Below are 72,089 nucleotides of genomic sequence, written 5' to 3'. Positions count from 1 at the left end.
AGATTGTTCCTCTTTTTCTCTCGTCAATGGAATGCAATGATAAATAGATAAATGCGAGTCTTTGGTCCATTTTATCAAGCATTTCTGGTCTTATGGCGTGCGCGAAGGACTGGCCGTCACGTGAAAAGAGAAAAAAAATCAATAAACGTAAAGATTTGATTGTTCCTCTTTTTTTTTTTTTACCGTCCAATGGAATGCAATGATAACTAGATGAATAGATGAATGCGTGAGTCTTGGTCCATTTTCTCACACATTTCAGAGCTTATACACCCACATTTGATAAGGCTTTTGTAGAGGCTCTTGTGGGTGTTTCCATGGGTAGTTTTAGTGAATCTTCGGCCAGTCTTTTCAAGCATTTATTCGGGGCTTACACACCCACGTTATATAAGGCTGTTGTTAAGGTTGTGGGTGTTTCCTTGTGTAGTTTCAAGAGGCTTGTGATAGTTTGGCAAGGTTTCTCCACCATGATAATCTCAAAAGGGGCTCACACACCCACATTAATTTTTTGATAAGGCTTACGTTGAGGTTATGGGTATTTTGGGGGATAGTTTTAAGAGTCTCGTGATAGTTTGTCAAGGTTTTTGCCTCATAAACGTGAGAAACACTCCTGAGAACCTGACTAATCCCGTTTGTAGCCTTTGAAAATAGGTGTTGTCATAGCCTAAATCGTCTGGGAATACGGTCCACACACGAACATTTGATAAGGCTTTCGTAGGGGCTGTGTTAGTATTCCCATGGGTAGTTTTAAGAGCCTCGTGATAGTGACGAGGTTTTTGCACCATAAACATAAACACTCGTGAGAAACTAACTACTCTCCTTTGTGCCCTTTGGAAATAGCTGTTGTGATAGCCTAGAGCGTCTGAGATCAAGGCCCTTATACAAATCGACATGGCTGTAGAGGTGGAGTTAAAGGGCTTGAGGGTAGTTTTAAGGCAAGGTTTTTGCACCATAAACATAAGCACTCGTGAGAAACTAACTACTCTCCTTTGTGCCCTTTGGAAATAGGTGTTGTGATAGCCTAGGACGTCTGAGATCAAGGCCCTTATACAAATCGACATGGCTGTAGAGGTGGAGTTAGAGCTTGAGGGATATCCTGTCAGAGAAAAAATATGTCAGTGAACATGAGGGCTTAACAGTTTTTTCATCTCTTTCACAGCAATGACATGCAATTAGAATATGAATAAGAGCGTCTTAAGATGTAATAAGTGTGGCTATGTCGGTTAAGGCCTTGAGCGAGTTCCTGTCACGCCTGAAGAGAGAAAAAAACACGAATTCTTTAATGTTTTTTTTTCTTTAGACCGTCTTCATGTTATTTCGTTGTGCAGAATAATTTTAATGATGCCTTTTTTTTAATTATATAGAAAAGGGAAATCACTCAACATCAAGATTTAACGAGCCTTCATTTTAGAGCCTCGGTATGCAATCTCGTGGTTCAGAGGATTTTTAGGATCCATAGAAAGTGTATGAGCGAGGTATTAAGTAAGGTAATTTTCTATTCTCTCCACTTATAGGAAATTCATATCTAGAAAGAATTTGGGCTGTGATTTTTTTTTCTTCCGGTTCTTTTAAAATATGTGAAGCACGAAGTAGAAGTGAAGGAATACATCCCTCTTTTTCATCTTTTATATTGTTATCTTGTTCATTGTTATTCTCCTGTTTACTCTTCTATTTCCTCTCTTTTCTTCTCTTCCTCTTACTCATCTTCATTCCTCTAAAGTCTAAAGCAAGGCGTCACAAGTATATCTTTTTTCTTTCTTCTGATGATCTTGTCCATCTTTATTCTCGTGAACCCTCCTTACCTCCTCCTACTCCTCCTCCTCCTCCTCCCCTTCCTCCACCTCATCCTCTCCTCCTCCTCCCCCTACCCAAGAACAAGGCGTCAGAAGATCCAAACACGACTTTATGACCTCAATGTAAATTATTCTACGACATCCATCGGGCGCTCATAAAACTTTACAAGCGGCGGGAAAGAAAAGATTACCTCACGCCATCTCGAGGCCAGCGTGTATCTCATTACTATTTGGTCCACCTGGCGAGCCCTCTGGCGGCGAAGAAGTGGGCGACAGATTGGGTAGATAGACTGAAAGAATTGATAGACAGATTGGAGAACGGGTGAATGCATGGAAGGATTGGTAGGTAGATAGACTGAAAGAATTGATAGACAGATTGGAGAACGGGTGAATGCATGGAAGGATTGGTAGGTAGATAGACTGAAAGAATTGATAGACAGATTGGAGAACGGGTGAATGCATGGAAGGATTGGTAGGTAGATAGACTGAAAGAATTGATAGACAGATTGGAGAACGGGTGAATGCATGGAAGGATTGGTAGGTAGATAGACTGAAAGAATTGATAGACAGATTGGAGAACGGGAGAATGCGTAGAAGGATTGGTAGGTAGATAGACTCAAAGGATGGGTAAGCAGGTTGAAGAATGAGTGAATGAGGGATTGGTGGTAAATAGGTAGATAGGTAGATAGACTCGAGGGATAGATAAAAAGACTGTTGAATGGATGAATGAATATAGGGATAGACTGATTGATAGATAGATAGACTGTTTGTTTGTGTGTGTGTGTGTGTGTGTGTGTGTGTGTGTGTGTGTGTGTGTGTGTGTGTGTGTGTGTGTGTGTGTGTGTGTGTGTGTGTTTGCTGGAGAATGGATGAATGAATTAATAGAGGAATTGATAGATAATTCGATAGACTGTTTATGTGAGTGTGTTTGCTGAAGAATAGACGAACTGATAGATGAATGGAATGATTGATAGGTAGCTGAATAGATCGTTTATTTATGTGTGTTTGTTTGTGTTTGTGTATGAATGTGTGCGAGGTTGTAGAATCAATAGGTTAACTAATTCATCATCAGTAAATAATATTTCTTTCGTTAGAGGTGCATTTTATTGGCATTATCCTGAGTCCCATCGAATTGTCAAGGCCGTAAGTCATCCTGAAATGAAAATACGTCGATTGCCAGTGCCCGTTAATATTCTTTTTTTTAATTATTTTTTCTGTTGGCTCAAATTTATGGGCTTTCCTTTTTTTGTTGTTATTCATTTGATTTCGTTTCGTCTGCGTGTTGTTGTTGTTGTTGTTCCTCTTCTTTTTCTTTTCTTCTTCTTCTTCTTCTTCCTCTTCTATCTTACTGTTACTTATGGGCGTGTAAAATATTGTAAGAGTGACGATATGAGTGTTACCAGCTTATAAGAATTTGAAAGCTCATGATAATTTTCTTTATTTAAAAATTTGTTATGTATAAAAAAAGGGGGGGGGTATATTCTCTGCATGTGTCTCTGTTTGTCTGTGTATGTATGTGCTTGTCTGTGTCTGTCTGTCTGTCTATCTGTTTGTCATTCTTTGTGTCTGTTTTATTCTCTCTCTCTCTCTCTCTCTCTCTCTCTCTCTCTCTCTCTCTCTCTCTCTCTCTCTCTCTCTCTCTCTCTCTCACATACATCAGGCCAGGCTACACATACGTTCCCACCGCCCACATAACTCCTTCGCAGGCCCCAGCAGCAGCAACCTCGGGGCCATATTCTTAAACATTTCGGAGCTCAGGCACACACACATCCGACACGGTTTTTGTTGGAGTTTCGGGCATTTCCAGGGGCGCTTTAATGACCCTGGTGGTAGTTTGACGCTTCTTCTGTATCATGAGCCTAAGAAAACAGTCATGAGAACCCGATTGATCCCTTTTTTGGCCTTTGGAAGTAGTTAATGTTTGGGCCAGAAGTGTCTAGGAATATTGACCTCGGCCCCCTCACTCTCTCGGCTCCTCGTGGCCACCTGGTAGATTCGGCGTCTTTACTCACGATGTTTTTCCCTCTTACCTGAGACTCACCTGGCGTCCCTCTCACCTTGACCTCACCTCACCTTGATCTGCCTTTAACCTTACCTCCTCCTTTCGTGGAATAGTTTTTTGTTTTATTTATTATTTTATTTATTGTTTGCGAGTTCATATATTTGTTAGTTTATTTTTTATTTGGTTTTGTTTTGTATGTTTTGTTTTCTTTGATATTTAAATTTTCTCTTTTTTTTTATTTAACGTATCAATAAGCAGTATTTCTCTCTTTATCATTCCAGTGAATCTTCCTTTTTTTTCTCTGTATTTTACTTTGCATATGTTCTTTTACCTTATTTATTTTTACTATATATTCAATGATTTATGTATTTTTTTATTAGTTTACGTTGCAGTATATATATTTTAATCTCCTGCGCATTTCATATCTTTAGTTCGTCTTTTAAATGTCATCCTTTAGTCAGTGAATAGCGCATGAGTATACCTGTACATGTTTTTTTATTTCTTTTATTCTAAGTGTCTATATATATTTTCCTCACCCACGCACATCATCTCTTTAGTCCGCCCTCTGAATGTCACCTTTAGCCAGTGAATAGCCCGTGAGTCTAAACACACATCAAGGGCGTAAATGACTCAAAGCACCTGTAATTAAGCGCCCAGGTGAGACGGACAATTACCTGAGACGCATTGCTCCATTAATCGCCAGGTGAGGGGGGCGGGGGGGATGAGGGAGGTGGGGAGGGAAGGTGACGGCGTAGGGTGACGGAAAGTGAGGTAAAGAGGAATGGGTCGGTGAGATAAGATGGAGAGGTTTTGGAGAGATGGAGGAGAGGATGGGGTCGGGAGGCGAGGTGAGGAGGGGAAGGGAGGAAGAAGGGCAGGTAAGGTTTGAAGAAGATTGGAAAGGAAGATGAGGAAATAAGAGAAAGGGAGAGAAAGGGAAGGTGTTGCACAGTGACGGAGAGGTAAGGGAGAGATGGAGGAGAGGAAAGGGTTGGGAGGTGTGGTGAGGAAGGGGAGAAGGAGGAAAGGGAGGTGTGAAAATGGGAGGAAGGGAGAGAAAGGGGAGGTGGGAAGTGTGAGGGAGAGACGAAGGAGGAATAATGGAGGAGAGGAAGGAGTCGGGAGGTAGTGTGGTGAGGAAGGGGAAGAAGGGGAGGGTTAAGGAAGAAAGGGAGGTAAAGAAATGGGAGGAAGGGAGAGAAAGGGGAGGTGGGAAGTGTGAGGGAGAGACGAAGGAGGAATAATGGAGGAGAGGAAGGAGTCGGGAGGTAGTGTGGTGAGGAAGGGGAAGAAGGGGAGGGTTAAGGAAGAAAGGGAGGTAAAGAAATGGGAGGAAGGGAGAGAAAGGGGAGGTGGGAAGTGTGAGGGAGAGACGAAGGAGGAATAATGGAGGAGAGGAAGGAGTCGGGAGGTAGTGTGGTGAGGAAGGGGAAGAAGGGGAGGGTTAAGGAAGAAAGGGAGGTAAAGAAATGGGAGGAAGGGAGAGAAAGGGACCGAGAGAGGGCGAATAGGCAGAATCGAGCTCCTGGGTTTCCTAATGTATGGTTTTAGGTTTCAAGTGGTCTGACCTCTGCGTAACCTTACCTGACCTTTCCTCGTTTAAGTTTTCCCGGCGGAGTGAAGGCGGTATCCCATTCTTTAGGGTCTAGTGGTGTGACCTAATGTATGGTTTTAGGTTTCAATTGGCGTGACCTGTACGATTTTACCCATTAGAACCGTGACCTCACTTAACCTTATCTGACCTCCCATTCTTTAAGTCAATAATCTTAGGCGCTACCGAGTCTCACATCAATTATTTCTAAGGGCCAAAAAGAGGTAAAATGCGTTCTCATCAGTGTTTTTTAGAGTTCACGGTCGTAAAACTAGCCCTGGAAAGTCCCGCAACTCCTAGGAAAGCCATGTCAAATGTTGCTGTTATTTCTAAGGGCCAGAAAAGAGGTAAAATGCGTTCTTATGAGTCGTAAAACTAGCCATGGAAAGGTCCGCAACTCCTAGGAAAGCCATGTCAAATGTTATTGTTATTTCTAAGGGCCAGAAAAGAGGTAAAATGCGTTCTTATGAGTCGTAAAACTAGCCATGGAAAGGCCCGCAACTCCTAGGAAAGCCATGTCAAATGTTATTGTTATTTCTAAGGGCCAGAAAAGAGGTAAAATGCGTTCTTATGAGTCGTAAAACTAGCCATGGAAAGTCCCGCAACTCCTAGGAAAGCCATGTCAAATGTTGCTGTTATTTCTAAGGGCCAGAAAATAGGTAAAATGCGTTCTTATGAGTCGTAAAACTAGCCATGGAAAGTCCCGCAACTCCTAGGAAAGCCATGTCAAATGTTATTGTTATTTCTAAGGGCCAGAAAAGAGGTAAAATGCGTTCTTATGAGTCGTAAAACTAGCCATGGAAAGGCCCGCAACTCCTAGGAAAGCCATGTCAAATGTTGCTGTTATTTCTAAGGGCCAGAAAAGAGGTAAAATGCGTTCTTATGAGTCGTAAAACTAGCCATGGAAAGTCCCGCAACTCTTAGGAAAGCCATGTCAAATGTTGCTGTTATTTCTAAGGGCCAGAAAAGAGGTAAAATGCGTTCTTATGAGTCGTAAAACTAGCCATGGAAAGTCCCGCAACTCTTAGGAAAGCCATGTCAAATGTTGCTGTTATTTCTAAGGGCCAGAAAAGAGGTAAAATGCGTTCTTATGAGTCGTAAAACTAGCCATGGAAAGTCCCGCAACTCCTAGGAAAGCCATGTCAAATGTTGCTGTTATTTCTATACCCCAAAAAAGAGTTGAAATACGTTCTCCTTAGTTTTTTTTTTAGAGGTCACGGTACAGAAGCCTCGTCAAACTCCCACCAGGGTCATAATACTAACCACGGAAAGGCCCGCAACTCCTAGGAAAGCCATATCCAATGTGTAGTAATGTGACCCTTAGCTTCTAGTGGTGTGACCTTTGTGAACTTATCTCTAAAGGGCGTGATACTACATGACCTTTGACCTCCCTTTTTTTTTTTTTTGTTCTGGGTACTCGGGGGAAGGGGAGGAATGGTAGTGGTCTTTTGGGGTCGCCTTTATCGGTAAATTACGTAAATTGGCGGGTTTTGTGACTTTCCTTATCATTATGGCGGTGGTTAAAAGGTCTTCGCGGGAGATATTGACTCTAGGGGGAAGGATGATACGAGGCGGCCTGTCTATCTGTCGGTCGGTCTGTCTGTGTCGGTCGGTCTGTCTCTGTCTGTCTGTCTGTCTGTCTGTCTGTCTGTCGGTCTGTCTGTCTGTTTGTATCTGTTTCTCTTTGGGAGGGAGTGATACTTGTCTGTCTGTCTGTCTGTGTCGGTCCTCCTTTTCTTTTCTGTATTTATCTGTTTGTATAGATTTATGTCTTCCATTTTCCCCTTTATTTATTTATTTTTGCTAACGTGCAATTTTAGTTAGTTTTATGATTAGTTCAATTATTTTTTTCCATCGACTTTTTCAATCTTCAACCCGCCTTCGGGTGATTTATTTATTCCATTTTCGCAGTTATTATTTTTTTCTTTCTTTATGCTTACAACTTATTTCATCGTTAATATTCTAGTTAGTTTAGTCATAGTTATTTTTTTTTTCATTTTCCGTCGTGTTTTTCAATCTGCAAGTCATTCATTCCCTCCTTCGTCTTTACCAGCCTCGCAGCATTCAGCATTCCATTTGTTCCTCTATACATGAATTTTCCCTATTGTCTCACCCGTCTGTCACACACTCTCCTCACACCAACCAGCTCTCCACCGTTCATTTACTCTCCACAGGCCACAAAACCTTACGTAACTGCTGTCTTTTAAAGCGAATGAAAGCTCAACTCACCCTCTTTCTCTCCTAAACGTTAAGAGGCTGCGGCGTTAGCTCAAGCGTACAGAAAACAAAAGGAAAAATGCTTCATCTGTCCCCCACAACCTCGGAACTGACGGCTCTTTTCCAGGCCGGGTGTAAATAGCATTGTCTTGTTCATTGTGTGGATACGCGGAACTTCTCTTAACCTGTCCATCAGAGCCGCGGTGCCTAAGGGTTATAAAGTGTTACCTGGAGACTAAGCTTTGTGCGTACCTGTGTCGTTAGGAATGGGGGGTGGGGGGTGGGGGGGGTTGTCGCTTTTTCTCCTCCTTCAATATCTTCGTATCTACCTGTCTTTCTATTCGTCTGTCTTATGCATCCACGTTTACCTTTAACTTGTCTTTCTATATCTGTGTCTATCTGTGTCCCTCTGTCTTTATTTATCTATCAGGAAAGGGGGTAGTTTGTCTATTTTCCTCTCACTATCTATAAATGTACCTGTTTTTCTATTCATCTTTCTTATGCACCGACTTTTACCTTTACCTTGCATTTCTATATCTATCTATTTATGTGTCCCTGTCTTTATTTATCTATCAGGAAAGGGGGTAGTTTATCTATTTTCCTCTCTCTCGCTATGTATTAATCTGCCTGTTTTTCTATCCATCTATCTTATGCACCCACCTTTACCTTTACCTTGTCTTTATATATCTGTCTATCTATCAGTCTATCTGCGTCGCTCTGGCTCTATGTTTCTGTCTTTCAAGTTGTGGCTACGCGCTTATCTTCGAGACAGGGACAGAAACAGATTGGCAGCACGTCTTTTTTTCCTCACTATATCTGTCAATCTACCTATCTTTCTACCCATCTGTCTATCTATCTATCTGTGTCCGTGTCTGTGTCTCTTAAGTGAGGGTTATGCGTTCATCTTAGAGACGGGGAGACAGAAAGAAACAGAGACAAAGAAGGAGACAGACGGCCCGCACAAGTCATTCAAGTGTTGACCGCCGACACCAGCTCCTTGCCTCAACCTCCTCCTCCTCCTCCACCACCGTCTTCTCCGCCACCGCCAGTCAATTAGCCCCAGGTGAAGTTCGTGGGTTCAGTTGGCATTAAGGAGCAATTTCACACCCGCCCGCAGCTCTCTTTGACTTGCAGGGCGCGGGACGTGATGGAGTTTACGTAGCTTGAAGGAGAAAAATGAGTCGTGGGGGGGGAAGAAGAAAGGAAGCAAGGAAGGAAGGAAGGAAGGAAGGGAGATAGCTAGCGTTGAAGGACTGGCTGGTTGACTGGGTGGTTGGGGTGCGTGTTTCAAGTTAAATGAAGGGGGAAGGAAGGTGGGAAGGAAGGAAGAAAGGTCGAGGCTGCAAAAGAGGGAAAGGAGGAGTGGAGAGGGGAAAGGAAAGGGAATAAAAGATGAATGGAATAACAGAGGGAGAGAAAACAATAGGGGGAAGGAAGGTGGCCTGGGGGGAGAGAGAGAGAGAGAAAGAGTTTGGGTAGAAGAGTAGAGAGAGAGAGAGAGAGAGAGAGAGAGAGAGAGGTAAATCAGAGAATTGAAACAGGAAAATATAGGAAAATAGGTACTTGGAGAAAGTAAATGAAAAAGGATGAAAACAAACGTAAGATGGAAAAATAAAATACTAAAGTCATTATCAAAAGAGAAAAGTAAAACAAAAAAAAGAAAGGAAAGGAAGATGAAACCAAATATACAAAAAAAAAAAACTTAAAGTACTTGAAACAAACAAAAGCACTAACAAAACACAAAAAAACACTAGAAAACACTAGAAACAAACAAAAAACAATAAAAAACACCAAAAAAACACAAGAAATCACTAGAATCAAACAAAAAAACACTAGAAAAACAACTAAGAAACACACGAAAACACTAAAAATTAACAAAAAACACTAAAAAAACACACACAAAAAAACAAGAAATCACTAGAAACACACACACAAAAAAAACACTAGTAACAAACACACACACACACACACACACACACACACACACACAAACAAAAATATATATATATAAACACACACACACACACACACACACACACACACACACACACATATATATATATATACACACACACACACACACACACACACACACACACACACACCAAAAAAACAACAACAGCCCTCTATCATCCCATCCACATTTTGACAGCCGCGAGCCATAACAACTACACACTGGGAGACTGACGGGGCCGAGGGTACTGCATGGAGGGTGTGATTGCCCCTTTTATTAACCCGGCACGAAGGTCCGAGGGCGTGGCGGCGAGGTGTGAGGGCCAGCGTGATGAGGAAGGGCGTGGTGCAGGAGCGTGTGGCGGGGCGGGTGGTAATGATGGAGGTGGTGGTGGTGGTGGTGAGGGTGGGGGTGGGGTGGGGGGTCGGTTAGCCAGAGAGAATGGAGATAAAATTAATGGGGTTAGAATTTTTCATGAAGTAATTATCTATCTTTTTTTTTTTTTTTTTTTCTTGCATCCTGTTGTTTTTCTTCTCTTTTTCTTATTTTTTTTATATATATATATATATATATATATATATATATATATATATATATATATATATATATATATATATATATATATATATATATATATATATATATCTATATATATATATATATGTGTGTGTGTCTGTTTTTTCTCTCTTTCCATGTTTATTTTTTGTTCTTGCTTTTTTTCCTTTCCCTATTCCAAACTTTTTTTTTCTTTTCGTGTATTTTTGTCCATCTTTCTCTTCCTGTCTCTCTGTTTATGTCTGTTTTTTTTTTTATCTTTTTCCATGTCTATTCTTTTTTGTCTTATTTTCCTTTTCTTTTCCCAGTATTTTCTTTCCATGTCTTTTTCCCTCATCTGTTTCTGCCTCTCTATATATCTGTGCGCTCTCTCTCTCTCTCTCTCTCTCTCTCTCTCTCTCTCTCTCTCTCGCTGTACGGTAATAATGATGCAAGTCACGTGAATTCGCTGTATGTATGCTTATTGACGTTGCAGTGAGGTATTAACACAGGAAATGCTGCTCGCTGTGTATGCTGTAATATGCTAATGCCGTCGGGGTAACAAGCTGGTCTATTTTGCCCTTTTTCTCTCCTTCACTCTCTGCCTTTCAACATTCTAATAGAGATACGAATGTTGGGTCGGTGATGTTGTTGCTGCTGGTGTTGGTGTTGACGATATTCTCTGTACATGTTCAGGTGTTGTTGTAGTATGTGTTAACAGGTTAGGTTTGTTAGGAGGTCAGTTTATAGAGTGTTTACTGGTATCGCTATTTTTCTTTTCCAAACCTCTGATAATTATTTTTTTCTTTCACTTTCTTGGTTGCTTCTATAAATGCTTTTCTAATTTTGTTTTTCTGCCTCTTTTTCTTTTCATTCTCTTCCTGTTTTTCTTTTTCAAATCTCTAATCATTGTTTTTTCTTCCTCGTTTTGGGCTGCTTCTATAAACACTTTTTTAATTCTGGTTTTCTGCCTCTTTCTCTTCTCATTCTCTACCTGTGTTTCTTTTTCAAATCTCTAATCATTGTTGTTGTTTTTCTTTCACGTTCTTCTTCGCTTCTTTAATAACACTTTTATAATTCTCGTTTTCTATTTCTTTATCTTCTCTCTCCCTCTTTTCCCTACCGGCATGTTTTTCCTCAGCCCCTTTCTCCTCTCTTCTCCTCTCCTTTACTGCTCTTCATTTTCCCTTCTCCTTTCCCCTCCTTCGCCGCCCTTCAATTTTCTTGTCTTTTCCCCTCTGTCCTCGTTCTCCAGTTTTCCTTCACTCCCTTACTTCTGCTGCATCCTTCTCCTTTAATATGAGAACCACCTGCTTTTCCCTTAACGCGATCCACCTCTTGTCCAGCTAAGCGGCCAAGAATACCCCAAACATTACCTTTTTGGACCCAAAAGTACCATACACCACACGCAGCTGTAACGTATGCCCTCAACGTACCTTTACAATCGCCAAGCGAAGTACAGTCAGTCATAAAAGTATCTGATGTTTTTGTGATCGATGGGAAAGAGAATGAACGAAAAACAGTGAATGTACGCCTATCCCCACGTGTGAATTGCCCACTTTTCATATTGTTACGTCCTTAACTACATTCAGTTCCTCAAATAGTCAGTATCGGACGTCCTTTTGATCGATGGGAAAGAGAATGAACGCAAACCATTGGGTGCACACCGATCCCCACGTTTCATATCGCCCACGTTTCATATTGTCACGTCTTCTTGTGGGTGATTCTTGAACCGGTTACCACACTGCCAGTTTCAACAATGGGGAAGCGTTAGTTTGGCACCCACACAAGAGTCCATGGTCAGAGCGTGGCACCGTGCCAGGCTCGAAGTAGAGAAGACAGCCGCGTAATGGAAAGCTTTGGACGGTACAACGCGGAGTGCTTGCCGGGCGCGTATTGTTTCCTCTTTTTTTTACAGTGAAGGAAACAGTTCAAGGGCAAAAAAAAGGAAACTAATGAAAAAAGCCCGCTACTCACTGCTCCTACAAAAGAGTCAAGAGTCAAAACGTGAGAGTGAGGGGCGGCTTGCTGAGAACCCGGGGTGTCTCTCTTGGTATTGTTTTGGCGGAGTTCGTCTTGTGTCCACGGCGTTAGGTGGTCGTAGGAGTGAGAACAGTTATTAGGGGACGATTTTTTTTAGTGGTTTTGGTGAGATGTCTTGTTTTCATTTCATCTGGCTCGTTGAAAACCTAGTGTCTCATCTCCATTATTATTTTCGTCACCCGTCGATGTAAAATTATGTCGACCTTTGAGAATCACTATATTATTTACTCCTTGTTGAATATAATGCTTGAGACTGTAGAGGAGGAGGAGGAAGAGGAGGAGGAGACCTTTCGTTGTCTCATTTCCATTTCTCTTTTAGTCACCCGTCGATGTAAAATTCTGTTGACATTTCAGAATCCTTTTTATTGCCTTTCTCTCACATCTCCTCGCTTCCTCCTCTCGCTCTTCACGCCCCGCTTTAAGTTTCATAGTTTCTCATCCTTCATTATGAACGCCTCGGTTTTCTTTTGTTTCTTCCTTCTCTCGCAGCGTGTCACTTCTCAGCTATATTCCTTTTCCTCGTTTTTCATCATATCAACATTTTCTCTTAACCTTCTCCTTTGCTCCGTTTTCTTTCTCAGGTGAAGATGTGATTGCTTTTTATATTCTTTCCAGGTTTCATTCTTTTTGCCTTCCTCCTCTTTTGTCTTTTTTTTATTTTCTGCTGTTTCGCAATGCCGTGAGTGACTTGTTATGCGTTGCAGCCTTGGCTTGTACTCTTAACACATACAAAGACAGCTTAGGACAGCCATAGAGACAGGAACAGCGGCTTAAACAGACAAAAAGACATATGGAAACGAAGAGGGAAAACAGACATAGAAAGACAGACAGACAAACAGACAACTAAACAGGGAAATATTGGAGCAAAATATAGACAGGCAGAGAGAGAGAGACAGATAGAAAAGTGTTGACCGGAAAGTTAAAGGACCGAAAAAAAGAGACAGACAGAGTAAGACACAGACAAGGGAGTTAAATATGGACAGATAAAGGTACGGATAACAGACTGACAGACATATACAGACAGACAGACAGCAAGTCATTAAAAAACTGAGTCAAATGAAAAAAACAACAACGAAATAAACAGACAGACAAACAGACAGACACAGAAGACCATATAAAAACAGACACCCAAATGAATATAAACACCGAAAAAAGCATCCAAATAGACAGACAGGGCGCATCAGGGACGAGAGAAAAAATACCCTATTGATGCTTATTCTTTTTCATCCAATTTGACGAACGCGATTAAAAAGAATTATTTCCTTGCTGCTCACATTTCACGAATTAACAGGCAGATCACTTTTATTTGTTCCATTAAAAACTAGGCCGGTATTTCTATTGCCTATATTCCATGCAAAACATCACCTCCCCCCCCCCTTCCCCCTCTTCCTCCCCCCTTCCTTCCCCCACCATTCTCTCTCTCTCTCTCTCTCTCTCTCTCTCTCTCTCTCTCTCTCTCTCTCTCTCTCTCTCTCTCTCTCTCTCTCTCTCTCTCTCTCTCCCCCTTCTTCTCCCATCCTGTCTTTCCTTCTCATCCTCTCTCTCCTCTCCCTCCTCCCCCACAATCCTCTCTCTCCTTCCCCCTTTCTCCTCCTCTTCCCTCTTCCTCTCCCTCCTTCCTCCTCTCTCTTCCCATCCTCTCTTTGCTTTCCCCTTCCTTCCCCCTTCCCTCTATCTCCTCCTTTCCCCTCCCTCCCCCACCATCCTCTTCCTTCTTCCCTCTTTCTCTTCCTCTCCCTCCGTTCCCCCCTTCCTCTGTTCCTTCTTTTTTTCCTTTCATTGCTTTTTAGATAAGAAAGAATTTATTTTTTCGTGGATCCGTCATCGTCTATTGAATCAGCGTAAAAAAGGCGCTCTGTCTATGGCACACGTTTAATTAGTTTGTTGATCATTGATTAATTTGTTTGTTCGTAGAGTGAAGAGGAACGAAAAAATAATAGAGGGTGGTGGTGGTGGTGGTGGTGGTGTTGTTTTCTTTTTTTCTCTCGTTCTTTTTGCTTGATTACTTTCTTTCTTCGTTCCTCTCTTTTCCCTTATTTTCCTTTTTATCCTCGCTCCTTGCTTTCCTATCTTCTTTTTCCTGTCTTTCCCTCCCTTCCTCCTCCCTTCCTATCTTCCCTCCTTCCTTCCTATCTTTTTTTCCTGTCTTTTTCTCCCTTCTTCCTCTCTTCTTTCCTCTCTCTCCTTTATTTTTCTTTCTATCTTCCCTCCTTCCTTCCTATCTTCTTTTTTACTATCTTTTCCTCCTCCTTTCCTATCTTTCCTCCTTCCTTCCTATCTTTTTTTCCTGTCTTTTTCTCCCTTCTTCCTCCCTTCTTTCCTCTCTCCTTTATTTTTCTTTCTATCTTCCCTCCTTCCTTCCTATCTTCTTTTTTACTATCTTTTCCTCCTCCTTTCCTATCTTTCCTCCTTCCTTCCTATCTTTTTTTCCTGTCTTTTTCTCCCTTCTTCCTCCCTTCTTTCCTCTCTCTCCTTTATTTTTCTTTCTATCTTCCCTCCTTCCTTCCTATCTACTTTTTTACTATCTTTTCCTCCCTTCCTCCTCCCTTCTTATCTTCCCTCCTTCCTATCTTTTTTTCCTGTCTTTTTCTCCCTTCTTCCTCCCTTCTTTCCTCTCTCTCCTTTATTTTTCTTTATATCTTCCCTCCCTCCTTCCTATCTACTTTTTTACTATCTTTTCCTCCCTTCCTTCCTCCCTTTTTCTTTCTTCGTTCCTCTCTTTCCTTTAATCTTCCCTCCTTCCTTCCTATCTTCTTTTTTACTGTCTTTTCCTCCCTTCCACCTCTCTCCCTTCTTTCTTATTTCGTTCCTCTCTTTCCTTTATTTTTTTCTATCTACCCTCCCTCCTTCCTATCTTCTTTTTTTTTTTAACTTTATTTCCCCCATTCCCTCCTTCCTTCTTTTTTTCCTTTCCTTCTTTCTTTCCTTCCTTCTTCCCTCCCCTCCTTCACTCCTTACACCTGACACACACACCTTAATTATGTATGGGTGCAGGTGTCCCTCCTACGTGTCACTCTCCCTCTTCTCCTTGTCGTTTCTTCCTCTACTTCTTCTTTACGTCATTTTCTTATTTTGTCTTTTTTTTTTTTCACTTCATCTCAGGTTCCTCTCACCTGTCTCATCATCTCTCATCATGTCTTAGTTTTTACACCTGTCCACCCTCTCTCTTTTTCTTTCATTCTAGCTCTCTTCTTTTTCAGGTTTCTTTTCTTTCCCATCTTTCCTTCGAGAGCATCATTACATACCCCAATAAAGCAATCAGTCAATTCTATCTTTCTTATTTACCTATCATCTGACATCCCCTTTCACCCCATCCAACACAGCACTAATAAAAAACACAACTAACCCAACACCCCAGCACTCTGATATAGTCCAGTATACATCGCGTAACCAACCGTTCCCTCGCCCTCTCTGTCTGAATTCCACAATCCATCCAGCCTGACACTTCCACGGATGAATATTTCCTGTCGGGGCGAGCAAGAGAAATGCCACTGAGCCGACCTCCTCCTCTTCGACACTAGAAATATAAGAGCCATGTGTCACACCCCCTTTCCACATATTGCTGCCTGCGCCGCCAACGCCACCAACAATAAACTGCTCCAGGATGCTTGCCACGAAGTCTGAACGTGAGGACATATTTCACGGCTTTTTTTTCCCGGGTATTTTTTTCTAGCACGTTTTCACTTGTCTATTCATCGCTGGTTTCGTTTTGCGTGTGTGAGAAAGAGAGAAAAGTGTTGGGTATAAAAATGGTGAGTTTGCAGAAAAGTGAACATCATGCATTAGGGATCGAGAGACAAAAGTTAAAGGCATTCCAGGGACGATTAGGATCCAGTTCCACAGTATTTGGTTAGTAAGCTTCCCAACCCCATACCAAAGACTACGATCGTTAATTTTCTTGTATAGAGTTTATCGTTAATAGAAACTAATATATTTGAGGAAGCTGCACAGGGAATGAATGCCTTTAGTAATGAATGCCGAGGAGGAGGAGAAGGAGGAGGAAGAGAAATCGAAGGAATTTTGTGTCCAATTTTGTACGTCAGACTAGAGTAAGAACTGCACAGGTAAGGCAATCAAGGAAGACCAATTAGTTGAAGTGAAGTGGACGAGAAATGAGAGAACTAGCCCTGTAAGGTTGCAAAGAAAACGGGGGGAGGTTGCCGACTCATTAATAACCGGTGGAATAACATCTCAATTAAATGGTATACCTCCTCGTTTTTTTTATCATCTTTTTATCTTCTCTTCCTCCTCCTCCTTCACCTCCCTAAGTAGATGTAAGAGGCATTGGAGTCGTTGCTTTATTAATGTACATGAGGATATAGATTGTATAGAATTATTGACGCTCTTTTGGGAGCTTACAATTGCCCTGTGTTGAATTATGGAATTAACCCTAAGACTGAGATGGGGTGTTACTCTTCTTCACCTGTCCACGTGTATATACCTTTCCAAGGGGTGAAAGAGCCCCGTACCTCACCTGGAGTTTGACTAATTATAACTTTCATCTTCCTCAGGTACGTGTTGAGTGGGGAGAGAAGTGGAGAAAAGAGAGGAGAGAGGAAAGAACGTACAGGTAATTCTTCCTTCACCTGTCCATAATCAAGGTGAGGTTCTAGATAATTACTGTTCATCAGGTGAGGTTTGAGAAAGGTGGAAGTTATTGATGTATCCGTGACCTTTGCCTTTGGTTAATGTTTCTTGGGTTAGGGAATACGTAACTTACCTGTGTATAATTAAGGTGAGGAAGCAAGCAATCAGGAAAAGTGAAATATCAGGTAAATTCGTTTAGGTTTCGTTCCTGATCTGTCTCTTGGATTAGCAATTTCGCCCATCGGTCTGTTTTCTTAAGTAAAGGAAGGAACTGAAGGTCAAAAAAGATAAAAAAAGAAATCCAGGTGAGTTCCTAAATTATCTATCAAACGACAGGTGTGGTCAGGAAAGGTGTAATTGTAACCTTTCTTGTTTTCTATCTCTTCTTCCTTCATTCCAGCTCTGTATTCATCTTTTCCAGGTAGTTTTCTTTCGTCTTTGAGCAATACTTTAACTCCACATTCTTACTGGTTGCCGCTGTGATCAAGTTAGGTCTCTACAATCTATCTGTCTGCAGGTGTGATAATAAAGGATGAAGGAGTCTTTGTTGATTCGAAACCTCCTCTCTCGTGATCATTCTCTCTCGTCAGTTGTGTACCCTTGCTCTTGGATTCTCTGGGTTGTTTCTGTTATGTAGGAGTGTCATTGATCTATCGGCTGCAGGTGTGTTTGGAAAGGAGAAAGAGAAGGTGAAGAGAGAGGATTGATGAAGAGGGGTGAGAGAAGAGTGAGAGAGGAGATGCAAAAGAGGAGGTGAAAGAGGAAGAGGAGTGAAAGAAGAGAGGTTGAAGAGGAGGTAGAGATGTCATTCTTTTCGCTCTATCAGTCCCCTTTTCATCCCTATACACTCACTCTGCAACAGGTGGGATTTGAAGAGGTGAAAGAGGAGGAAAAGAGGAGAGATGAAAGAGGAGGTAGAGGTGTAAATCTTTTCTACTATCATTCTCTTTTGTCTGTGTACTGTCGCTCCTCATCCAGGTGAGAAACTAAATAATATATGGACAGCAGGTGTGGCCAGTGGAGAGAAAAGCCTGGCATACGTGTGACAGTCGATCCCTCGGTCCCTTTCCCTTCTGTCTTCGCGCATCGATTATGTAGGTAGCGATGTATTTTGTAGGGACTTTCTTTATCATTAATTACGAGACACTTTCATTCCCCGAGACAGATATGGTGGAAAAATAAAACGGAGTAGGCACCGACGTGAAGGTTAATGGAGCGGTGTTTTATTAGCAAAGAACGGAGCAAATTTTAGTGAGTTTGAAACATTAATCTGAGACTTTCGTTCAATGGCTCAGGTTTCGGATTTTCGTTCAGAACTTAAGATCACAATACAGTACCTTTTTCGTAGATTATATAAACTGAGAAAAAGCCTTAATATGATTGCTAGTACTCAAAGGACCTTACTGTTTGATGAAAGAAGCAGACCAAGAAGGATGAGGAAGAAATAATTGAAGAGAGAAATCAAGAGAAATAGAGACAATGTAGAAATAAGACAAAATAGAAAATAGATAACAAGGAATAAGATGAAAATAATGGAAAGAAAGTGAGTTTGATAAAGGCGAAGATGATGATGAGTAAGGAAGGAGGAGATGCAGTACACAGAAAATATATGACAGACAAAGAAGACGAAAAACAAAATCTAGCAGAAGGAAAGAGAATTTGATAACGACGAAGATGATGAGGAGTAAAAGAAGGAGGAGAAGGAAAAGTAGAAGGAACTGTTTCCACTCCCCGACGGCAGACTACGATAAAACCAAAAAGCATCGAAGGGAAAGAGTTTGATGAAGACGAAGATAATAATGAGTAAAAAGAAGGTGAAGGAGAAGTAGAAGGAATACTATATCCTCTCCTTGACGACAAAGCAAGATAGACGCAGCACAAACAAGGCAGCGAAGAAAGAAGACCAATTAGTTGAAGTGAATTGGGCGAGAAATAAGAGAACGGAAACGCTGCGTGTGTCTGAAAGAAAACGGGAAAAGGTTGCCGACTCATTACTAACAGGTGGAGTAACTTAATTAAACGTTACCTTCACTTTTTTCCTTTTGATGAGCAGCATGTTGAGCTTATTTATTATATTTTTTTTCATATGTACTTAGCGCCGTAATCTACTTTTCCTCTACCTCTACTTCCTCTTTTTCATCTCTCCTCTTTTCCTCCTCTTTCACTTCCTCTCCCTGCCTCTCATACTGTCCTTCCTCTTTTATCCTCCTTCCTCCTTCTCCCTTTTTTAATTCGTGTTTTTTTTTATATGTTTAGCGTCTTGATCTACTCTTATTCACTACCTCTTCCTACCTCTTCTCATTCTGCTCTTCCTCTTTTACCCACCTTCCTCCTTCTCCCTTTTCTAATTCGTGTTTTTTTTTATATGTTTAGCGTCTTGATCTACTCTTTTTCACTACCTCTTCCTACCTCTTCTCATTCTGCTCTTCCTCTTTTACCCTCCTTCCTCCTTCTCCCTTTTCTAATTTATGTTTTTTTTTTATGTTTAGCGTATTAATCTACTTTTCCTCGCTACCTCTTCCTATCTTCTCATTCTGCTCTACCTCTATCACCCTTCTTCCACCTTTCCCCCATTTTTTTGTCATCCTCATCCCTATTCTCCCCGTTTCCTATTTCTTATTCATTCCTCTTATCCTACTCTTCGTCTCTCACCCTTCTTCCTCCTTCCCCTCTCTTTTCTTGTCATCTCATCTCTCTTCACTTCGTTTCCCAGTTCCTATTCCTACTTCTCGTCTTTATTCTCTCTTTCTCTCTTCCTTCACCCTTTTCCTAGCTCCTATTCCTGCTTTTCATCTTTATTCTTTCTTTCTTTCTTTGTTCACCCGTTTCTCAGTTCTTATTTCTACCTATCATCTTCATTTTTCTTTCCTTTGTTTCTTCACCCGTTTCTCAGCTCCGATTCCTTCCTCTCATCTTCATTTACACTTCCTTTCTTTCTCTCTCTTCTTCCTTTGGTCTGACTCCTTTATAAACATTAATATCGAAATGAAAAAATAAGGTGTTAATGACTATATCTTTAAATGACCCACCTTCGTTTTATGGTGTTTTTTTGCATAGATAACCATACTCCGTTTTCTTTCTTCTTTTAGCCTTTGATCTGATTCCCTTGCGGTTACAACATTAATATCAAAATGGAAAAAAAAAGTACTAATGACGCATATATGTAACCGACCCCTTTTTTTCTGTGTGTAGAGAAGCATATACAGGTTTCTTCCATAAGCATTTCCTTTGATGTGTCTTTCTCCTCTCCCGCTAAGAACATTAGTATAAAAAAAATTAGGAGAGGTTTTAAGTGACCATACATTTAATTAAATGAAGCTTCCCTCACTGTTACTTATATGAGCAGTGTGTGGTGCGCTTTTTTTTAAACATAGTACAATGTTTTATGTATATCACTTTTACATGTATGGCTTATGATGTATATAGATATTTTTGATAAGGTCCTTAAGTAGGTCAATTACTGTAGAATGTAATAACGTCTTCCTCTGTTGCGTTTTGCCGGAGTAGGCTTTTCACAGTTTTTTTTTTTGGATTTTATTTTTTGTTTTATTTTGGTTTCGTAGTTGTAAATAAAAAACGACGTAAAGTGTAAAAAAAAAACGTAAATGCTATAATATACGCTAGAATCATATCGTTTCTTATAAATAACACCCACCCACCCACCCACACACACACACACACACACACACACACCATCGTTAAGGTACTAAAATATCTACATAGTTGTCTACCAGCACTTAGATGGGGCATGTCAGTAAAGGGAGGAAGGGGAGGAAAGAAGGGAGGAAGAAAGGGAGCCGGCAGGAGGAGGGAGGAAGAAAGTATGGAGGTAGAAGAGGAGGAGAGAGGGAGAGAAGACTGAGGGAAGTGTAGACAGGGAGGGAGGAAGAAAATATGGAGGTAGAGGAGGAGAAAAGAGTGAAGAAGGAAAAGTAGAATTGACGGAAGGAATGAAAAAGGAAAAGAAGAAAAAAAATAATAAGATCAGAAATAAAAACAGAAGAATTAGAGAAAATAAATCAGTGTGACGGTTGCTAATGGTAAAAGAGAGAGAGAGAGAGAGAGAGAGAGAGAGAGAGAGAGAGAGACTAATTTTAGAAGTGAACACGAATTTTTAAAAGAATATCTAAACAAGAATTACACGAAAAAAAAAAACTAAATGACAAAACAAAAAAAATAATTAAAGAACGAAAGATGTGACTAAGGAAACGAAGATGGTCAATAAGAAGGAAGAGGAGGAGGAGGAGGAGGAGGAGGAGGAGGAGGGAGAGAAATAGTGGCAGTAAGCATCTTGTAGGCCCTGTCTTGGCACCCTTCTCTCCGACCATTCGTGCGGCCTCGTTGCCCTCAAGAAAAATGCGGTTCGGTAACTTACATATGGTGGGTGCTCTCTCTCTCTCTCTCTCTCTCTCTCTCTCTCTCTCTCTCTCTCTCTCTCTCTCTCTCTCTCTCTCTCTCTCTCTCTCTCTCTCTCGCTCTATATCTATCTATCTATTTATCTATCTATCTATATATTTATGTCATTTTCTCTATAACACTTTCCCTATTTCTTATTTCTTTACCTAACATTTTTTTCCTATTCCTTCCTCCTCATTTCGCTTATGTTTTTGGCTCCCTTCCTGCTCCTTATTTTTTTTCTCATTCCCTGCTTCCTTCCTTCTCTTACATGTTCTCCTTCTTTCTCGTTTCCTTTAGTTTCCTTTCATTGCTGTTAACTTTCCCTCACCTGCCATTTACTCTCCTTAACTCCTTCCTTTCTTCCTCTCCTTATCCCTATACATCTGTCTTTTTTTCCCTTGACTTTCCTTCTGTTCTTTTTTATACTTTTATCATTCTTTTTTTCAATTCTTCATTCTTAACTTTTTCACACCTTCCATATAATTTACTCTCCTTCCCTTCTTCCTTCCTTTCTCTTCTTATCTCCTTTCAATTTGTCTCATTCCCTGTTTTATCATTGCATTCCTTTGCGTATTCATTTATCATTTTCTTCTTTTATTATACTTATCAATTTTAACTTCCCGTCACCTACCATTTATTCCACTTCACTTCTCCTTCTCTTTACCTAAAAATTGACAGATATGCTGTATCATTCGCCTGATCATCTCATCTTTCTTAACTTTCCTTCACCTTCCATTTACTTCACTTTACTTCGTTCTTCCTCTTCTTCTCCCCTCTCAATCTATCTCGCTCCCTCAAGTTTCCTTCTATTCTCTTATTATTCATTTAACATTCTTTTATTATACTTATTTTTCGTAACTTTCCTTCACCTCCAATTTACTCCACTTTGCGTCTCCTCTTCTTTACCTGAAACTTGGCAGACGGGGTTCATTAGGCGGCCAGGTGACGTGAGCAATGGCCAGGTAGCAGTGACAGCCAATCAGCCACCTGCCCCATAAAATTCCCGGCTCCCCTTGACCAATCAGATTAGCGTATTCCCGTGACGTCATGAGGCACTTCTCGGTATGCAGAAAATATATTGTCTGTCACCGCTGCCCTCGTTTCGTTGTTATTTAAGGTGGTGGTTTTTTTTTTTGGCTATTTTGGTGGCGAGGTTGTGGTGGTGGTGGTGGTGGTGATGGTAGTAGTAGTAGTTGTGGTATAAGTATTATTATTAGTAGTAGTAGTAGGAAGCTTTTTGTTAAGGTAATAGTGGAAGAAGTATTAGTATTAGGATTATTATTTTTATTATTAGTAGTTGTGGTAGTAATAGTAGTGGTGGCAGTAGTAGTAGTAGTAGTAGAAGTAGTAGAAGTAGTAGAAATATGATATGACGACACTAATTTGATCGTTTCTTATCCTTAAAAAAAAAGTTGAGCGAAATAAAACAAATAATAACGAAAAATACTAATAAACAAAGACACTTCAAACAAACAAACATAAAACTCAAGTAAGGATACAACGAAGCCATCAAACATAACGCACGTACAAGCAAACACACACAGACACAGGAAGAAAAGAAAAAGAAAAGCTCGTATAAACATGTGACCGTTCAAGATAAGGAAACGTTTGATATTTATAAACGTTTAGTCCCTGAGAACGGAAGACTTTGTTTACTCTTGTGTTGTTTTGTTTTCACTTAAAATTGAACTCGAAACGTTTCTTTTATTTTCCTTCTCCGAACTTTTTCTCTTCCCATTTCAGTTTAATTTCATCACTTGGTTGTTTTCTAAGAGAGAGAGAGAGAGAGAGAGAGAGAGAGAGAGAGAGAGAGAGAGAGAGAGAGAGAGAGAGAGAGAGAGAGAGAGAGTTAAATAGTTTCGCTAAGAGTAATTCGACTTCCTAACAAGATTAACTTCACATAATAACGAACTATTTTTAATTGTCTCTTTTCTTTCATTCTAATTTCCTTTTTCTTATTTTTTTCTTTTTTATTGTTTCGCCTTTATTTATCTTCCTTGTGTCAATTTCTGTTTTCTCATTTTTTCTTTCCTTTGTACTTTTCTGATTTTCATTTTTTTTACCGATTTCATTTTCCAATCGTTATTCTTTTTTTTTCCTTTTTCGCCTTACTGTATTTTTTGTTTCAGTTCCTCTTTTCTTATATTTCTTCTTCCCTTTATTCTTCTCTGATTTTCATCTTCAAACTCATTCTTTATTCTAATAACTTTTTCATCCAACCATTTTCTCTTATTTCCTTCCTTTTTTTTTTCTTTTCTGATTTTCGTTTTTTTTTTCAATTCCATTTGCTATTCACTTTTTTTTTCTTTTTTATAATCCTTTTTTATCCAATCCTTTTCTAATCCCCTTCGTCTCTCTCTCTTCTCTCGTACCTCCATTTCATTCTCTCAACTTTTATCATTTTTTCTTTGAAGTTTAGATTTTTTTGCTTGACTTCTTTGCCTCTATTTATCTCTGTCTGTCTATCTATCTACCTGTCTGTCTCTCTATTTCCCTCTATGTTCTCTTTTCACATTTTTTTTCTCTTCCTCATTTATAACACAGATGTTCTCTACTTTATCCTCCTATTCATCTATTTTTTTCCTTTATATTCCTCTTTATCTATTTCTGTCTGTATCTGTCTACCTGTCTATCTGTCTATCTATTTCCATCTATGTTTTCTTTTCACATTTTTTTTTCTCTTCCCCACTTATTTATAACCACAGATGTTCTCTATTTTATCCTCCTGTTCATAATTTTTCTTATTTATCTTCCTTTTTCTTTTTCTTTCTACGGTTCATTTCCTCACCATTTTATCCTCCTCCTCTATCACCGTGAATTTTTCCTTTTATTTTTTTCCCTCCCATTTTCCTTTGGCTTCTTTCTTTCGTTTGTTATATGGGATCTCTTCCTCCTCCAACACGGCTCTTTTTTTTTCATTTCGTTTTTCTCTTTCCTAACTTTTTCCCTTCTTTATCTTTATTTGCTCCTGTGACCTTCCATTTCTCCCTCCCTCTCCTCCTCTCTGTCTCACCTTCCCTCTCTCCTTTTCTCCCTCTCTCCCTCTGCCTCCTTCCCTCCCTCTCCATCCCCCCTTTCCTCTCCCTCCTCTCCCTCTCGCTTTTCCCTTTTCCATTGATTTCAAAAGTTTTCGCGTCCCGTTTCTGTTCATTTCATTTCTTCTCTTTTATTTTTTACATCCAAGAAAGAACCAGCATTGTGACGATGCTAAAAAAAACAAAATAAAGTAGTCACTCCAAGTAATAGATGGCAAGAAGGAAAGATCGGATTCCTATTTTTTTTATATAAGGAATCAACGAGTCGGGAAAAAGTAGAAAAGCAGCTTATACGTAAAAAAAAAAAAGTCATATACAGCGGATTTTGTTCTTCATTTCCTGAGTCTTTCGTTTTCTGTTACCTTGAAAATGGAAAAAAAGTGACTCCATCCAAGAACTACATCACGGTTTCAGGAAGTTGGGAGAGAGAGAGAGAGAGAGAGAGAGAGAGAGAGAGAGAGAGAGAGAGAGAGAGAGAGAGTGGCAAAAAAACAGAGAAAAAAAAGAAGAGAGGAGGGAAAAAAGGAGAAAGGAGGAGAAAGAGAAGGGGGGAGCAAGGCAGAGACAAAAATACAGAGAGAGGAAACGGAGCAAAGAGAGAAAAGGGAGTAGGTAGTGGACAGGAAAAGGGGGAATGGAAAAGAGCAGAATAAAAGAGGAATAGGAGAAGGAAATGGAAGAGGAGAGGGTAGAGGAGTAAAGAGTGAGTGAAAGAAGAAGAGGAAGGAGGAGAATGACAGAGTGGAAGAGGAAAAAAAGAGGGAGAAATAAGTTATGGGTCTTGGAATAAGGGAAAGAGGAAATGAGAAGAGGAAGAAGGAATAAGTAATGGAAAGAAAGAGAAGAGGTAAGGACGAAAGAATGAAAGCGGAAGGAAGGAAGAAGAGGAGGGAATAGAAAATAATAAAAAAGAGGAGATTGTAGAATAAAAAGAGGAAGATAAAGAGGAAAGAGGATCAGAGAAATTAAAAGAAGAACAGGAAGAGGAATGGGGGAGAAAGAGGAAGGGGTCAGAAAAGAAAAAAATAGGTTGGGGAAGTAAAGAAATATTGAAAGAGGAAGAGGAAGAGGCAGAGGAAGAAGAAGATTCCCAGATGCAAAAACAAATTGAATCGAGATTGTCAACTGATTCTACTTTTGTTTCGAGAGAGAGAGAGAGAGAGAAGTTTAAAAGAGTTCCCCCTCAAATGTATATAGACCTCTTCACGCAATACATTTCACTTAACCACAAACTTATATTTAAGCCTCTACTTTTATTTCCCTTTTTTTTTCATCAGTCTCACTCCCCCCTTTACTGTCTCCCCTCTCCCCTTACACCCCTTAAACCTCCCTTACCTCTCTCTCCTAACCCCTTCGAATTAGACTCTATTTTCCTCCCCTTATCCTCCTCTCCCCTCCTAATTCTCCTCTCTTTCCCCTTCAGTTTATATTTCTTCTTAGTTCTTTTCCTCATTGCCTGTAACCCTACTTTCCTCCCTTTTATTCCCCTTTTCTCTCCTCTTCCTCCTCTTCTCTTTCCCTTCCTTCGGTCTTAAACTACATTCCTATTTTGTTTCTTCCTCTACCTCCTCCCACAAGAATTCTTCTCTTCTCCTCCTCTCCTTCCCCTCCTTGGATTTCAGACTTCATACCTCCTTGTCTCCTTCTCCCTCATCTCCTTCAACTTTATTTTCCTCCTCTGTTCCCCTCTTCCCTTCTCTTCTCCTCCTCTCCTTCCCCTCCTTCGGTTACAGACTACATTCCTCCACGTCTACTCCTCTACTTCATTCCTTTCAAGCCTTCTAATTCTTCTCTCTCTCCCTGTCTTCATGTGTTTTAAATCTTCATTCTTGCCTCTCGCCTTTCTTCACCTCCCTCACACACACACAATACCCTCTCATTCCCCGCAAACCTCTTTATCATTCCTCTCTTTCCCCTTCATCTTTTCGGCGTGTGTTTCTCATCTTCATACCAGCTGCTCACTTCGTCTTCTTTAACTTCATTCCCATCTTCAGCTTCCTCTCTCATTCCCTTGATTATTTACAGATTTGCGTTTATTTATGTCATTCCTCGTTCTGTTGTCTTTCATCTGTCATTTTAAACCGTATTCATCTACATTCTTCTCTCTTTTTTTTCTTATTTTTGTATTCCTATTTATCTTCACGCATTCCTCCTCCTCCCTCCTAATCATACCTGCTCCTTTTCGTACGGGGGCAGGTGTGAAAGAAACAATTAAGGTGTGCTGGAAAGGTGTGCATCTTGTTAGAGAGCTGTTAAGGCGCGTCTGTAATTACTATAAACTTTCTGCTTGTTAAATTGTTGAACTTCCTCCTTCTATTGTGTTTTTACTACGAGTGGCGCGTTATTAGCCATGCAAGTTTCTTTTTCCTTCTGTTTTTTTTCTTTTCTTCTTCTCTGTTTCTTATTTTTACTCTTTTCCTTTTTTCATTTCCATTTTTGTCCTGTGTTTTTTTCTTTCCTTTCTCTTAACTGCTCTTTTCTTTCCTTGCCTTTCCTTCCCTTCCCTCTCTTCCTTTCTTCCCTTCCTTCCTTCCTTCCTTCCTTCCTTCCTTCCTTCCTTCCTTCCTTCCTTCCTTTCTTCCTTCCTTTCCTCTTCTTTTCCTCCATCTGTTTCTTTGTTTCTCTTTTCCTCCCTTCTTTCTTTTTGGCTCATTTCCATTTTTGTCCTTTTTGTTTTCTTCCCCTTCTCCTTACCCATCTTTTCTTTTCCTGTTCCTTTCTTCTTTTGTCTTCTTTTCCTCCATTTGTTCCTTTGTTTCTGTTTCTTTTTCTTTCATTGCTTCCTCCATTTTCTTACTTTCTTTTTTTCCTTTTGTCTAATTTCATTTTTTTCTCTTCCTTCGTTCCTTCTTCTTTTATTTCTTTTCTTTTCTTTCTCTTTCCTTACTCTTTTTCTCTATATATTTGTGTGTATGTATCTCTGCTCTGTCTCCTATAACACACACTCAAACACACAGACACAAACCAGTACAAAAAATAATCAATGAACAGGCGGTGGCTGAGTCGTCAAAGTAACGGCCTCGTGTTCAGGAGGACGCGAGTTCAATCCCGGGCCCGCGTTCAATCCAGGATTTTTCAGATTTTGGCAGCCGCCAAAACACCCCACATGCTGTCCACAACCAGTCTACCACCGGAACCACCTATCTAGATTCTAGAGATTCTAGGATCAAAGATGGATGGGAGGCATGAGCCAATGCAAGATGGCGCCACTATAAAAGCCTCGCCTGCGCCAGAACGGGCTGGGCTAGCCGACCATCAGGACAGAAAAAGAAAGCCTGGACCCGACATCATCATCCATCAAAGAAGCCTACCGGCGCAATAGGCTGCAATGTAAAAAAAAAAAAAAAAAAAAAAAAAAACCTGTCTGCACCATTCACATCCAATACTCCAAAGCAAGTTCTCTAAAAAATCCTTCCCCATTAAGCCAACCACGCCAGTCGCCCAATGTCTCAGGTATTCTCAGATATGTCTCAGGTATTCTCAGCGTGCGACCTTTTGCCTCCCTCCTATTCTCTCCGTTCCCTTGCGTCTCCATCACCAGCATCCTCACTAACACCCAAAACCGATCTTCACTCCCTCCTTTTTTGTTTCTTCTCCCTCGTGGTCTTCTTTTCACTCTCCAGGTAATACGTGATAATCAATTTTCTTCTCCCGCCTCCGCCGTGCAGGATACGCTGATTATACACCTTTCCCTTGAGGGCGAGTGGCAGGTTGCAATTCAGGATAAGACTGTGTTTACCTGAAGTGCTGCTCCGTCGTGTTCGTATTCCGTTTCTGATTTCTTATTCGTGGGTGAGATTTGGACCCGATGTTGCTTATGTATAGGTATTTCTCTGTTCTCTAGTTTTTTTTCTTCCTTCCTTCCTGCCAACTGATTATTAAGTATTGGATTTTTTGTATATTTATTTTCATCGTTAGATCTACTTTTCAACGCTTTGTAAAGTTTATTGATCGTTATTTGTAATTTTTTTATCAGAATTACTTAAATGTGACTATTACTACCACTAATTATTATACTACTACTACTACTACTACTACTACTACTACTACTACTACTACTACTACTACTACTGCTACTGCTGCTACTAGTACTACTACTACTACTACTACTACATTTTTTACAACAAAGGAGACAGCTCAGGGGCACAAAATAAAAGGAAACAATAATAAAAAAAAGCCCGCTACTCGCTGCTCCTAAAAAAAAACTACTACTACTACTACTACTACTACTATTACTACAACTACTACTATACAGCTTACTGACATTCTCCAGCACATTTAAATTTCATTCTCTCCCTCTCCCTCTCCTTCGCCCTCGCTCTCTTCTTCTACCCCCCCTCCCCCCCCTCCATCCCTCCATCTCCCAGCGCATAATCAACCACAAAGTCTCTTAATACTCCCCACACGTGCCAGGAAGACTTTTTTCTTACTCTCTTGGACTTGCGGCGGGACGTGAGGAGTCGGAGGTGAGGCGCCCTGAGCGAGGCTTCTGAAGGGCGGGGCAGGTGACACGGACGCGAGATGGACGGGTGTGCGGCAAGGTGATCCCTCTTCCCAGGTGTACGGGCTAAAGGTTGACGTGTGATGGTACGCGGCGGGGAGTGATGGAGAAGGTATTTGGTAACGAGAGGGGTCAGGGAGGGTGAGTGTTGGCCGTTTGTTGGTTCGAAAAGTGAGTGAAATCAAAGGTAGGTAAGAGAAGCAGGTATTTGGTAACGAGAGGGGTCAGGGAGGGTGAGTGTTGGCCATTTGTAGGTTCGAATAACGAGAGGGGTCAGGGAGGGTGAGTGTTGGCCATTTGTAGGTTCGAAGAGCGAGTGAAATGAAAGGTAGATGTAAATATAAGGTAAGAGAGGCAGGTATTTGGTAACGAGAGGGGTCAGGGAGGTTGTGTGTTGGCCATTTGTAGGTTCGAAGAGCGAGTGAAATGAAAGGTAGATGTACAGATAAGGTAAGAGAAACAGGTATTTGGTAACGAGAGGGGTCAGGGAGGGTGAGTGTTGGCCATTTGTAGGTTCGAAGAGCGAGTGAAATGAAAGGTAGATGTAAATATAAGGTAAGAGAAACAGGTATTTGGTAACGAGAGGGGTCAGGGAGGGTGAGTGTTGGCCATTTGTAGGTTCGAAGAGCGAGTGAAATGAAAGGTAGATGTAAATATAAGGTAAGAGAAACAGGTATTTGGTAACGAGAGGGGTCAGGGAGGGTGAGTGTTGGCCATTTGTAGGTTCGAAGAGCGAGTGAAATGAAAGTTAGATGTACAGATAAGATATGAAAAGAGGTATTTGGTAAGGAGAGGGGCCAGGAAGGTTGTGTGTTTGCCGTTTGTAGGTTCGAAAAGCGAGTGAAATCAAAGGTAAATGTAAATATAAGGTAAGAGAAGAAGTATTTGGTAGCGGAAGGGGCCAGGGAAGTTGAGGTTTGGGGGTCCGTAGGTTTGAAATAGGAGTGAAGTCTAAGGTCAAAGAAAGGGTCAGGTAAACGTAACAGGTGTGACTATTTTGGTAACGAGGCGGGTCAGAGAGGTCATATTTTGGGCTTTCGTAGAGTTGAAATAGGAAGGAAATTGAAAGTACAGGTAAGGTAGAAGTAACAAGTATTTCGTAATGAGGAAGTATAAAGTGGGAATGAAATCTAAAGTAAAGGAAAAAGTAAGGTAAGACTAGAAAGTGTTTGGTAAAGAGGAGGGTCAGATATACAGGGTCGTTGTATTTTAAAACATTTCGTTGCCAAAGTTCACCTATTTGACAAGGCTTCCTATGAGTCTGGGGCATTTCCAGAAGTAGTTTTATGACCCTGGTGGTAGTCTGACCCTTCTTCTGTACCGTGAAACTAAAGAACCACTCATTAGATCCCGATTGACCCCTTCTTTGACCTATATAAATACTTGATGTGAGAAGTGAAAGTCCCTTGTAATACCAACCATCGTGTTCTGGGAGTTCGTAGGGTTGAAAGGGGAAGGAAATTAAAAGTACAGGTAAAGGTGAGGTAAAATAACAGGTGTGAGAGTATTTAGGTAACGAGAAAGGTCAGGGATATCGTGCTCTGGGCGTCCGTAGCTTTAAAAGAGGGAAACAAAGTAAAAGGTAAGGGAATATAGTGAAAAGAAAGTTTGTGAAAGAGTATTAACAGGTGTATGTGAATAATTGGTTAACGTGAAGCGTCAGAGTTAAAATTAGACCAGAGCCGCTGCCGTTTAGGAGGGGAAACAAAATCTACAAAAAATGAGAAGGGTAAGGCCGTGAGAGTAGTAACAGGTATACTAGAGGTGACAGAATGAGATTAGAAAGTTAAAAATGGAAACAGAATCTTAAAAAAAGGGAAAGGAAAATTGAAGGTTGCGAGAGTAACAGGTGCGTGGAAAGTGTCGGAGTGAGATTAGTTTAGAAATGGAAACAAAATCTATATAAAAGGGAAGCGAAAAGCCGTGAGAATAACAATTAGCAGGTGAACGAAAGGTGTTAGTGAGGTTAGATGATTTAGAAATGAAAACAAAACATGAAAAAAAAGGAAAGCGTAGGCTGTGAGAGTAGCAGGGAACAGGTCAACGAAAGGTGTTAGTGAGGTTAAACTGAATCATCTGCCGCTTCGAAATAGGGAAGATAAATAGGGGAGTCAAATCAAATAATAATGGGAAATGGGAGGTGAAGAGCAAAATGAAATAGGTGAACGAGAGGTGTCAGCGTGAGGTCAAACTGAATCACCTGCCGCCTGGAAATAGGTAAGAGAAATAGGGGAGTCAAATCAAACAGTAATGGGAAACGGGAGGTGAAGAGCAACATGAAATAGGTGAACGTGAGATGTCCAGAGTGAGGTCAACCTGAATCACCTGCCCGTTTGGAAATAGGTAAGAGAAATAGGGAAGCCAAATCAAACAGTAATGGGAAATGGGAAGTGAGGAGCAAAATGAAATAGGTGAACGAGAGGTGTCAGCGTGAGGTCAAACTGAATCACCTGCCGCCTGGAAATAGGGAAGAGAAATAGGGAAACCAAATCAAACAGTAATGGGAAATGGGAAGTGAGGAGCAAAATGAAATAGGTGAACGAGAGGTGTCAGCGTGAGGTCAAACTGAATCTCCCTCCCGTTTGGAACCAGGAATCAGGAATAGGAAAACCACATCAAATCAACTAGTAATGGGAAATGGGAATGGAAGGAAACGCGTCCCGCTGACTTATGTTGCGTTGTGAGAGAGTGACAGGTTTGTGTTGGACGGCGAGCGGTGATTGATTGCACGACAGGTAACGTGAAGAGTTTTACCTGTGGCCTCTGACAGATTGAAAAAAAGGGGGGATTTCCACATATTGGGCTTACACGCGCGCGGCCCAGCAGTTTCCGCATAGTCAGTAATTTCAGGTTTACAATGTATGTGCCTATAGCTGTGTCAGGCTGTCTTGAGGGGCACCTTCGATGGCCCGGCCCGGTAGTGGAGCGCGCGAATTTTTTTTATAGTGTTTGGCTGTATGGTCTATGTTTAATTTTAGTCAAGAATGGGAAAATGTTATGTATGAAGTGCGATTATTCGTTTTCTCTTTCACTCATATTTTCATTCTCTTCTGTTTCCCTTCCTTCGTTCCTTTTCTCTTCCTTTCCTGTTTCCATTCTCTCTTATCACCCTGGCATTTTTTTATCTTTTATTCCGTATCTCCCTTAACTTAGCTTCCTGTTTCTCCCTCCATACCTTTATATATTCTATTCTCTATTCTTCTGTAATCTTCATTCTATTCATCTCTCCTTCCCATTTAAGATTTTCCCTCCCTTCTTAAATTTTTTCCATTATATTCTTCAATCTTTTCTGTTCTCCGTTTTCTCTTCCTCCCTCCTTATACATCTATGTCTGCTTGTTCATCCATACCATTATCCAGTCTATTCTTTACTCCCGTCAATGCTCCACTTTATTCCTCACTCCATATCACTCTAATTCTCCCACCGCCATTTCTCTGTTTTCCTTCTCTATCTCACTTCTTTCACTACCAACGTCCTTTGTATCTTATCTCCCTCTCTATCTTCCTCCGCCATCACTACCAACATACTTCCTTTTCTCTCGTCCCGCCAGCTGAGCAATTACTACACTCATTAACATCACTCATTACTAATTTACGTCGTCCCTTCTTCGTCTCTCTATTTCCCTCTCTATCTCACCTCCCTCTATCTGCCTCCTTCACTATACCTAATGATTTCTCTCTGGCTATCTGTCCTCTTCTCTCGTCTCGCCAGCTAAGCAATCACTACGTTACTCACTCACTCATTACTATTTTGTCCCTTCTTCGTCTCTCTGTTTCCCCTCTATCTCACCTGCCTGTATCTTTCTCCTCCTTCACTACCTAATGCTTCCTCTCTGGCTGTCTGTTCTCTTCTCTCGTCTCGATAGCTGAGCAATTACTACGTTACTCACTCACTCATTACTATTTTGTCCCTTCTTCGTCTCTCTATCTCACCTCTATCTGCCTCCTCCTTCACTATCTAATGCCTCCTCTCTGCCTACCTGTCCTTTTCTCTCGTCTCGCCAGCTGAGCAATTACAACGCTGCTCACTCACTAACAGCTCGTCCCTGCACTCTTTTTCTGCTCCTCCATCAGCCCAAATGAGCATTGCGAAGTCACGAGGTGCGAGGGGCGGAAAGGTCACGGGAGGAGGGAGGGAAAGAGGGAACGGAGAGGGAGGGGAGGAAAGGGAAGGTTAGGGGAAGGGCTGGTGGTTTGGGGTAATGGTGTGGATGAAGGGGGAAGAGGGGGGGAGAGGGGGAGGTAATGGGGTGTGACGCGTCCTGTGGTGATGGGTGGGTTAGGGTGCCTCCTCCTCCTCCCCTCCCATTTCTTCCCTTCCCTTCCCCTCCCTTCCCTTCCTTCCCCTTTACCCTCCTCTCCCTTCCCTTCTTTCCTTCCTCTTTTGCGTCTCTTTCCACGTTTTTTTTTTCATTTTATTTATCTCGTTTTCTTCTTTTCCTTCCTTTTTTTCTAATTCCGGGTTCGTGTTCTTTTGCGCTTTTTTTTTGTTTTGTTTTCTGTTTTTGTTTTGTTTTTGTTTGGTTTGTTGCGCATGTCGTGTGTCTTTTTTTACCTACCTTTGACGATGTTCCTTCATTTTTCTTTCTGCGTGTGCGTTGTTCCCCGTGTGTGTGTCTTGCTTTGTGTCAGTGTGTGTGTGTGTGTGTGTGTGTGTGTGTGTGTGTGTGTGTGTGTGTGCTGCAGTGTTTCTTTTTTGTATTCTTTTTCTCTTATACAATTTTTCCATGTGTGTGTCTATGTATTTCTGTTCCTGGCCTTTTTTTCGTTCTCTTCTCTATCTTTCTTTATCTCTTCCTATTGTTTTTTTTTCTTTCTTTATCTGTATTACCTATTTCTGTTTTCCTTTCCTTTCTAATTCATCTTTATTATATCTGTCTATGCCTTTTTTGTGTTTTTTTGTGTGTTTTTCTTTGTCATGCGTTCATACTTTATAAACACACCCACTCACACACACACAGACACAGGCACAGACAGAGACAGACACAAACACACAAACAAACACACACCTTAATCACCGCGTTTCCCTCTGATAATTTATAGCTAATTGCCAAAGTTACCTGGTGGGCCATACCTGTCCTCTCTCTCCTCCCTTTCGCTCTCTCCATCTCCTCTCCCCTCCCTCCTCTCCCTTTCCCTCTCTCCTTTCCCCTCTCTCTCTTCCACTGTACCCTACCCTGTCCCTTAACTCCCCTCTCTCTTTCCTCTCTCCTCCCCTCTCTTTTTCTTATCTCCCCTCTCTCCCATCTATGTACTCACCCGTCTCCCTTCCTCCATCTCTCCTCTCCCTCTTCCTCCCTTCTCTTCCTTCTCCTTTCCCCTCTCGTCCTCATTCTCTCCATCCTCTCAACTCACCCCTTCTATTTCCCCTCTTTTTTCTTCTCTTTTTTCCCTCTCCTTTTCCTTCTCCCTTCCCCTCTACCCACCCTTCTCTGTACCCACCCCTCTCCCTCCCCTCTCTTCCCTCTCTCTTCCCTCTCATATTCTTTAATCCTCCCCCAATGACTCTCTCTATGTGACACTCTACCCCCTCTATCCCTCTCACATCGCTAATTATCCTCCCTCTCCCTCCCTCCCTCCCTCCTTCTCCCTCTCCCGCCGCCAGTAGCAAGGGAGGATCACACACACGCCCCACCAGTAATTAAATACCTCGTTAGTAAAGGCAGGTGGGGGACAGGTGGGATGGGAAGGACAGGTAAGGAGGAAGGGAAGAGAGGGAAAGTGATTGGTGGGGAGGGAAATGATAGAAGAATGGGAAAGAAGGGAAAAAGAGTAGGTAAGGAGAGATGGAATGGGTCTGATAGGTGAAGAAAGAGAGAGGAAAAGATTAAGGAGGGAGCGATAAAGGATTGGCAGTATTAAGATAAGGATGAAGGGACGATATAGAGAGAGAGGGGAAGAGGAATAGGCAACCGTTTGATAGATATTAAGAAAGTAAGAATAGAGGAAAGAGAGGCAACGATAGCTAGGGAAGTTGGGGAAGATAAGGGAAGGATAGTTAAATAGGAAACGGGTAAAATGAATGAACCTAACCTAATAAAACAGACACTATATTTATTTTAGGAGGACAAGAGTGAAGGAAAGAAAGGCAAATCAGAGTGAGGAAGTAGGAAGGATGGAGGAGTGGGAGGAGAGAAATGGTAAAGTAGAGAGGAAAAGACATGAGAGAGAGAGAGGGGGGGGGGAGGATATTGTGATGGAAAAAAGAGATGACGGAAGAGGAAAGAGAGAGGAAGGAAGAGAGCAAGTACGGTAAGGGAAGGATAGGTACGTGGATAATAGGTAAACGAAACAGGCCTATCCTAATTTAACTGATGCTATTTTTCTTTTATTTAGTTTCACCGTTTAAGAGGAAGAAGTGATGTTAGTTAAGTCTCCGGAAACCTTCAGGGAGCGATTCAGGGTCTTGCTCTTAACGAGATTCTCTGCACTCCGAGTTTTTCTGAAGTCCTGTTGTTTGAGTGGAAAATTGAGACGCAAATTCAAGTTCCCGGAGTGTTGTGGAAATGGTCAGAGCTTAGAGGGTGTTGCTTAAATTGAAGTTAGTGTTGGTTAAATAGGGGTTAGTGTTGCTTGTGGAAGGAAATAACAAAATGAAAGACTGTTTTTTGTCTTGCTAGAGAAATGGTAGCAGCAAAAACAGGTTCCTGGTATTTCCCGCGATATTTATTTTTAGGTTCGCGTGGGCTAATGAAGGCTCGTGAAACTTAAATTTGTAGTTGTTAAAATTTAAAATCTCCCTAAATATCAGGCCTAAAAAATGCAGCGTTACAACTTTGTGTCCATTAATTTAAGAAATCATGCGACAGGGAGCAACACATATACATTTTTTTTTGCCTGGCGCGAAAATAATCGGTGTAGATTATTCATAACATAAAACCTTTTAATACCGGAATATTCAGGCCGAGTTGCTGTTTAATTTTAAGAGAACGCGACCAACTGTGATTGTATCAATTAATATTAGCAGAGATTATCTGTTATTGAATCTGAGGCGCCGCAGATTTTTAAAGAGAAGAGGGTATTTTTATTCATTATATTTCTGGGAACTATTGACTTTATATTCACTCCTTGGCCGCAGTGGTTTAAATGTTGATTTATTCCCAACCTCGTAGTACGTCTTCTTTTATCGTTGAAATCGAACATTTTTTTTTTTTTAAGTCCAGACAGAGACTGATAGATAAATACACAGATAGAAAGACTGAGACAAAAACAAAGACAGAAACAGAGACAGAAACAGACTGAGACAGAAACAGACCGAGACGGAGACAGACAGACAGACAGACAGACAGAGACAGAAACAGAATCAGAAACAGAGAGAGAGAGAGAGAGAGAGAGAGAGATTATGGCGGAGGAAAATAGGACGCCCTGCTAAATCCTTCTTGCAAAATTGGAAAACTTATTATTTTGTGACTTTGGTGCGATCGCCATAACAGAAGGAAGAGGAGGAGGAGGAGGAGGAGAAGGAGGAAGAGGAGGAGGAGAGAGAGAGAGAGAGAGAGAGAGAGAGAGACCTACCAATCCTGCAATATAAGAAGGATAGGAAATCTGAGAAAGGAGGAGGAGGAAGAGGGAGAGAGAGGGGGGGGAAATTAGGGTGGAAGTCACGAAGAGAAGAAGAGGAGGAAGAGGAGGAGGAGGATAAAGGGGAAGAGGATATCTGGGACGTGAGAGAAGGGGAAGGGAGAAAGAAAGCGAGAGAGGGGAGAAAGGGATGAAAAAAAGAGAGGTGCCATATTCCAAGTACAACAGGGACACGAGAGCTTGCCTTTCTCTTAAGCTGTTTAGACAAGGCTTCTCCGGATGACACTGAAGGGGCCAAGGGAAGGGGAGGCGAGGGAGGCAAGGGAGGCGAGGCGGCGTGAAGGGGACAAAGGGTGGTAATAAAAATAGTGATAAAGGGAAGGGAAGGGAGGCAATGCGTGTGGGGTAAGGAGGAGGAGAAGGGAGAAGGGGTGGGGTAGGGAGAGAGGGGGATAAGAGAGAGAGAGAGAGAGAGAGAGAGAGAGAGAGAGAGAGAGAGAGAGAGAGAGAGAGCTAGAAAAGGAGTAAAATAAGGGAATGAGAGAGAGAGAGAGAGAGAGAGAGAGGCTAAACTTGCTATTTTGCATTTAAATTCACTTCTTTTCGTCTTTCCTTCCCCCAAAACATTTTCAGCCAAAAAAAAAAAATCAAATTCCTTTCAATCTATTTTTTTATCCGTACTGTAATACGTCGAAGGTTTTATTTTTTATTTTATTTTTTCCCCTCAGCTCCCCCTTCGGATAGCACGCGCGCGAAGTGAAAATTGAAGAAAAAGCTTTTACGATATTCCTTCTACCCATAAAAATATTCTACTCTACAAAAATTTGGTTACTTTTTAGTCGCTTAGTTTTACCGCTTAGTCTTTGTAAACATCCTCTTCTACTTCCTCCTCCTCCTTCTTCCTCTGCTCTTCTTCCTCCTCTTCCTTCATATTTTCATCTTACTTTTTCTTTATCCCTGTTCAACTTATCTTTTTATTCCTCGATCCTTATCCTTTCTTATCTGCCTATTTACCATCCTCATCTTCCTCCTCCTCCTCCTCCTCCTCCTCCTCTTACTCTTCCTCGTCCTCTTCCTCTTTCTTTTCCTCCATCTATTCATCACACGTGTCCCTTTTCATCATTTCTATTTTTCTTTCTCCTCCTCCTTATCTGCCTATTCACCATCTTCCTTCTCCTCCTCTTTCTCCTCTTCCTCTTCGCTCATCTGTTCATCTGCTTCATGTTTTCTCTCACTTCCTTTAATTCTCCTCTTCCTCTTGTGCAATCTTTATCTTCCTCCTCGCTTTCCTCCTCTTCCTCTTTCTAAGTAGATATTTCAACATTCATTTGCTTATACATTTATTTTGCAGAGTAAGTCACTTCCCTCCTCAGTCAGTCGTCAAGTCTCCATTAAGCAGTATAAATAAATATGTCTTGATAGCTCACTAAAGTAATTAATGTCCTCACGTTAATAATCAATGGTTTCTTTTTTTTCTCTTTAATGTTTTGTCGACCTAGAATGATACGTGGAGTGCCATTTATATTTGTTCATCTTTTTTTTTTTTTTGTCTCGTGTGGAAGAAAACTGTCGATCAAACGTTAGAAAAATGACTGAAAAAAAACACTTTTTATTTTTTTCTGGCCTGTTTTTATGATCCGCTTTCAAAAAACAACTTTATTCCGGTTCACTGGAAACGAAAATTATTGGAAATCTTTGTAAAATAACACCATATTATTTGTTTTCTTGTGTCTTTTTTTAATATATTTCCCAAAACTACATTGATTTTTCATTTTCTTCGCCCTTGTTTTTATTACGTATCACTAGGCAACGGTCGACGATAAGATAGCAAAAAAATCCTTGAAAAATAACACCATTCTTATTTTCTCGTTTTTTTTTTAATCTGCTTCCGAAAACATTGCAATCCATCATTTTCTTAGTCTTTTTTTCTTATCTCTTGTCACTGAAAACGATCATCATGCCTTGGAAAAAATCTGAATAATAACACGATGCCTATATTTTTCTGGTCTTATTTTTTTCAGTCTTATTCAAAAACCAACTTTAACATCCTACACTTCCCTCGTCTTTTTTTTTTTTTTTTTTTTTTTTTGTCTCGTGTGACTGGGAGCGGACGACCACGCGTTAGAAAAAATCCTTGAACAATAAAACGATTCCTATGTTTCCGTGTTTTTTTTTTAATCTGCTTCGAAAAAGAACATTAGATCTTGCAATTGCCCTCGTCATTTATTTTGTCTCGTTCACTTGAAATTCTCGTCCAAACATTATATGAAAAAAAAAAAATAACCACTCATTTTTTCTTCTTCGGTTTTAATCTCCCTTCCAGAAACAACATTAAGATCCGTCATTTTTAAAAGCCTGCAGAGATTTTTTTTGTCACATGCAGCAACAACTTCCGCGGCCAAGCAAGGGAACACGTAAACAACACTAGTAAAAAGTAAAAAATTAAAATCCATTACCCAAAAAAGAGAAAACTCGGCAAAATTTCCAAGTTAATTTCACACGCATTTCCTTTTTTGTAAGACGCACGAAAACAACATGAGCGGGAAGCGACGTAAAGAAAAGAAAAAAAAAGAAACTAAACTAAATAAGGGAACAGTGATTTGTAGGCTTTTTTGGGGGGGGGCCTTTGATCTGTTTACGGCAAAAAAAAGCTAAAATAAAGTAAATAGAATAAATATTAAAGTAGAAGATAATAATGCTAATAAAATAGAAATAAATAAACAAATATATGATTGAAAAAAGAGAAATTATACCTACATACATTTTTTTTAAGGTTTACGCTCCGTGGCAAATTTTGAAAGGGAAATAGATAAAAAAAAAAAAAAGTGAGTGCTCCCCTTAAGTTAGAGACCCCAATCCTCCCCACCCCCTTCCCCCCACCAAGTTAAAGTCCCTCCCCCCCTCTCCCTTCCCCCCACCATAAAAGTTGACCTTGGATAAGATACCAGAAGGGAAAAACAACCCAAAAATATATTGACGTAGCAGAAGAAATAAAAAAAAGGGCCCAAAATAGTGTGTAAATAATCCTTCAGTGCAGTCCCCCTCTTTCCTCCTCCTCCCTCCCTACACACAAGAGCTGACCGGCTAAGATACCAAGCAAATCAAACAAACAAACAAAAATAAAAAAAACAAGAGAACACACTATTCAGACGTAGGTAGGGGAAGACAGAAATAAAAAAAAGACGGAAGAATAGTGGATTTACCGATACGTGATTTTTTTTTACCTCTCTCTCTCTCTCTCTCTCTCTCTCTCTCTCTCTCTCTCTCTCTCTCTCTCTCTCTCTCTCTCTCTCTCTCTCTCTCTCTCTCTCTCTCTCTCTCTCTCTCTCTCTCTCTCTTCGGCTTTCAGAATATACAGGTTACCCATTTAGCTCAACCCCTCCCCCCCATCCCTCTTCCCCCCTTCAAAGGATAAGATACCAGGAAAAATAAACAACAAAATACTTTATAGACGTAACAGAAGTGAGAAAAAAAGCCTTAAAATACTATATACGTGATTTCTCTCTCTCTCTCTCTCTCTCTCTCTCTCTCTCTCTCTCTCTCTCTCTCTCTCTCTCTCTCTCTCTCTCTCTCTCTCTCTCTCTCTCTCAAAATATATAGACTGGGACGAATTTTTCCCCCGCGCGAAATTTATTGGGACGATAAATAATCCCGCCGGCAATATTTCCTTCGCTGTAAAGGACTCGGGAAGAAGGTGAGGCGATGGGGGGGGGGGGGGAGGCATGGAGGGGGGTGCGTATGTCTGCTGGAGGCCTAGACTGTGACGCGCGGCGGTACACACACACACACACACACACACACACACACACACACACACACACACACACACACACACACACACACACACACACCCGTGGATTATCTGACGGACGTGGAGGAGCAGGAGGAGGAGGAGCAGGAGGAGGAGGAGGACGTGGAAGAGGAGGAGAAGGAGGAGGAGGAGGGAGACAATGTGCGAGATGAAGATGTAAACGACGACGAAGAGGAGGAGGAGGAGGAAGAAGAAGAAGAAGAGGAGGAAGGAGGAGAAGAAGAAGAACGATGCATAAGTGGACGACAAAGGAGAGGAAGAGGAGGAAGAGGATGATGAACAGTTAAATAAAGAACGAGGAGGTGAAGAAGAAGAAGAAGAAGAAGAAGAAGAAGAAGAAAAAGAAGAACAAAACAAAACAAAAACAACAAGAAGAAAGAAACAAAGACGAAAAGAAAGAAAAAGAAGAACAAAACAAAACAAGAACAACAACAAGAAGAAAGAAACAAAGACGAAACGAAAGAAAAAGAAGAACAAAACAAGAACAACAACAAGAAGAAACAAACAAAGAAGAAAAGAAAGAAAAAGAAGAACAAAACAAGAACAACAACAACACGAAGAAAGAAACAAAGAAGAAAAGAAAGAAAAAGAAGATTAGGAAGAAAAGAGGTAACCCAAACCAGACAGAGAATGGACAGACAGACGGGTAGCGAGAGGAGACGATACCACACCCCTCATTCCCTCACCCCTTCCCCCTCCCTCTCCCCTTCCCCCTACCTATCCCCTATCCCTCCTCCATCAAACCTTCCTCAGCAGCGGCCGGAATAATACATCAATAAGAGAGAACAGCGGCCGTTAGCGTCCAGGGCAGGAGACTCGCTGACGCATGGGTGGCCGCGCGGTGTCAGGGATGAGGGAGAGCAGAAAAAAAGTCGTTCCTCACTGCATCGACACGGTGTAAATTTTTCATCCTTTTTGTACCTCCTCTTCCATACTCTTCTCCTCTCCTCCCCTTTGTGTGTGTGTATTGGGATGGGTGTTGAAGGAAGGGAGTTTTAGTAGAGGGAAAGGGAAAGAGAGAGAGAGGAGAGATTGAGAATGGGAGAGAGGGAGAGAAAATGAGAGAATAAGAGAGAGATTTGGAGGAAGGGAAAGAGAAGTAGGAAGGGAGAGAAAGTAAGAATGGGAGAAAAGGAAAGAGAAAAAAAGAGTAAGAAACGGAGAAGAGTAAGAGAAAGGAAGAAAGAGAGAGGGTAAGAAAGGAAGAGATAAGGGGGATGAAAGGGAGAAAGGTTAAGAAAGAGAGAGAAAAAAAAGAGTGTATTAACAGGTCTGTTTCTCAGCTTATTGTTCCACTTTCGAGAAAAAATGATAAACGAATTTCAATTTAGAACGACATAACTTGAACTACCTGTGATATATTTAGCCCCGGACAAAAATATATTCCTCATTTTAAGTCGAATCGTTTTAGCAGGCCTTTTTTTTGTTTTGTTTTTTTGCCTTTGAGCTGCTTCCTATACTATAAATAAATAGGTCCAAAGCAAATTAATCGGGCATCATAAAATACTAGTAATAAAGAATAAGTTGTAATGTGAATGAAAGGTACATTTTAAGGATATTTTAGGGATAATAAAAATAAATAGTAGACGAAGGAAACGAGTGAAAGATGTGAAAGAAAAAAAAAACCGGATAGTCCACCGTTTATTGGATTCTTATGAAGTCGAGTTGGGTTCGGATCCTGTTTCTGAATCTGATAAAAGCGATCCAATCCTATCCCCTGCCGGCAATATATCAGTCAGCTATACATCTCTCTATTTCCCATCTCCTTCACCTTATTGAATTTACTCTCTCTCTCTCTCTCTCTCTCTCTCTCTCTCTCTCTCTCCTCTCCTCCCTATAATTTGTCTCTTCAGGCTGTTCAGAAGAAAAAAATATATTCTCCCTTGCATCTTTATACCCGTGAGAGAGAGAGAGAGAGAGAGAGAGAGAGAGAGAGAGAGAGAGAGAGAGAGAGAGAGAGAGAGAGAGAGAGAGAGAGAAATTATTAGATAGTATTACATTTTTTTATTTTCTTTGAGCCTTTTCTTTGATATTTTTTGTCTTATTTTACGCTGAGGAAAAAAAAAATTACAGATGACTCCACCACCACCACCATCATCATCAACACCATCATCACTACCAGCGCTACCTTCATCTTCTCATCACCATCATCATTATCATCCATCATTTTCTCCCTCACTCCTTCCTTCTTTACGCTCACCACCACCACCACCACCACCACCTTCACCACCACCACCACTACCACTACCACCGCCACCACCACCACCGCCGTCATCACCACCGCCCCTCATCACCATTTTACAGCCCTCCCCGGACGTGTTAAAGAGACACCAACATGAATGGCCTTTTCTACGCCTCTTCCTAAGGATACTTTTGTCTTGCCCTCACCAGAAACTACTTTTTTTTCCCCTTCTGTTTCCTTTTTCCTCCTCTTCCTCTCCTCCTCCCTCGTGAGTACTCTTCCTCTTTTTTTTCATTTTTTCATTCCTCTCTCTTCTTTTCCTTTATTTTTTCCTTTATTTTGCGTTTTCCTCGCCAATTATACTTTTTTTTCCTCTACTTTTCCTTTTTCCTCTTTCCCCTTCTCTTCATTTCTCTCTTTTTCTTTTTTTTTTCGTTTATTCTTTTTCTCTTGCTCTACTTTGCGATTCTTCACGACATAAACTCCTTTTTTTTCCTCTATTTTCCTCTTTTCTTCTTTTCCCCGTGAGTATTCTTTCCCCTCTCTTCATTCCTCTCTTTTTCTCTTTTTTTCGTTTATTCTCTTTTCTTTTTATCTACTTCGCGTTTCCTCACCACAAACTCCTTTTTTCTTCTACTTTTCCTCTTCTTTCTCTTCCTTCCTTCGTTAGTACTCTTTCCCCTTATTTTCATTCTTCTCTTTTTTTTCCTCTTTTCTTCATATATTTTATTTTATTTTTATCTACGCGTTTCCTCATCATATAAACTCCTTTTTTTCCTCTTTTTCCTCTTCCTTCTCTTCCCTCTTTCTCCTGTCTCGTTCTCTTACTTCCACGTATATTGCATTTTCTTCCTTTTTATTTGTGTTTTCTAAGCCACAATCATTGCTCTCTTTCTTTATCTCTTTCGCTGTTAATCTCACTGTTAGCTTTCTTTGTTTTATTTCTTTATTTCACTTTCCTAATCTAGTGTTTTGTTTCTTCCATCAGTACAGCGAATTCTTCTTTTATTCTTTACTCACTTCCTTCTACCTTCTGTTTAATGTTCTCTTCCTTTGTTTTAGTTTTATTGTCTTTTTTTATCTTCCTTTTTATGCTTTTTATTTATTCAGCGTTATGTTTTTTTTTCTCCTTTTCCCTCTTCCATTTTTAGTATCTGACGCACTCTGCTATTTATTTTGTTTGTTTTCCTTTCCAATCGTCCTTTCTTTCCCTTCCACGCGCGTCATCAAGGCCTCCATCTCCCATTATCATTTCCTCTTGTTTTTTTTTCTTCTATTTTCCTCTTTCCTTAATCATGTTATTCACTCCTAATTCCTCGCCTCCTCCATTTTGCGAATTATTTTTCTCTCACGTCATATTTAGTTAATCACTTTCTTCTTTCCCTTTTCCCTCTTTCTCCTCTCATCTTTCCCCTTCTTATTTCAGCCTATCCCTCCTCTCCGTGTTTTCCCCTATCCCTCTTTCTTCTCTCATTATTATATCCCTCATTTCAGCCTCTCTCTTCCTCTTTCCCTCTCTTCTCTCATCTCTTCCTCCCTATCCCCTCTTCCTCTTTTCCTCTCTCAGACCTACCTCTTCCACGGCCTCTTTACGTTCCCTCGGTGTCTTCTCCTTCTTCCTCTTCCCCAGTTTACGCCTTCTTGTAGTACCTATTTTACGGACTGGAGATCCTGTAGGCTTTGTCGCGTAATGAAGATGAAGGAGAGGGTGGTGGTGTATGTGACTGTAGGGACGGAAAGAACGGGGGAAGGAAGGCGGATTGAGGTCAGAGATGGCGCAGAAGAATATACGAAGGAGAGGAAATGTAGGAGGATGAAAAGACGGTATGAGAAGGATAGGAATGGTGTAAGGAAGGTGAAATGAGGTGAGGAGAAGCGAACCAGAATGCGGGAAGAAGAGGAAATTTAGAAGGATGAAAATATAATTGGAAAAGATGAAATAGTGTATAGGAATAGGAAGGAAAAATAGAAGGAAGATGAAAAGAAGGTGCACAATAAATAGAAAGAAGGGGAAATGTTGAAAGGTGAAAAGACGGCAAGAAAATATGAAATAGGATAAATAAATAGGAAGGAAAAGTAGAAATACGGTGAAAAGAAATGGCACAAGAAATAGGAGAAGATGGAAAAGTAGAATGAAGCTGAAAGTAGAGAGAGGTGGACTTTTTTCTTAATATCTTTTCATCTTAAAAACCAAAACCAAAAACACGGGTGGACTTTTTTCTTAATATCTTTTCATCTCAAAACCCCAAAACAGTAACACGCAGTGGACTTTTTCTATATCTTTTCATCTTAAAACCCAAAACCAAAAACACGGGTGGACTTTTTTCTTAATATCTTTTCATCTTAAAACCCAAAAAAAACACTAGGTGGACTTTTTCTTATACTTTTTCGTCTTAAAACATAAAGACAGTAACACGAAGTGGACTTTTTCTATATCTTTTCATCTTCAAAACGGAAACCAAAAACACGAATTGGACTTTTCCTTAGCATCTTTTCATCTTAAAACACAAAAAAACAAAAACACGAATTGGACTTTCTCTCGACATCCTTTCATCTTAAAACCGAAAAACAGTAACACGCGTTGGATTTGCATACACATTCACACCAACCAAACCTCACCAAAAGCCCCCTAAAAAAGAACTACAGACCAACTAAAATCTAAATAGGAAGAAACACAAGACGAGAGAAAGAAAAAAAGCCAACGAAGAAAGGAAGGGAGAAAAAAAATAGGGACGGTGACAGCCTCCGAGAAAATAGCAAGTTGAACGAAAGAAAAAGTAGGAGAGTCGAGGTGTGAGCAGAAAATGGAGTGCGTGAAGGAGTGAGGCAAAGAGGAGTGACTAAGGCAAAAAGTGCGTGGGAAAGTTGCGAGAGTAAGTAAAGGAGGTAAACGAGGAGGCGAGAAAACTTAACACGACTCCTTTGACTGATTAACAGGCGGCGAAAAGAGAGAACGAGAGAGAGAGAGAGAGAGGGGAAGGATAAGGAAGGAAGGGGATGAAAGGGTACGGAACATAATCGGTAAGTGATGTTATTGAGGTTTTGTTATTAGATAGCGAGAGAGAGAGAGAGAGAGAGAGAAGATAAAGAAGATGAAGAAGGATGGAGAGGAGATAGGAGAGAAGGAAGAAGACAAGAGAAGATGAGAAAGAAAGGAAGAAAGAAGACAATGAAGAAGGAAGAAGAAAATATGAGAAAAAAGAGAGAGAGAGAGAGAGAGAGAGAGAGAGAGAGGAACAGAGACAGACACAGACACAGACAAACTTCAAAACAAAACACAGAAAACTTACATTCAATAGACAAGAATTAGACCAAAAACTCTCCAAAAAAGACAGTTACAAAAAATGACACGAAAACAAATAATAGAATAAAAACAATCAACTCATCTAGATAAAAAAGGTTTGGGAGATATTATACCCCGAAAAAGAATGAAGAGATATAATTCATTTTTTTGAGGACGAATTGAATTATCTCCCGCAAATTCAGTCTCTTTAAATTAGTGATGGTGGCGGTGATGGTGATGATGGTGAGGATTTTAGTAGTGCAAGTGGTGATAATGGTACTAAGTGAGGTGGTGGTGATGGTGGTTGTGATAGTGATGGTGGTGATGATGGTTGTTGTGGTGATGATGATAGAAAGGATAGTGATGATGGTAACAGCGGTGGTTGTGGTGATGATGATGTTTTTGTCTTTATATGCTAGTGGTAGTGGGGGGGTGATCTTGTTGTTAGTGGTGTTGGTGGTGGTGATGTCCTGTTGTAATGCTTGTACGTAGTGGTGGTGGTGGTGGTGGTGGTGGTAGTGTAATGCTAGTGGGGTGGTAGTGGTAGTGATGGTGGTGGTGGTGGTGGTGATGGTGGTGATGAACATCGCATCCCAGGTGTTCCTTTTCCCACCTCTAATTTACCTCCATAAGTTTGTGAGCCCAGGTGATCAATTTGTCTTCCCTTTTTTCAGCTTTTTTTCAGTCATCAAGAAAGATTTATCAGCGGGAACATTTATTTATCGGCGCCGAGGGGGAAAAAGTAGAAAAAAGTTCGGTTTCAATGAGGCAAAAAGAGTTATTAAGCGCGCCTTGTGATTTCGCGTTAGGGAGATTAATGTGTTGGTGTGAACCGTGGTAAACAAAACAACATCAACAAAAGAAAAACAATAACAAGAAGATTCATGCGGTTTAATTCCTTTTGGTTGGTGAGGGATTGCGTTTTCTCTTTCTCTTTCTCTTTCTTTCTTTCCCTCTGTTCTGTCTTGTTCATTCTCTCTCTCTCTCTCTCTCTCTCTCTCTCTCTCTCTCTCTCTCCCCCCCCCCCAGGCTCTCTCTCTCATGTTGTCTCTGTAAACTGCTCTCTTTATTTAATTTTCCTCCCCGTCGCTTCTCCTTCCGTCTTTCCTCTTCTCTCTCTCTCGCTTTCTTCCGCATTCCCACTTTTGCAATTTGCGTGACGAAGCGAATCTACCTTTTTCTGTTTACGTATTTTGCCTTCCACGGATTTTAAGTTCCTTTTAGACAGTATTAATCTCGAGCTTGACTACTAAGAGATGAAAGACGGGGAGAGGGAGAGAGACGGGGAGAGGGAGGCGGGAGTGAAAGTGATGCCATAGGAACGAGAATATAAGTGAGATAAAGGAATAGAATCATGAACCAAGAAAGATTAGCAGTATTTGAGATTAAAGAGAAGATTGACTCTAATTCCCTTATCTTCTTTCTCTCTCTTTCTCGTAAAATTTGATCTTCTTCCTCTTTACTCCTTTTCTTGTTTTTTTTTCTCTTTTTTTCTCCTTTCATGGTTTTCTTTCCTACTTTCCTCCTCCTCTCTTCTCTTTCTTTAGCCATTTTTTCCTCTTTCCTTCTCCTTTCCTCCACTTCCTCTTCTCTTTCTTTAGCCATTTTTTCCTCCTTTTCCTCCTCCAATTTACTTCTCCTCTTCTTTCCTTCTTTCTTTCCTTATGGTTCTATTTCCTCCTCCTCCTTTCTTTTTCCCTTTACCCTCTCTTCCTTCTCTTCTCCTCCTCCTTCCTTTCTCCTTCCCTTTCTCCCCCTCCTGCTCCCCTCTCTCCTCCTCCTCCTCCTCCTCCTTCTTTCTCCTCCTCTCTCTTCCTCCTCCCCCTCCTGCTTCTCTTTCTCCTCCTCCTACTTCCCTTTCTCCCCCTCCTGCTCCCCTCTCCTGCTTCCCTCCTCCCTCCTCCTCTCCCTTCCTTTCTCTCCCTCCTCCCCCTCCTCCTCCTCCTCCCTCCTCCTCCCTCCTCCTCATTCAGCTTCTACCTCCTCCTCCCTTTACTTCCTCCTCACATCACACCCTGCCTCACTTACCTTTCCCAACCCTCCTCCTCCTCGCACACAGGGGAGCCGACCCGCACCTCAGCCTAATTGAAGTCTTGGCGGACCAAAGGAAAGGCAGAAATTTAATCTCCAAAAGCTGCGCCCGGAAAACTCCCTCCAAACATTTTTGTTGGCAAGTTAAGCGTGTCAGACTTATCTCTAAGGGGAAGGGGGGGTGGAGGGAGGAGGAGGGGGAGGGAGGGAGTGGATGGCAGGTAAGGAGGCAAGGAGGGAAGGAGAGGAAGTCAGTGTGGGTTGTGGTAATGGGTGGGAGGAAAAAAAACAATAGCAGAAAAAACTGAGGTGTGCAACAGTGAGAGGAGGGAAAGAGAAGGAATGAAAAGGAGAGAGAAGGAAAAACATAGGAGAGATTCTGGGAGAGAGGAGAGAGGGAGAGATGGAGGTAATAATACGTTGGAGGAAAATAAGAAAAAAAGTGTTCAAAAATAACCAATCAGCCAAAGAGAGGCGAGAAAGAGAAGAAATGAAAAGGAGTGAGTAGAAAATATATTGGAGGAGAGATTTTGTGAGAGAGGAAAGAGGAAAGCAAGAACACAGGTAATAATAGCTCGGAGGAAAAATAATAAGTGTGCAACAAGAGGCGAGCGGAAAGAGAGAGAAGGAATGAAGAGGAGAGAGAGGGAAGGAAAAATAATAAGTGTGCAACAAGAGGCGAGCGGAAAGAGAGAGAAGGAATGAAAAGGAGAGAGAGAGAGAGAGAGAGAGAGAGAGAGAGAGAGAGAGAGAGAGAGAGAGGTAAGCAATTATAGGTAGGAGGGGAAAAAACAAATATGCAACAAGAATCAACCAACCAAAGAAAGGAGAGAAAGAGAAGGAATGGAAAGGAGTAAGAGGGAAATATAGAGGAGGAGAGATTATGTGAGCGAGGAGAGGAGAGAGAAGGAAAAGGAAAGGAAGATAAATTAACGTGAACAGGAAGAAGAGAAAGAAGAAAAAGAAGAAGAAGAAGAAGAAACAAACATGAGAGAGAAAAGAGAAGGAAAGGAGAGGAAATAGCAAAGATGGAAGCAAGATCAGGAGTAATAATAGCTAGGACAAAAAGAAGAAAAAAAAAACATGTGCAACAAAAGCTAACCTGCAAGAGAAAACGAATACGGAAACGAAAAAAAAAGAAGGTAAGTGGAGAGAAAAGAAGAGAGGAAAGAGAGGGAGAAAGATAGTGATTGCAGGTAATGGATGGGAGCAAAAGCGAAGGTGTACGAAAGCCAGTCTGTGAGAGGAAAGGAAAAAATGGAAGGAAAGGAAGGAAAAAGAAGAGAGAGAGAGAGAGAGAGAGAGAGAGAGAGAGAGAGAGAGAGAGAGAGAGAGAGAGAGAGAGAGAGAGAGAGAGAGAGAGAGAGACAAGAGAAGAAGAAGAAGAAGAAGAAGAAGAAAAATAAAAAGAAGAAGAAGCAACGAACAAGAGAGAGGAAAGAAAGAGTAAGTACAGTAAAGAGCAAGAATGAAAGGAAAAAAGATAAGGAGAGGAAAGGGAAGGAAGAAAAGAGAGGAGGGAGAGAAACAATAGGGAAGGAAAGGAAGATAAACTAACATAAATAAAAAAAGGAAGAAGAAGAAACACATAAGAGAAAAAGAAAAAAAGAAAGAGAAGGGATGGAAGGAAAAAGTGGATGAGAGGAAAGAAAGGACAGGAAAGAGAGGAGAAGGGGAAGATAAGGGAAGGAGAAAAGACAATAGGAAGGAACGGAAGATAAAGAAACGTGAACAGGAAGAAGAAGAAGAAGAAGAAGGAGAAGAAAGAGAAAGAAAACAAAGAAAAAGAAACGAGAATGTAAGAATAAAGAAAAAGAAAGAAAAGGAAACAGCAAGAATGACAAGACGAAAGAAGGAAACTAAGGAAGGAAGGAAGGAAGGAAAGAAGCAGAAAAAATAATAATGAAAAAAAAACAGTCAGAGGATAAAAAAGTAAAGGAAAGGAAAATAAAGTCGAGGCAAGAAGAGAGAAAGGAAAGAAAGTAAAGAACGAAGGAGAAAGAGAGAAAGAGAGAGACAGGAGTAAGAGGCGAGGTGGGACTTAACACTTGAGACCAGGAAGAGAAAACGGAGGTAAAAGCCTACAAACAAGAGGGAAAATAGGATGAGGAGGAGGAAAAATGGAGGAAACATCAGAAAGTATATGCTGGGGCGGTGGCGGAGGAGGAGGAGGAGGAGGAGGAGGAGGAAAGAAGAGGACGATGTAAAAGTGGAGATAGAGAGCAAAAACAGTAGTAGTAGCAGAAGAAGGAGGAGGAACGGGAAGGGAAGAGGAAGGAAAGAGAAAGGAGGAGGAGGAGAAGGAGGATGTAAAAGTGGAAATGCAGAGAACAAGAGAATAAAATAGTGGAGCAGCAACAGACGCAGAAGTAGTAAAGGAGAAAGCGAGAGGAGAAGAAAGGAAAGAGAGAAAGAAAAGTGGAAATGAAAAAAAGGAGCAGAAACAGAAACAGATAATAAGAGAAGGTGGAAAAAGGAAAGAGAGGGGAAACAAAAGAAGGTGAGGGAGGAGAGTAATATGTTTTTCCGTGTGTAGTTGGAAGAGAAATTACACTTAGAGTCTGAAGGGGAGGTTCAGGTAAATAAGATCCAGGTATACGTAGGCGGGGAAGTTCTAATCTAAAACAATGAATTCTGTCTTGAAATGGGAGGAGTTTAATGCATTTTTTAGAAGCCTGGAAAATGTATAGCAGTAGGAGAGAGAGAGAGAGAGAGAGAGAGAGAGAGAGAGAGAGAGAGAGAGAGAGAGAGAGAGAGAGAGAGAGAGAGAGAGAGAGAGAGAGAGAGAGAGAGAGAGAGAGAGAGAGAGAGAGAGAGAGAGAGAGAGAGAGAGAGAGAGAGAGAGAGAGAGAGAGAGAGAGAGAGAGAGAGAGAGAGAGAGAGAGAGAGAGAGAGAGAGAGAGAGAGAGAGAGAGAGAGAGAGACAGACAGACAAAGACAAGGAAAGAGACAAACAGATACAGATATAGTGGAAAAAATGGAACAGGAGTGACCATTTAAAACACACACACACACACACACACACACACACACACACACACACACACACACACACACACACACACACACACACACACACACACACACACACACACACACACACGGATTATCAAAAGAGAGACCCCCGAATTTCCATAAAGACGGAGGCAGCAGCAACAGGTCCCTAAGAGCCCCCCGAATGCCGACCCTTGGAGCGCCTGGAATTAAGATGTAAACACGATAGTCTCCCCTCGAACCCTTAGGCGGAGAAAGAAAATGGAAACAGATAGATGGATAGATAGGTAGATAGATGAATGGGTCGATAAACAAATAGGTGAATGGGTAGATAGTTTGATATAGATACTTAGATAGATAAAGAGGGCAAAGGAATGAAGGTATAACTATAGATAACGAAAAGGGGATTAATGAGAGTGAGAAAAAAGGCTTATGCTGGAAATATTACTAATAAATATGTTAATCTATATTTATTCATGTTTTTTGTATACTATTTAATATTTGATTTGTTTGTTCACTAAAAAGCTTTAAAATTTGCATGATATTAAGAGTTGGGATATATTAATACGAGTAGGTTAAAGTGCCCATTACTATTATTATTATTATTAACATTATTATCATTATTATTACTTTTACTTTATCCCATCATCAAAACTAGGAGTCCATTCTGTTGACTTTTTCATTTATGTTTAATTAAGGACCATTACTTCAGCGGGGTTTCTTTCATTATCCTTTTGTCGCTCTTAAAAGCTGTCTAATTTGTTGTGAAAATAATTGTGTTATGTATGAATGTATGTATGTAAATAGGTAGGTTATATATTGTGAAAAATGTATGTGCGTTTTATATTGTGGAAAAAAAATGTGTTATGTTTGTTTTATGTATGTATGTATGAATGTATGTATGTATGTACGTTATATATTTTAAAAAATCACTCATGTTTGTTTGTTTTATTATGTATGTATGTATGTACGTTATTTATCCGCCAAACTTACACTGATAATCTGCTTCCAATGGCTACCCAAAGTGACGGACAGACTTCTTAGCACACACAACCTTTTCCTGGAAGACCGAGGCAGCGACTGTGTTACTGAGCGCTACCGTGGTGGAGAAAACGTATCATTAGTTTCTGTTTAGCGAGGGAGCGGTGGAAGGGCGGGGCGGGGCGGGGCGGGGCGGGGCGGGGCGAGCGGACAGGTGACAACACGGCTATCGACAGATGTGACAGGTGAAATTAGTGAGACGAGGACGAGGACCAGGAAATGGGAAATGGGAATAACAGCCACCTGGGGAGAGAGAGAGAGAGAGAGAGAGAGAGAGAGAGAGAGAGAGAGAGAGAGAGAGAGAGAGAGAGAGAGAGAGAGAGAGAGAGAGAGAGAGTCTGTCTTTTTTATGCAGGGAAAATTTGTTCCACCGAGGTAAAACTTAACAACTTAGCCTCCACCCCTTCCATCCCTCCATTCCTCCGTTCCTCCACCCCTCCATTCCTCCACCCGTTCCCTCCTCCACCCCTCCATTCCTCCACCCATTCCCTCATCCACCCCTCCATTCCTCCACTCACCTCCAAGTTAGAGTACAGACACGTGGGTCTCAGGAGGCATAACTTGTGTGTGGAGAGAGAGAGAGAGAGAGAGAGAGAGAGAGAGAGAGAGGGAGAGGGAGAGGGTTATAGACAAACATACAGACAGGAACATAGGCAGACATTAAGAAAAGATTAGATAAATTCGTGGACAGTAAAGTTAGGTGTGGTTAGGTTCACAGGAGCTGCCTTGTATAGACCCAGCGGCCTCTTGCAGACTCTTTATGTTCTTATGTTCTTATTTATAGAGAAAGTAATATATTCCTTTCATCTTTAATCGCCTTTATGTACCTCAAAAAATAATTACCTAATTTTCTTTACAGGTAAGCCGAGACACAAACAAACAAACACACAAACAGCTGGAGCGTAAGTACTATACATCTTTTTTTTTTTATCCGTCAGAGAGAGAGAGAGAGAGAGAGAGAGAGAGAGAGAGAGAGAGAGAGAGAGAGAGAGAGAGAGAGAGAGAGAGAGAGGAAGTGAGATATTGTTTGTTTGTTTTTTATCTTTGTTTTATGTTACTTTAGAGTTTATTTTGCACTGCTTACTTATGTTTACTTTTTTATTTAGTTAAGGTAAAATTGCAATGTTAAGAGTGAAGAGGAGAAGGAGGAGTAGGAGGAGGAAAAAAAAGAGGAGAATAAAAGGAATGCGGAGATGTGAAGGGATTGGTGTGTGTGTGTGTGTGTGTGTGTGTGTGTGTGTGTGTGTGTGTGTCAGGAATTCACCAACACGGCTCCTTCTTTTTTGTACCTTCCGCTCGTGTCGCTTTTTTCATCGCGGTAATGGAGCGAAAAATCAATTTGGCTTCCTACAAGACCGAGAGAAGGTCGGGGAACATTCTTCTGCCGGTTAGCACGAGAAGGATCATCCCTCTCGCTCTTCCTTTCCCTCCTTTTGCTGTTGTACCCTTTTCTTCCAGTCCCTTATCCCCTCCCACTTCCTGAACACCTAAACCATGGCGCCTTTTGGTTGGTTTCCGTTATGACGCAGGCGAATGTTTATAGTGGCGCCATCTTGCTTTGACTCATGCTGCCCCCCGGAGCTAATCTTTGATCCTCTTTAGAGCGAGAATCTAGAGTCCGGATTGATAGGCGGTCCTCAGCGCCCGCACGCTAACCACTCAGCCAATGTCTCCCACCAGTATCTACCTACCTACTTACCAACCTACCAACCTCCCTACCTATATACTTACCCCCCCCCCTCTCTCTCTCTCTCTCTCTCTCTCTCTCCCCCAGCACAAGGGGTGACAGTATAGGTCTTCTCAGGCGGGTCTCATTTATATGCAAATGAATTTCATACTCACGAGAAACCGATTTGTTGGATTGGCTTCTCAGTGTTGTGTAGACGGCTTCCCTTGTCTTTCCCTTCCCTCCCTTCCCTTCCTTTCTCTTCCCTTAATCGACTTCTGATCTCCTCCCCTTCCACTGTCTTTCTTCTTCTTCCTCTCCCTTGTCTTCGTTTTCCTTCCCTTTTTTGGTCTTTTTTCCATCCCTTGCTTTCCTTTCCCTTCCCTTTCCTTCCTTTCTCTTCCCTTAATCGACTTCTGATCCCTTTCCATTCCTCTGGCGTTCTTCTTCTTCCTCTCCCTTGTCCTGTTTTTCCATCTTTATTTTATCTTTCTTTTCCATCCCTTGCTTTCCCTTCCCTTCCCTTGCTTTCCCTTCCCTTCATCATATTAAGTTATCTTCACCTTTATTTAAGTTTCTGTTCCTTCCTTTTCCTTGTCTTTCTTTCCTTCCCTTCCCATCTGTTGCCTTCCCTTCCCTTCCCTTCCCTTCCCTTCCCTTTCCTTTCCTTTTCTTCCCTTCCTTTCCCTTTCCTTTCCTTTCCTTCCCTTCCCTTCCCTTCCCTTCCCTTCTTTTCCCCTCATCGTCTTCTGATCCCTTCCCCTTTCCTTCCTTTCCCTTCCCTTCTCTTCCTTTCCTTTGCCTTCTCATGTATTTCCTCTCCTTCCATTCTGCTTCCTTCCCTTCCTTCGCCTTCCCCTCTATTAACTTCCGTCCCCTTCTCTTCCCTTCCCTTCCTTTGCCTTACGTTTCATTGACTTTCCTTCCGTCCCCTGCCCTTCTCTCCTACCCTTGTTCAGCCTCTCCATCTAACTTAAGAGATGCACCCCTTGAAGGCATATTGTTTTCCCATCCTTGGAGAGAGAATATTGATGCTCGGATAGATGGAGAGGTAGTGAGAAATAGGTGGAGGTGAAGGAAAGTAGATCGTAGTTGTCAGACGCTGCCACCCCTCACATCAACTACTTCCAAAGGCCGAAGAGGAGGTCAGTCGGGTTCTAATGAGAGTTCTTTTAGGTTCATGGTACAGAGGGTCATAAAACTACCCCTGGAACTGCCCCCGTATGAAAGCCTTGTCAATTATGTGTGCTTGGACGCTGAAATGTTTAAGAAAATGACCTTTAGATTCGTAGATGTGTGTGTAGATGCATATAGATGAAGTTGATTATATTGAGGAATTGTAAGTGATTCTCTATAGTGGGGGCGATGAAGTTTGATATAATGGCACAGTTCACTTTGTTTTAAGATTTCGCATTCATTGAAACTACGAAACAAAAAGATAAGACGACCATAACGCCAAATTTGTTCCGAATATAAAACAATGAAAGGCATAAAAAAACTCATAACGCTTTTAACTTGTTCTGAATCTAAAAAAAAGAGAGACGGGAAAAAAAACGTTCATAAAAGTAATATATTCGTTGACGGCATCAGAGTCTCTTGGGAATAAACATCGATTCTCTTTTTATAATTCATTATCAGCCTTTGGACCCATCTTTCCCACTCTCCCCGTTAGAAAGAGTAACGGAGAGGGAGGAGGCACAGTCGAGGGAAGAAAAGGCTGATCCAAAGTTTACCGATATAACAGATAAATAAGTGAAGACTCCGGTGACCTCCTGCATTAGTAAGTTGGACGAGAGGAACGACGTTTTATAATTGCACTATTCTATTTTTGGGACGAGGTTGACAGTTTCTATTTAGCCATCGAGGGACGCTGCAGTTTGACGAAGATAGAGTGCTCGTGTATTGGTGTGTTCGTGTGTGCGTTGGCGGACGGGGGTGATTAGCAGAAGCCTGACAAATTGCCTCCTTAAAGTGTAGTGTTTCAGTCGGCCGGGCGGAAAGCCGTACAGATTGGCTCCACTTATACAGGTGGGGAAAGGTGTGTGTGGGTGTGTGTTGTTGTTTTTGTACGGTTGGTTAAGTACGTAGAGTGTGTGTGTGTGGGTGGTCATGTTTGAGTGTGTGTGTGTGTGTGTGTGTGTGTGTGTGTGTGTGTGTGTGTGTGTGTCAGGTAATGATCGGCTCCACTTATACATACAGGTGTGGAAAGGTGTGTGGGTGCTATTGTTTTTTGTACGGTTGGTTAAGTATGCAGAGTGTGTGTGTGTGTGTGGGGGGGGGGGGGGGGTTATATATGAGTGTGTGTCAGGTAATGATTGGCTCTACTTATACAGGTGTGGAAAGGTGTGTGTGTGTGTGTGTGTGTGTGTGTGTGTGTGTGTGTGTGTGTGTGTGTGTTGTTTTGCACGGTTAAGTATGCAGAGGGTGTGTGTGTGGGTGGTTATGTTTGAATGTGTGTGTGACAGGTGATGTTCTCATATGTATGGTATAGCTAAGATATGAAAGTTTATTGATGTGTGTGTGTGTGTGTGTGTGTGTGTGTGTGTGTGTGTGTGTGTGTGTGTGTTTATATATTGTGGGTTAAGTATGGAGAGTGTATGTGTATGGTAGCGTGTGTATGGTAAGTTATGTGTGAGTGTGTGTGTGTGTGATAGGATAGGTGATGTTCCAATATGTATGGTATGGCTAAAGTTTGAAAGTTTATTGATGTGTGAGTGTTTTATTGTGTGGGTCAAATATGGAGTGTATGTGTATTGTAGGTGACGTTCCCATACCTTCCCATACCTGAGAGAAGTAAAGTCTAACCTGCATCTTCTATCAGTCCAAAATAATATAACTCATTGATTTCATTTGTATAACCTCATTTTCGCAGGCGTTATTTAAGCAGCCATACGCATACTTTACTTCATCTCTGCACTTTACACTTTTACTATACATGTTGCACTACGCTTTTCATTTCTCTAATATACACTTTCTTTCCTTCCTTTCTCTTCCCTTAATCGACTTATGATCTCTTCTCCTTCCTCTGTCTTTCTTCTTCTTCCTCTCCCTTGTCTTCGTTTTCCCTTTTTATTTTGTCTTTCTTTTCCATCCCTTGCCTTCCTTTCCTTTTCTTTCTCTTCCCTTAATCGACTTATGATCCCTTCATCTTCCTCTGTCTTTCTTTTTCTTCCTCTCCCTTGTCTTCGTTTTCCCTCTTTATTTTGTCTTTTTTTTCCATCCCTTGCCTTCCTTTCCCTTCCTTTCCCTTGCCTTTCCCACCCTCTTCCATGCTCCCACTCGATCCAACAACGGAAACAACAAACAACTCAAGCTTGCTGATCCTTCTAAGTGTTGTCATCAGGGAGAGAAGGGAAGACGAGGCATAGAACCCATTGGAGAGGGGTCATTAGGGGCTTCAGTGGAGGAGGCAAAGCATCATTAAGAGGCAGGAGGGAGAAAGAGGGGGAAAGGAAGGGAGGTAGGTAGAGGAGGTCCCGACTCTCGATACGAATTCTCTGTCAGGCGAGAACTTTTAGGTATCTGTTTGTGTCTGGAAGAGCGCCAGAGGAAGCCTTGCACGTGTCTAGGGCCGGAGATGGCTTGGGTATCCTCCTCGTAGCAAGACATGGCCAGGGTTGTAGAAGAAAGGCGTTTTGGTGAGGTTGGTTTACAAGATCGGTTTACACGTCAATGAGTCTTCTGTGTGTGAGATGTCCCTTGCAGTGCTGTGTGTGTGTGTGTGTGTGTGTGTGTGTGTGTGTGTGTGTGTGTGTGTGTGTGTGTGTGTTTGTGTGTGTGTGTGTGTGTGTGTGCGTGTGTGTGTGTGTGTGTGTGTCAGCGGTTCATGTGTTGAGGCGGGATGGGGAGAAAAAGAGAGTAAGAAAGAAAAGAAAGAAAGAGAGAGAGAAGGAAAGAAAGAAAGAAAGAAAGAAAGAAAGAAAGAAAGAAAGAAAGAATGGAAAAACAAAAACTCAAACACACAAAAAAAGGAAAAAAAGAAAAAGAAAGAAAGAACAACTGAGAGTGAATGAAAGGCCGACGAACGAAAGAAAAGAAGAAAAAAAACGTAAGCAAAAGAACAAAATGAGCATCCATTTCGTTCACTCAAACAAACAAACAAACTACTCGAAACAGACTTGAAAGGCGAACTAAAGGAGGAGAACAAAGAAGGCTCGGCAATTAGAAGGACGCATGAAAGAAGAAATACGGTTTAAGATACCCTCTGTCTTTCAATCAGGGCGACTCGCAAACAACCAAACTACTCGAAACGGACTTAGAAAGGCGAACGAAAGGAGTGTACACAGAAGACTTAGCGGTTAGAGGAAGAAATGAAAGGAGAAATACAGTTAAAGGAATCTTATGTCTTTCAATCCAGGCGACTCGCAAACAACCAATCTACTCGAAACAGACTTGAAAGGCGAACAAAAGAAGCAAAACAAAGAAGACTCGGTGGTTAGAGGAAGAAAAGTAAGGAGAAATACAGTCAAATGAATCTTATGTCTTCCAATCAAGGCGTCTAGAAACAACTCTTAAACCAGACGTGGGTAACGAAAGGAATTATTTTGTGAAGCGAGTCTGATTGGGCGAAGCGAGAAGGGAACGGAAGCGAGCAGAGAAGGCAGGCAGCAGCTCTTGATGGTCCCGTGCATTACCAGGAGTTATGGAAGGGTCAAAGGAGGAGGAGATATAAACAATAGCGTCCACTTATTGAAGGAGGGGGAAGGAGATCGTTTTCCGGGAGAGTAGATTTGGTGAAGGAGTCTTGTGGGAATTTGTGGGTGATTACTTGTGTCTTTTTATTAGCACCTAGAGACACACACACACACACACACACACACACACACACACACACACTGCAGTTTAATTTTCACCAGACAAGGAATACAAAACAAAAGGAAGCCGCAGAAATTCTACCCTTAAAAAAATGTGTCTCTGTAAATGATTCCCTTCCATTTTCTCCTTTTCTGTATTCTAATGGCCGGGAGAGAGAGAGAGAGAGAGAGAGAGAGAGAGAGAGAGAGAGAGAGAGAGAGAGAGAGAGAGAGAGAGAGAGAGAGAGAGAGAGAGAGTTAATAAATGCAGACAGTTTTCACAAGGCCAACGGGATGTATGAGGAGGAGGAGGAGGAAGAGGAGGGAGGGAAGGGAAGGGATGGAGGAGAGGGAGGGAGGGAGGAGTGGTAAGCTAATATATTAAAACAGAAGGCAAATGTTACTGATTCATGCAGTGTTATGCCCCTGAAGCCAATATATCCAACCCAATTTTGCTCAGAGCCATACAGTTTATCACACTAGCGAGAGAGAGAGAGGGAGAGAGAGAGAGGGAGAGGGAGAGAGATAGGGACAGACAGATAGACAGAGAGACAGACCAGTACTAAGATAATACCACTCTACTTTTTCTTCTCTCTCGCTAACACTCACCCCGACAGGTTTTGGGGCATACCGATATAAAAACGGGTTCGACTCTCGCCTTGAGGTAAAGCAGCAAGGTCAAGGTACGAAGAGAGACACTGACAGAGCGGCTAGTGATGCTGTGAAAGTCTGGGTGCTGATTCTGTGGTGTTGAGATACGTGGGGGAGAAGGTCTAGGGGGTTGATAATGAAAGACAAGGGTGAAGAGTGTCTAGATGGTTGTGGTACGAAGAGAGACTAGTGATGCTGTGAAAGTCTGGGTGCTGATTCTGTGGTGTTGAGATACGTGGGGGAAAAGGTCTAGGGGGTTGATAATGAAAGACAAGGGTGAGGGGTGTCTAGATGGTTGAGGATGGGGATGAAGAGGACGATGGAAGAAGTAAAGACTGTAAAGCTTGTGAATAAGGAGTTAGTGAGTAGATTCAAGGGTAGAAAAAGACACTTACAGATGAGGGAAGAAAAAGAAACTTGCAGATGATAAAAAAAATATAAAAAAAACAGGAAAGATGTGCAAGATGGGTGACGATGGTGACTTGACTGAGTGGTTAGGTTAAGTATCTGAAAGTAGACGTAGAAGGAAATAATGACGGCAAGAGAAGACGGCGTCACTATAAACACTTGCCTGCGCCATGACGGCCTGGAGCGCGTAGACGTAAAAAAAAAAGTTTATAAATGATACGTTACAAATTACCTATTGGAGTATAGAGACAGTTGCAGACGATGAACAACAGAGATGATGGGTGTGTAGAAGGTTAAAGAGGTGAGATGAGTATGGTAGACGATGATGGTGATGGTAGAAGATAGATGGTGAAGAATGTGATTAAATACTAATGTCGTGTTTGGAAGCAGACTAAGAGATGAGTAAGAAAGGACGGAAAAAAGTTGTGAATAAGACATTAGAGTACCTTCAAGAGTACGAAAAGACTCTTGCGAACTTCTTATCCTCTTACAAGTACTTACGTGTTTAAAGAAGACTTGATTACGAATAAAAGGAAGCATTGATTTTCCTCCTAGAAACACTAACGCTCTCTATATAAAATTCTTCCTTCACATCTTTACTTTATCGTCTTTTTTTTTACTATATGACGATTTTCTTAACTACTACACGACGCCTCAGAAACCCTCGAACCCTGGACCGCTAGATATGGAGTCGATGTAACGTACCACCGAGCCAGATGTGGGAGAGGCGAGAGTGTGAAGGTTAAATTATTCAGGAGCGTCCTTTTTGTTTTTGTTTTGTTTTTTTATGTGGATTTTGTTGTTATTTCGTTGAGCGTTTTGATGGTGGTGGTAAATAGTTTAATGCGAGTTTTTTTTATGGATGGGGAAGTCCCTCTCTCTTTCTGTCTATCTATCTGTCTATATCTATCTACCTATCTTTTTTTTTTATACGCACTATTTTACACAACGAGAGAAGAAAAAAATAAACTCTACTTTCCCTCTTTTTATTATTGCATATGTTTATCTATCTCTGTTTATCTATCGTATACATGCAATACTATATACAAGGAGGAAAGAAAAGGAGAAAAAGGGAAAAAATGTAAGAGGGAAACAATATTAAAAATGAAACCAGCGATCTCTCCTCTTTCTATTTTCTCTCATCTATCTATCTATCTATCTCTCTATCTAATACTTACAATACTATACAAAGATGGAAGCAAAATGAGGGAGAGAGAGGCATAAAAACAACACCAAAAAATAAAACCAGCCATCTCTCCTCTATCTATCTTCTCGCATCTATCTATCTATCTATCTATCTATCTAATACTTACAATACTATACAAAGATGGAAGCAAAATGAGGGAGAGCGAGGCATTTAAACAACACCAAAAATAAACACAAACATCCCTCCTTTCTAATTTTTTTCTCGCTGCGTCATTGGTTAGCATTATTCTTTCACGTCCCTTCCCGCAAGACTCAAAAACATAACACAAAAATAAGTCTCGTACATAACCGGCCGTCTTGCTCTAACCTAACCTCCTGTAACCTCTTATCTTCAGGCGAGAGGGAGGTTGGTTGTGGCCAGGTGGGTTGAGTTGGGTTGGGTTCGCTTGGGTGGCACTTACGATCATTATATATTATTCTCTCTTCGTATGTTTCAAATGCTGGCGTTGTGAAATATTAAAATGTCTCCTCTGTGTACCGCGTCGTCGTTTTGGGAGTATTTTCACATTTTACTTGAGGTCCCAGAAATAATAGTCGTTGTAGTAGTAGTAGTAGTAATAGTAGTGGTGGTAATGGTGGTTCAAAACATCCTCTTTTTGTTCGTTTACACACACATTAGATTTCTTGTATATGTTCTTCTTCTTCATCGTTTTTTTTTATTTTTTACCTTCTTTACTTTCTATCTTTACCTCTGTACCTCTATTCTCTTCGTTGTTGTTGTTGTTGTTGATGGTACTTTTTCATGTAAGAGAAAGGGGAGGAGGAAAAGGAGGAGAATGTAGAGTAGAGGTAGATAGAAGTAGTAGTAGTAGTAGTAGATAAACAAAAAAACGATATAGGATGTGAATGAAGAGTTAGAGAGAAAAAGACACTTACAGATGTTGAAAAAGCAAAAAAAAAAAAAAAATGAGGGAGAAGGTAGAGTAGAGGTAGATAGAGGTAGTAGTAGTAGTAGCAGTAGATAAACAAAAAAACGATATAGGATGTGAATGAAGAGTTAGAGAGAAAAAGACACTTACAGATGTTGAAAAAGCAAAAAAAAAAAAAAAAAAAAGAGGGATGTGTAGATGTAAGGAGCTGAGAAGATGGTAATAATGGGTGGTGATGAGGAAGTTTTTGATTTTACTGATGTTATGTTATCGTTGTGCCAGTAATAATATGAGCAAACGAAGTAAGAGTAATAGACAAGGTATTATAATAACCAAAAGATACATAGAGTTTTATTGATTCACTTATTCCACCGTTTCGAGCACAGGTAAAACTTTCTCACGGGGGGCAATTCATCAGTAATCATCCTCGACAGGTGTAAAAGCTTCTCTAATTGGCTGGGATTGGTTAATTTAATTTCGGGGTCTTTCTTACACCTTTTGGCTCTTATTTTTTATCCCGCCTACCGTTCAGCAAAGTAGTTTATCTCCTTTTAACCTCATACATTCTCCGTGACCTTTTTCTGCCTTTTAAAACATTACCTGACCTTTTTTAATCCTTTTTTAATCTATTATGTTCCTATCTTCTATCTGTCTTCCTATCCTTCTATCTATCTTCATTCACTATACTTCTTCCTTCAAAACATTACCTGACCTTTTTTTTTTTAATATATCTTCCTATCTTCTATCTATCTTCCTATCCTTCTAACTATCTTCATCGACTATACTTCTTCCTTCAATTCTATTCCATATCATCATACGTTTTCCTGAATTCACTCCTTCATTCTCTTTTCTTCAATAGTTTTATTTTATTTCTGCTATTCCTTATTATTCACTAACCTTTCCTTCCTTCTATCCCTCATCATCAACCTTTTCCTTCATTCCTTCCTTCGTTCCTTCCTTACCTGTTGTTGTTTTTTATCGTATCTTCCTTTTTTTATTCGTTCCCTTCGCTTTTCTCTTTCTCAGTCGTGTCCTTTTTTTTCTTCTTTTTTTCCTATGTCTCTTTTAGTCCAATTACCACCTCCTGCAACCTCTCCTTCTCCTTTCTGCCATTCATTCTTTTTCCTTCCCTTTTTGCTGTTTCCTTGCTTTATCCCTTTCTCCTTTACCCTATTCGTCCCCACCTCTCGTAACGCTATCTCGCCTATTCTACCTCTCGTGTCCCCTCTTCAACTCCTTTTTCCTTCTCCTCTACCGCATTTTCCTTTTCGTCTCCTTCATCTCCGTCCATTACCACATCCCGCCTGGTGCTATTTTTCTATTTGGCGCGTTACCTCACTCACTCTCCTTCCCTCCTTCCTTCTGTCCTTCGATCCTTACCTTACCTTACCTACCTGCCTTTCCCTCTTTCCACCTCTGTTCTTACTTCTTTCTCCTTCTTCAACTCTGCCCATTTATTTACCATGTAACTTCACTCTCCTTCCTTTTGCCCTTCCTTCCTTAACTTACCTGCCCTCTTCTACTTTTCTTTTTCACTTTCCAGCTCTTTTCTTGCACCTTTTTCCTTCTTCGTCCACTCCCATTACCTCATCCCATTTGTTTATCACGTTTCCTCACTCACTCTCCTTCCTTCTGCCCTCCTTCCCTTTCCTACTTTTCTTTCCCTCTTTCCATTTCTTTTTCTTTCCCCTTTCATATTTTTCACTCACTCCCATTATCACATCTCACTTATATACCACATCTCCTTCCTTCCTTCCTTCCTTCCTTCCTTCCTCCCATCATCTCATCTTTTCCCCAGGTGAGAGTAAATCTAATTACAGTAGAGGTAATGCATTGGCGCGATCACCTTTCTAAGCCGCCCTGCCCGAGGTGAAATATATTGACAGGGTTATGAAGGCACAGGAGACGCGGGGCCGAGGCTATTAAATTTGAGCCCCGGAATACCGAGTTTAATATCCGCGAGAATGTTGAGAGGAAGGGAAGGAAAGGGAAGGGAGTGGAAGGGGAAGGAAGATGATCGGTTTGGTGATATTTTGTAAGGTTTTGTTATCAGGGAAAAGGAGAGGGACAGAGGGAGAGAAAGAGAGAGATGTCCAGGAGAAGGTTGAGAGGAAGGGAAGGAAAGGGAAGGGAGTGGAAGGGGAAGGAAGATGATCGGTTTGGTGATATTTTGTAAGGTTTTGCTATCAGGGAAAACGAGAGGGACAGAGGGAGAGAAAAAGAGAGATGTTCAGGAGAAGGAGGATGTGAAGGGAAAGGAGGAAAGGGTAAGGAAGGGAGGGGGTGAAAGGGAGGCGGAAGATGATCGGTTGGTTATATTAAATGAGGCTTTGTTATCAGAGAGAGATAAAATAAAGAAGATAGAGAAGGAAGGAAAGGAGATAGGAAAGAAAGGAAGGAGAGAAGATAAGAACGAGAGAGAGAGAGAGAGAGAGAGAGAGAGAGAGAGAGAGAGAGAGAGAGAGAGAGAGAGAGAGAGAGAGAGAGAGAGAGAGAGAGAGAGAGAGAGAGAGAGAGAGAGAGAGAGAGAGAGAGAGAGAGAGAGAGAGAGACTACCATCCTTCCTTTACACATCCCATCACATCCTCTTCCTCCTCCTCTTCCTCTTCCTCTTCCTCTTCCTCTTCCTCCTCCTCCTCCCCCTCCTCCTCCTCCTCCTTACACATCCTTTTTCCTTCTTCCCTCCTTCTCCCCTTCCTACTCCCTTCCCCTCTCTCTTCCCTCCTTTCCTCCCTTCCCGGGTCGATGTTAGCCACGTGAATTAATGGAATTAGGGCCACAGAGGAAGGAGGAAAGGCGAATTAAGGGAGGAAGGAAGGTAAGGGAGGAAAAGGGTGAAGGAAGAAGAGGTAGAAGATGGGGCAGAAGAGGAAGGGAGGAAAAGGAGGAGGAGGGAGAGGGGAAAATAAGGTTGAAATGGGTGATTAGAGGAGAGGAAAGGGAGAGAGTGAAGTAAGAAAAGAAAAAGTGAGGAAAAAGAGAAAAGGGAGATAGAAAAAATTGAATAATAAATAGGGAATAGTGAGGGATGGAAAGGAGGAAAAGGGAGAGAGGAAAATGAGGCTGTGATGGATGAGGAGAGGTGAAGGAGGAAAGAGAGAGAGAGAGAGAGAGAGGGAGAGAGGACAGTAAGAAAGGAAAAGGTAAGGAAAGGGAGGAAAGTTCAAGGCAAGGAGAGGAACACCGAGAAAAAGAAAAAAAAAGATGAAAATAAATGAATAGCAGACGAGGAAGAGAAAGAAAAGAACAGATTGAGGAAAGAAAAGTAAAAAAGAGAGAGAGAAAAATGATGGAAAAGGAAGACGAGGAAGGGAAAGAAAAGAGGAAACAAGAACAGAATGAGGAAGTAAAAAGGAGAAAGAGAGAGAGAGAGGGGAAACAAATAGCGAAAAGGGAGACGAGGAAGGGAAAGGAAAGAGAAAGCATGGGAAGGAGCAGAGAATATTGAAGGAGGAAACGAGGGAAGAGGAAAGGTGAACTAATAAAAGAGGAGAAGGAGGAAGAGCGAGAGAAAGGAAAGAAATATAAACTGAGTCAAAAGGGGAGGAAGTGAAGATGGAAAGAGAGAAGTAGAAGAGAATATTGAAGAACGAGGAATGAAGGAAGAAAAACGAAGGAGGGAAGTAGAGGAGAATATTGAACAAGCAAGGAGCGAAGGAAGAACGATAATTATTTTTTTTTACGAATTATACAAAAAATGACAATGAGTAGAAAGACGGAGAAAGAAGAAGAAGAAGAAGAAGAAGAAGAAGAAAAGGAAAACCTAGTAATTGAGGAAGAATAAAATGAAATGAAGAAGATGAATAAAAATGAAGAAGCAGGAGAAAAAGATTAAGAAGAAAAAGAAGAAAAAGAAAAAGAAGATAAGTGAACTGTCAAGAAAGGAAAAAGATAAAGGAAAGGAGGAAAAGTTAATCAAGCAAACAAGACAAGCAACAAATGAACAAGTAATTGGATAGGAAGGAAAATTAATCACGGGAATATAGTGAAAATTTAATAAGGGAAAAATAAAGGAAAAAAGGAGATTGAAATAGCACACACAGAAAACCTACGAAACAAATACAAAATGGAAGAGAAAATAGATGTTAAAAAGGACGAAATAAATAAATGAGAGAATGAAAAAGTTAGTGAAGGAGAGATAGACAAAGAAAATGAAAACGAGGAATAACATAAAAACTGATTGAAGGAGGAAAAGGAGGTAGAAGAAAGAAAACAGGCAAACCAAACAAAAAACAAGAGTTAAAAAAAAAGCAAATAACAAAACCTGAAACAAGTAAACAAGGAAAAGAAAGCAAGGAAAGGAAAACAACTCGAATGAGAGAGGAAACCGAGGAAGGAGAAAAACAGGAAAACTAAACATTAATAAAAAGGAAAGTATGGAAGCAAGGAACAACAAAAAAAAAAAGAAACAAGAAACGTAGAAGTCGCTCGAATTTTCATAGACCGTTTTGTGATACCAGAGACAGCTTACACGACCTCTGTGCCTTGAACGGGAAAATCACCCATGAAATCCCTGTTAATTCTCTCTGTAGCCTTGGAAAATAGCCGTACTGAGAACCTGATACGTTTAATAATATGACCTGTAATCTTAGACGCTGCCCTCTCCTACATCAATCATTTCCAAAGGGTAAAAAAGAGGTTGGACGCGTTCCCATGAGCGTTCTTTTACGTTCGTGGTGGAATAATACAAGTGGAAAAGGAGGAAGAGCGAGAGAAAGGGAAGAAATATAAACCGAGTCAAAAGGTGAGGGAGTGAAGATGGAAGGAGAGAAGTAGAAGAGAATATTGAAGAAGAGAGGAGTAAAGGGGCATAAAACTACCCCTGGAAATGCCTTCAAATCCCACGAACGCCTTAACCCTATCCGATCCGACGTTTTCAAATTTCCGCGCTCGTAACTCCTAGCATCGTACTCATTTATATGAACAACGATAACGCCCATGAACACTAAGTACTGGTACCGAATCAATAGTGTAAAACAATAATGAATAATGTGTGAAAAGAAGCTAGTGGAAAGTTAAAAAAAGGTTTTGATCGAAGTGCCTGAGGGGAGGTGAAATTTGGCTACCCTCGGATCGTATAGGGTTAAATGTATGTGTGTGGGCGTCGATAGGTTTTGGAATGTGACCCGTGGACCTTAACATCTCTTTTGAAGTCACTGAGCCCCGCCCCGCCCCGCCTCCCTCAACCTGGAAAGGCTCCTCGGTACTCCATCACGCTGAGTCACGACACTTCACGCATGTTAAGAGTGGAATCAATAACTCGTTCCTTAGCCTTGACCTGACCTGCTCCAGCGGCGACACTCACACTCACACACACACACACACACACACACACACACACACACACACACACACACACACACACACACACACACACACTCACACGCACTCACACACACCCTCCTTCCCTCCCCCCACACACGATAAATGAAAGAATAATGAAGAGGAAGCAGGATGAAATTACACTAGAGATTGAAACCCAGGATATAGTGGATAATTGATTACTTAATGATGAGATGCAGACGCAGAGAAACTGGTAAATGTGGCCAAAGAAGATTAAGTGAGAGAAAGACTTTGGGATCGTATTTTTAATCTTTTCGGCTTCCAAGTCTGTTCTGCTCTCCTTCCAGTCTCACCCTCCTGTCCTTCCTGCCTCCTCTCCCTCTCTCCTCAGCCATTTACCTCACTTCTCTTCATCTCTCCTTCTCTTTCCTACTCTCCTCCTCCTCCCCCTTCCCTCCTTTCTTCCTCCTCTCAGTATGTCCTTATGTCCTTCCCTCAAGGGTGGCAGGGAAGGAAGTCTGCAGCCCCCAACTTCTTAATAATGAAACTTGAGTGAATGGCGGAGTCGCGAAATTGGACGAAACGGCGGCTTTCCAAAGTTCACAACGGGAATGCAAGTGATTACCTGTGACTGAATGGAGGACAGGTAAGGGCGGAAGGGCAGGTGAGGAGGGCGGAGAGGCAGGTGCTAGGGATGGAGAGGTGGGAGGTGAGGAATACAGGGTGGAGGGAGACAGCTGAGTGAATAGAGATGCTGGAGAAGAAAGAAAAGAGAAGAAAAGGTTGAATTGGAAGGTGATTACAGGTGCAGTAATAGTAGTAGTAGTAGTAGTAGTTGTAAGAGGAGGAGGTTGAGGAGGAGAAGAGGGTAAGGTTGTAGGAAAGGGAGGTGGGAGAGAGAGAGAAGGAGAGACGGAGAGAAAAAGAGGTAACGGGGGGAGGAAAGAAGGAAGGAAAGGAGGGAAAGAAAGGGAGTGAGAATGGTATGTAGATTGGGAGGACAGGAAGGAGAGAATAGCAGTAGTAAGAGTAGTAGTAGTAGTAGTAATAATGGTAGACTCAAATAGGAGTCCAGTAAGGAAGAGCGTTAACCTGGAAGAGAAAAAAAATCATACAAGTAAACATCTATAGAGTCATGGATAAACTTCACTTGCAGAAATTCTCCAGGTAGCGATGCAGTAAGTGTCACACCCGTCAGTCAACACCAATTCCCTCGCGGCAACCTTCGAAAGCAAGTAAATATGTATCCTCAAATGCTACAGTTCGGTAATGCCAGAAAGAAGCACCGGCTAGAGTATTGACTGGCACCTGTGTTTACTTATGCACAGGTACTGAAGGTCACTCATGCATTACCTGTGTATCCTTTCAATAAGATATGATGGAATAAGGTTACTGTGATTGACTCCGTGGGTTATATCAGGCGTAGAATGGATTAGAGATGGACAGCCTTAGTAATATAATGGCAGCCTAGGAATTGTTAGTCAGGGTTACATGAAAAAGTGTATTTGAGTATTTTGTGTAAGTCTTGATTGCATAGATTATATCAGGCGTGGAATGGAATAGAGATGGACAGCCTTAGTAATATAATAGAAACTTATGAAGTGTAGAAGTTAGGGGTACATGGAAGAGTGTTTTCATTTGGGTATTTTTTGTGTTGGTCGCATAGGTTAAATCAAGCGGTGAATGGATAAGAGATATACTGTCTTAGTTAAATAATTGGATACCTAGGAACTGTAGAATTTAGGGTAGACGGAAAACCAGATGGAGAGGGGAAATTAAACTATATTGTGGCACTAACCTCCTGCAGTGTGCTAATAGTGATTAATGATGATGATAGTGATGATTAATGTTTAGAAATTGTGTTATACTCTCTGCACTGCTCCAGAATCACCGTGTTTTTGTGTACTTCGTGTCTGAAATGAATATAAATGTTACTGTTCTGCCACATTAAAATTCTGTGCATGTGAAAGTTTAAAGTGTGCGAGTAATTGTTTGAGAATGTTATCCGCTTCCATACAGGTGATGCGGCTTTAATAAGACCATCCTATGTATTTAAAGAAGATAATAACAGTAATAGTTTGTCGTTACCTGCGAATATATAATTGCGCTCTTTCATACAGGTAATATTCCTCCCTAATTAGCTACCTGTTGTCAGAGGAGGCCGAAGTGAATTGAAAGATCGTTATAATGATTACGAAATGCGGGAAGTTCGTGTTTCTCGGCTTCACCGGCGCCGAGGAAATTGTTCACTTCGATAATAATTGTTGTTTCCTGATGTCCAATTCATGTTTATTAAAATTTCATCGTATGTTCTCCCTCGCCGACGCTAGAAGAGAGTACAAAGACACGTAATTGAAGTTATGATCTATTTTTACTTCCTACCATCAAATACATTAACTAGGACACGGTACAGTAAACTAAAAGGACATATATTTCCTTCAGCACACGAACAGATACGGAACTGGTATAAAACACGTACCATTTATAGTTACAGAATCGTCCATCCACTTTAGTTTTCGTTCAGGCCTTATCATATCGTTCCAATGTAATGTTTCTGGCCTATTACACATCCCCCCCCGCACTCCCCCCACACACACACGCCCCCCCCCCCACTCCCCCCCCCCCCTGACACACACACACACACACAACACGAGGGAAACAGTACCTACACACACCGCATGCATACATTCACTACGTTTGATAGCCATGGACACACAGACAGATACATTCGTCCACGCATTCACAGACACGCAGAAACCTACACCGAACGCCAAACGTCTAAAATGTGTCTTTGAAGTCGAGACAGACAAAGATCACACCTTAAGAATGCATTTGTGGTACGTTTAAAGGTTGACATCAAACTCACAAACACTATCGTACTCGCCGACTTTGATATACCCGCACCAAAGAAGACTCTACCTTCCTACAAGTTCGTTTTATGGTTAGTATTGAATGCACGACTTCCAGCATGTATTCAACAAGTCGTGGTGATGTTCTTTGTTGATTTGTTAATGCACTTTGCTAGGTAGTGAAGAGAAAGAGAGGGGAAAGTGAGAAAGAGGAAATAAAGGACGGGGAAAGGAAAGGAGAATAGGGGAGCAGCATAGAGGAGAAAAGGGAAAAGATGAATAGGTGAGTAGGTTGGGAGATCAAAGATTGGGAATACGAATATGTTAGAAATTAATAATGAAAGAAATAGGGGATAGATAAACTTCAAAAAGGGGGAAAGTAGGAAAGGAAAGTAAAGGCTAGGAATTGGAAACGGGAAATTGGGAGCAGGTAGGTAGGAGGATCAAAGGTTGGGAATATATGTAAGAAATGAACTTTGAATTGCTGATGGATTCTGAGAAGAAGAAGAGGGATTAAGAGACAGAAGGGAGAGTGGAAATAATTGAAAGGAAAGGAAATATGAGGAAAAGGAGAATATGATAATGATAGATTGAACGGAACATGTAATAGTTGTTAGAGTTTGAGAAGACGAGAAAAGGGGAAGGAGAGAGAAAATGAGAAAAAAAAAGAAAAATAGCTTGGAGTTGAGGAATAAAGTGAAATGAAAAGAGAGAGAGAGAGAGAGAGAGAGAGAGAGAGAGAGAGAGAGAGAGAGAGAAAGAAAGAGAGAGAGAGAGAGAGAGAGAGAGAGAGAGAGAGAGAGAGAGAGAGAGAGAGAGAGAGAGAGAGAGAGAGAGAGAGAGAGAGAGAGAGAGAGAGAGAGAGAGAGAGAGAGAGAGAGAGAGAGAGAATATGAAAAGTAAAAAAATAAAACTAGACTGGGATAGTTAGGAAAAAAAGTAAAAGTAAAAGGAAAAAAAATAGACTAGTAATATAATTCAATGGATGATGGATTCTTAGAACGAACCTAAAGATAAAAAAAAAAAAAGAGATATAGCGAAACGAGAAAGGAGAGAAAAGGGAAAGGAAAAAACGAAGGAGGAAGAGAAAGGTAAGATTGCAGAAGGTGATATTTGATGGATTCTGAGAAGGAGAAGGAGCAGAAGGGAGAGGAAGGGAGGCAATGTCAAGGCAACAGAAATGGAGGAAGAATTGCCGGAGGGTGGAGGAAACGTGGAGAGAAGGGAGATAGTTTTTGGAGGAGTAATTAACCTGCCCCAAGGAATGCAAGGGAGAGAGAGAGAGAGAGAGAGAGAGAGAGAGAGAGAGAGAGAGAGAGAGAGAGAGAGAGAGAGAGAGAGAGAGAGAGAGAGAGAGAGAGAGAGAGAGAGAGAGAGAGAGAGAGAGAGAGAGAGAGAGAGAATAATTAATGAGTCGTCGTTTCATAATGAAGAGAAATTGTACCATAGATATTATATAGTACTCTCTCTCTCTCTCTCTCTCCATTTTCCCTCCAAGGTAAAGAAATAACACTGAATCTAAGCATCTGTTTCCTCCCTTCTCTCCCCTCCTTATCTCCCCTTCCCTCCCCTTCTCTTTTTCCCTTCTTCCTCGAGTACTAAAGGAAGGGGAGAAGAAGGGGAGCCATTAAGGGGCCTGGCAGCGTTTCTCCCCTCCATCTATTCCAATGATTTACCTTCCACATTTTCCTTGAGTGGAGGGGAAACTAGGCTAATGTTACGCCGTGTAGATATTCCCGTGCCGAAGTATTGGTCTTGGGGAAGGAGAGGTCGGTGTAGACTGTAGAGAGTACGTGAGTGTGATGTTTGGTGTGTCGATGTGTCTTCTAAGGTTACGGGTGTTGGGTTTGGTTAGGTTAGGTTTGGTTAGATTTGGTTAGGTTAGATTAGGTTAGGTTTGGTGAAGTTTGGATTGGTTAGGCAAGGTTAGGTTAGATTAGTTATGCAAGGTTAGGTTTGGTTAAGATTGGATTGGCTAGGCAAGGTAGGTTAGACTAGTTATGCAAGGTTAGGTTTGGTTAGGTTAGATTATATTAGATTACATTAGGTTGTTTGATTAGTTGGTTTTAGTACTTTCCCTTCCTTCCTTTCATCCACCCTTCTTTAACCCTCCTATCTACCCTTTTTTTCCCTTCCTGTCATCGTCCTTTTTTTCTCCCTCAACACCACTATCCCCTGGTCCCTCACTGTCCAGCGTCTTCCCATAAACAGTGTCAAGGGTGAAACGTAAACATTGGACCCAGATTGTTAACACTGTCGATGCCTCTTGAAACCACGACGTAAACAATGACTTTATCTTCACCTTTTCAACGGGTTCACATTTCACTGCCTCTACACGGCTTGACGCTGATGTAGATGTGATAAAAGGAAGTAAAAGTAGAAGAGGAACAAGAGAATGGGCATGGAGTTTAAAGAAGGGTAAGAAAGGAAGGAAGGAAAAATTGTGTGTTGGAAGATAGGAACAACTGGTAAGAGGAAGATTAGGGAAGAATGGAGATATGGAAGGAAAGGATTGAGACCGTGAAAAAAGAAACAGAAGGAAGTGGAAAGATACGAAGAAAGAATGGAAGACAAGTGACGAAGAGGCAAGAAGAAACGGAGGAAAGAAAGGAAAATCAGAGAACATTAGTGAAATAAGGAAGTAGAGGAACAGGGAAAGGAAGGAAAAGACAAAAGAGGGAAGGAAAAGTAGAAACGGAAGAAGGAAACCAAAAAGGGAGACTGAAAGGAAAGATGAAAACCAGGAAAAAAAAATGAAAGAAGCAAAAAAAGGGAGAAAACAAAAGGGAATATGTAAGTAAAGAGGAAAAAAAAGTTGAAAGGGGCAAACAAAAATAGAAAGGGAGGAGC

Source organism: Eriocheir sinensis, chromosome 11 (genome assembly GCF_024679095.1).
Source record: "Eriocheir sinensis breed Jianghai 21 chromosome 11, ASM2467909v1, whole genome shotgun sequence".
NCBI lineage: Eukaryota > Metazoa > Arthropoda > Malacostraca > Decapoda > Varunidae > Eriocheir > Eriocheir sinensis.
Note: the sequence above shows the minus strand (reverse complement) of the source record.